Source organism: Crinia signifera, chromosome 7 (genome assembly GCF_055691185.1).
Source record: "Crinia signifera chromosome 7, ASM5569118v1, whole genome shotgun sequence".
In the NCBI taxonomy this organism is placed as follows: Eukaryota; Metazoa; Chordata; class Amphibia; order Anura; family Myobatrachidae; genus Crinia; species Crinia signifera.
In genome coordinates this window covers 162,070,206-162,142,294 of record NC_139223.1, presented here as the reverse complement: position 1 = coordinate 162,142,294, position 72,089 = coordinate 162,070,206, and the positions used below count along the sequence as shown (strand labels likewise).

General features: G+C 50.6%; 1 protein-coding gene and 1 pseudogene across 1 annotated transcript; one reads left to right on the top strand and one right to left on the bottom strand.

The window, feature by feature from the left end:
• Positions 1 to 2,037, top strand: part of LOC146021253 (28S rRNA (uridine-N(3))-methyltransferase pseudogene) — a 9,124-nt pseudogene extending 7,087 nt beyond the window's left edge.
• Positions 2,038 to 30,842: 28,805 nt separating this feature from the next.
• Positions 30,843 to 58,225, bottom strand: CYP20A1 (cytochrome P450 family 20 subfamily A member 1). The gene is made up of 13 exons (XM_083154175.1): positions 57,914 to 58,225; positions 56,193 to 56,242; positions 55,402 to 55,568; positions 53,651 to 53,796; positions 44,784 to 44,951; positions 43,225 to 43,303; positions 41,298 to 41,413; positions 41,158 to 41,212; positions 37,462 to 37,582; positions 37,181 to 37,292; positions 34,848 to 34,912; positions 34,355 to 34,444; positions 30,843 to 32,745 (listed from the first exon to the last, which is right to left on the bottom strand). Exons 1-13 carry the CDS (start codon positions 57,983 to 57,985, stop codon positions 32,595 to 32,597), a joined length of 1,392 nt encoding a protein of 463 aa, XP_083010301.1. The 5' UTR covers positions 57,986 to 58,225; the 3' UTR covers positions 30,843 to 32,594.
• Between the last annotated feature and the right edge of the window lie 13,864 nt (positions 58,226 to 72,089).

Sequence of the window (72,089 nt, the reverse complement as noted above, 5' to 3'; positions counted from 1 at the left end):
CGGATGTGGTACAAACATATCCTATGCGCACACTGGAGGTTCCCTACGGTAAGGCAGACAGAGAGGGTGTGATACCTACCAGAAAGATGACCATGCTAAACCCATGGACACGGTTAGAGCTGCGGTCCATCATTTCAGATTTCCCTGATCCTAGGAAAGATCTGACATTATGTCAGAAATTTGTAAGGGATCTGGGAAACTCTGATGAGCCCACCAACAAGGATTGGAGAATCATGTTGAGGGCCTGTCTCCCCACTCACATCGATATCCCGAAATTCATTCAGGATAGTGGATTGAAGGTGGACAAGGAGATAAATGATGAGATCAACCAGGAAAATATACGCCTAATCAACTTGCAGTTGGGAGTGTATTTTCCTGCAGCAGTGGAATATAGCAAGATATTCACTATCAAACAAAAAGATAGTGAATCAGCTAGCGAATATTTCAACCGGGGTTTGATGACGGTATCAAAACACACTGGTGTCGCCGATCTTAAGGATAACCCACACCTGAGGGAGATGGTTGTCTCTGTGTTAGTGGAGGGGCTGAGAGAGAAATTGAAGAACAGGGTCCAAACATCGTTCCCAAATTGGCGAGGAATGACAGTAGATGCCCTACGGGAATCTGCCGTAGCCCATGACAAAAACATATCAAAGCACAGGGAACTGCAAACTGACAAACTGATGATGGTTAGCATCCAAGCCCTTACTAATGCCCCAAACAAAGCTGCATACCAACGAAACACCAGGGACACAGGTAGAAAGCCAATTATCTGTTACAACTGCAATAGGGAAGGTCACTACGCAGCTCATTGTAGGTCAGGAGTTATCAGACACATAAGCGAGGCTGCAGCAGGTGGAAGGACGTCCACAGACAGCGGCTGGGGAACCGGATCGGAAAATAGACTGGAGAAAGCAAAAGGAACAGCGAAAAGAGCAGCGTAAGAAATGGAGAGAGGAGAAATTGGTCAGAAAGCTGGAGAAGGCTCAGCAACAGCAGCAAGAGACAGAACCACTGCAACAGGACATGAAACAAACAGGGAATGGGCGGCTGTACACGCTTAGTGTGGCATTGCCTGGTTCCATAATGGATAACGCTCAGTCACCAGAGCGTACATACCTGGCTGGACAAATCGCCCGAGCTTGCGCCATTTTCTGTGTGGATGAGATTGTGATCTTTGATGAGGCGGGAGAAGGATCTCAGAGTGTGTCTGGGACTTTTGAGGGTGTTGGAAAGAAAGGACAGGCCTCTGTGCAGCTGGCCCGAATACTGCAGTACCTGGAGTGTCCTCAGCTCTCCATATATTGCTTCAGCAATTATATATGCACAATACTTGGTCGGGGATGTCCCAAAATAACAGTGGGCAACATCTTTAATAGTACCATGTATTTAAGAAAATCGTTTTTCCCAAAACATCCTGATTTGCAGTATGCAGGACTTCTGAATCCCCTGGATAGTCCTCACCATGTGAGAATAGACGAGGAGTCTGAGTACCGAGAGGGCGTTATGTTAGATAGACCAACTAAACAAGGCAAAGGCTCATTTGTCAACTGTGGCATGCGGAAGGAGGTGCAAATAGACAAGCAGCTGCAAGCAGGCGTCAGAGTCACTGTTCGATTACATGAAGAGAAACCAGATCAGAAAGTGCGAAAAGGAATTGCGGTTTCCCCACAGCATCCACGGACAGAGGGGGGAATATATTGGGGGTACCGTGTAAGGCTGGCGTCCTGCCTTAGTGCTGTTTTCACAGAGTGTCCTTTTAAGGATGGATATGACCTCTCTATTGGAACATCAGAACGGGGACGTGACGTGGAGGCTGTGACTCTCCCAGAATTCAGTCATGCCCTGGTTATATTTGGTGGTCTAAAAGGATTGGAAGCCAGTGTGGACAGCGACCAGAACCTGGACATTCAAGAGCCCAGTATCCTGTTTAACCATTATCTGAACACCTGCCCCGGACAAGGCAGTCGCACCATTAGAACAAAGGAAGACCAGGGTTTGGTATATGACCCTAGAATCGAAACCACCTCCCTTTAAAGAAACCATATTTGTGAACGTGTATATGTTGTAACCACCCTTGTTTTTATTTTTATCCCAAAATTGTACATTATCCTTCGTGACCCTGAGTAGATTGTTCGATAAATGCGGCCCATCGTTTATCCGTGATCCTGGATCGGCCAAGAGCAGATGGTTTACTCCCCTTATATGTTTATTTCATGGATCCCAATTTCTTTGTAAGGATTATGAATTTCTGTATTGTCGTGTAAAATGTTTTTTTAATGTAACAGTTTTATATTTACTGTTAAAGGGTGGACTATGGAAGTCGAGTTACACACACGCCATTTTAGGATAGTATGGCCGCCATTTTGGTTCGCAGAGTTGCGCAAATAAAGTTTCCATACCCGAGTATGTGTGACAAAGTGGACCAGAAGAGTAGCCATACTATCACACATAAATTCATAATAACACACTTACACTAAATGAAATATAGTTAAAGGTTTAGAACGCCACACATAGCTTAGTTAGCCCTGCACACATCTGTCTGTATCATGTTTAGTATCGTTCCGTTCCGTTCATTGTGCGAAGTATTCCGGTCATTGCGAATATTTCGCAATATACACGGCTCGATAGTTATGGACATAATCCATATTCCAGGGACAGTTTCTGTTGAAAGTATGTAACAAAGGAATCTAGATGAAACCAGTTCTTATCACTGCTGACGCCGAAACCATCAAACAAAGGACTCTTAAAGTTCACTCCCCTGGACCTAGCCAAACCAGGAGTATCATCTTACCCCCCAATCACAGCTGACCTGACATATGACCTCTGACCAATGAGAACGGCCTTTGACCTCCCCTTTCTGACCCTATAAGATAGGCGACCCAGAGCAGCAAAAGCTCTCTTCGGCACATTTACCTTTCCCTGACTTTCTACCGGGCTATAGTTCATTCCTGAACGATAGCGAGCTCTGACCGGACTGCGCTTCGCATATTTGATGAGACGGTAAACGGTTGCATTAACGGTATTTATTCTTATTGTATTGATTGGCTGATTGTGTCTTGTATCTGTTTTTCTTCCCTTAGCAGAGCCTGTATAGTATATACTTTGTTAGACTATTGTATAACTTGTTATACCTGTATTTTCTATTTCTGTAACCCCCTTTTGTCCATTAGGGACTTAAATACATCTTTTTATGGAGTTCCTATCTCCTTACTTCTATACCGTGGTTGTGTCTGTTATTCGCATTTAGCGATAAAGGTTTATTACGGACTCTGTCCTTAAAAGGTATATTCGCAGATCAGAGTCAAAGTACTGCGAAAGGATCTCTTATTAAGGTATTGGTTCTTTGGTGTATAATACACGATAAAGGTACGCTACGCTGCGCTACGTTTTGTTCGCACGTAGCTAGGCATAAAGGGTATGCTGGTTACGGACTTAATACGTAACTCGCGCTTTTCACTTATTGTTTCTTTGGTCATATTAAATCGCCATTAACAGTAATAACGGGTCACGCTGTGATAACGTGCATGTTAGGGAGGAAGCAAGACGGCCAAAAGGATCGGCAGCTTTTATTATGTGCAGGAAGCACGGTGAACGCGCAGTTGTTTACCAAAATAAATGGATAAAAATGACACAAGGCAGCAAGTTAGAATTTCCCAGTGTTGGTAGCTTCGATCCAGAAATCTTATCGGCAGTAAAAGATGAAATATGCCTACTCTCTAGTCGTAAGGAGAGAGTGAAGCATATAGATATTCTTAGATTGTGGCAGAAGGAAGGACAGGAACAATGGGGAATCAGAGGTCTGGCAATACCAGATGCAATCAGCCACAATATAAATGCAACCGCTGCCACAATAGAATCAGCTCCCCCACCCCCATATGTGCCGAAGGGGTTAATGACTCATAAGAAAGACATAAGTAATAATGTATCCGTTGCTAACTTGTACCCTGTCTTATCCCCTTATAAGGAAACCCGAGAGGAAAACGAGCAGCTGTTGGCACTGGCCGTCTCCCATGCAATTAACATGATTGAGGGAAAAGCTCAACCCGCTGTTGAGGCCCCAGCACAGGAGGAGGAGACGGCTGATGCCAACAGCGTAGTATTGGACTCAGGTAAGGATGCACTACACAGCACAGACACAGACGATTCCCAAGCAGGTCCCAGTAATGCGGATGTGGTACAAACATATCCTATGCGCACACTGGAGGTTCCCTATGGTAAGGCAGACAGAGAGGGTGTGATACCTACCAGGAAGATGACCATGCTAAACCCATGGACACGGTTAGAGCTGCGGTCCATCATTACAGATTTCCCTGATCCTAGGAAAGATCTGGCATTGTGCCGGAAATTTGTAAGGGATCTGGGAAACTCTGATGAGCCCACCAACAAGGATTGGAGAATCATGTTGAGGGCCTGTCTCCCCACTCACATAGACATCCCGAAATTCATTCAGGATTGTGGACTGAAAGTGGACAAGGAGATAAATGATGAGATCAACCAGGAAAATATACGCCTGATTAACTTACAATTGGGAGTATATTTTCCTGCGACAGTGGAATATAGAAGGATGTTTACCATCAAACAAAAGGATGGCGAATCTGCTGCTGATTATTTCACTAAGGCCTTACTGGAGGTATCAAAGTACACTGGTGTCTCCGAGCCTAAGGACGACCCCCACCTGAGGGAGATGATTGTCTCTGTGCTGGTGGAAGGGCTTAGGGAAAACCTGAGAGCCAGAGTCCAAACGTCTTTCCCAAATTGGCGTGGAATGACAGTGGATGCCCTACGGGAATCTGCTGTGGACCACGACCGCAACATTAAGAAACACAGGGAACTGCAAACTGACAAACTAATGATGGTTAGCATCCAAGCCCTTACTAATGCCCCAAACAAAGCTGCATACCAACGAAACACCAGGGACACAGGTAGAAAGCCAATTATTTGTTACAACTGCAATAGGGAAGGTCACTACTCAGCTCATTGTAGGTCAGGAAACCCCAGGAGTTATCAGACACATAAGCGAGAATGGGAATCTCACAAAGGTGAGACACGAAGATACCCAGCCCCTAGACAATGGGAGGAGACAGACAGGTCACGCAACATGCCTCCTCCCCATCTGATGGCTGACACTGTGCTAAGGGCAACCCAGGTCAGGCAATAGGAAACAGGTCATACCTGTATCCTACAGCCAGTTAGATTAACTCAACACCTTAGAGAGGAACCTCAGGTGAAGGTTGATATAGCTGGAGTAAGGCAAACCTTTTTGGTTGATACAGGGGCGGCCAGATCTGTTCTCAACACTCCTCTTCACTTGGGTTTCACTAACAAATCAGTAGCAGCAATTGGGGTAACAGGAAAAATACAACATTACCCACTGACGAAACCAGCGGAGGTTACAATCGGGCCTCTGCATACCAAACACTCTTTCCTGTTGGCTGCAGCGGCCCTGACTAACCTCCTGGGTAGAGATTTACTATGTAAAATGGGATGTGTCATCTATTGCACTCCTGATGGGGTATTCCTAGACACTCCTAAAAATCTTACACAAGAAGTGCAAGATATGCTGGACAGTCCTCAGAGGCTAATGTTGTATTCCACTGTTGTAGAATCAAATCCATCTAGGGTAGCTGAAATTACAGCACAAATACCGGGTTCCCTTTGGACTAAAGATGGACAGGATGCTGGGCTGATGGCAAATGTAGCTCCAGTAGAGATCCGCTTAAAAGAAGGCAGGATAGCCCCAAAAATACCGCAATACCCTTTAAAACCTGAAGTTGAGCTAGGAATATTCCCAGTGATCCAACGATTGCTCCAACAGGAAATCCTAGTTAGAACTTCCAGCACGGCCAATAGTCCCATCTTTCCTGTGAAAAAGAGCGGGGGGAGGGGCTACAGACTAGTGCAGGATTTAAGAGGGGTAAACAAAGTAGTTGAGAGCCAATTCCCCGTAGTGCCAAACCCAGCTGTCATCCTAATGCAAATCCCACCTCACTGTACTCATTTCACAGTCATTGATTTGTGTTCAGCGTTCTTCTCCGTCCCTTTGCACCCTGACAGCCAGTATCTGTTCGCCTTTACTTACAGAGGAGTACAGTATACCTGGACAGGACTCCCCCAGGGATTCATAGACAGCCCCAGCATCTTCTCCCAGGCCTTGCATGATTGTTTACAATCCTTTCAACCCATGAGTGGTTCGATACTGATACAATATGTCGATGACTTATTGTTGTGTTCTGAGTCACTGGAGTCATCAGTGGATGACACTAGACAACTACTGATGCATCTCTCAGAGACAGGACATAAAGTATCAAAGGATAAGCTGCAATTATGCCAGACCAGGGTTAAGTATCTGGGCCACTGCCTTACCCAAGGGCTGAGACACCTCACCGACGACAGAATCCAAGCGATTCAGAACATGGTACTGCCACAGACCCAGCATCAGATCCGTACGTTCCTAGGCATGTGTGGATACTGTCGCAATTGGATCCCAGGATTCTCTATTCTGGCATTACCACTACAAGAGATGGTTTCCTCAACTAAGCCAGATCGGGTCTCTCATACTGAGGAATCTGAGCTGGCTTTTGAGGAACTAAAGGTGAGCCTAACAAAGGCCCCAGCACTGGGAATGCCAGATTATGGGAAACCCTTTGAACTGTACGGAACTGAATCAGGTGGGTGTGCGGCAGGAGTACTTGTACAAAAACATGGTGATGCCAACCGACCAATAGCGTACTACAGTGGCCAGCTGGACACAGTAGCACGCTCACTCCCAACTTGCTTACGAAGTGTGGCTGCAATAGCACAACTAGTAAGTAAGAGTGAGGACGTAGTGTTGGGACACGATTTAACTGTTCATGCTCCCCATGCTGTCTCTGCCCTCCTAAATTCTGCCCAAACACGTCATGTGTCCTCAGCACGGTTCACTAAGTGGGAACTGGCGCTGATGGCCCCAGTAAATATTACCATCAAAAGATGCAACACTCTAAACCCAGCCACATTCCTTCCTCATGTGCCCTCCAAGGCACAAAGGGTGGAGGGTGATGGGAATGTTGCTGAAAATGGTAAAGCAGAGTTTAGTGAGGGTGAGGACAAACATGATTGCATGACCTACCTGAATCAGACCTTCACAGCACGTCCTGACATAAGCGACAGCCCATTAAGTGAGGTAGACATAACCTTATTCACAGATGGTAGCTGTCATAGACAGACGGACACGGGAGAGCTGTGCACAGGCTACGCAGTAGTAGATGGAGAAGGTGTTGTGGAAGCTGAACCCTTGGGACCACCTCACTCAGCACAAGTAGCGGAACTGGTGGCATTAACCAGAGCATGTGAACTGGCCCAAGGAAAATCAGTTAACATATATACCGACTCCAGATATGCTTTCGGAGTAGTGCATGATTTTGGAGCCCTATGGCGCCTCCGAAATTTCATGACGGCGGCTGGCACACCAGTGGCGCATGCGACATATATTAGGAGACTTCTGGGAGCTATTCAGCTTCCAGACAGAGTGGCTGTTATCAAGTGCAAAGCTCACACATCAGAGAAGGACCCGGTGTCACTTGGTAACAGCCGCGCTGATGAGGCAGCGAAAAGGGCCGCATGCCCTGTAAATATTTTCACCCATCCTACCAACCTTTGTACACTGAACATGGTATCCACATCCAAACTGATAGACATGCAGAATTTGTGTTCCCCACAGAAAAGAGCAGTATGGAAGTCGAAGGGATGTGGCCAAGAGTCCACCGGACTTTGGAGAGATGGACACGGGAAACCAGTGGCCCCCAAGGCATACCTTCCTAGTCTAGCCGAGGCAGCCCATGGGCTGACACATCTTGGGAAGGAAGGTATGTGCAAGCTGGTAAAGGCCTACTGGTGTGCACCAGGGTTCGCTTCTCAAGCAGGTAGAGTGGCAATGTCATGCCTCACCTGTTTGAGGAAGAACGTTGGAAAAGCCATCCCAACAGAGCCATCCCACATCCCTCCTACAGAAGGCCCTTTCCAGGTAATACAAATCGACTTCATACAGTTACCACCCTGTAGAAATTTGAAATATGTATTGGTTTGTGTTGACATGTTTTCCAGCTGGGTGGAGGCTTTCCCCGCTGCCTCCAACACTGCTACCTTTACAGCAAAGAAAATATGTCAGGAGTTTGTCTGTAGATATGGTATCCCAAAGGTCATTGAGAGTGATAGAGGCACTCATTTCACAGGAGAGGTCTTCCAAATCATGTGTAAACTCCTGGGGATTAATAGTAAACTTCATACTCCATATCGTCCCCAGGCGAGCGCCAAAGTTGAGAGAATGAATGGTACTATTAAGAACAAATTGGGTAAAGTTATGGCTGAAACAGGGTTGTTATGGCCAGAGGCACTGCCTATTGTGTTGTATAGCATTAGGACCACTCCCAGGACTCCGCTCAACTTGTCCCCCTTCGAAATATTGTTTGGTCGGCAGCCACACATCATGATAGACCCACAGGATGATCTCAAATGTAACAATGAGCTAACTGTACAGTATATCCTAAAGCTAAACAAACAGCTAAGGGAGCAACAAAAGCAGCTGAATTTACTGAACCCTGATATGCCTACCGAGAATTGTCATAATCTTAAACCAGGAGACTTTGTTATGATCCGAAATTTTTTACGCTCAGGTTGTTTGATAGACCGTTGGGAAGGACCGTACCAAGTTTTGTTGACCAGCACTACATCGATTAAAGTCGCAGAGAGAGAGACTTGGATACATTCGTCCCACTGCAAGAAAGCCAGTAACCCAGAGTCCCAGTGTGCAGAGAGCGAAAGAGAAGAAGTGTCGCTAGAAGCATTGTTTCGGGAACACTGAGAAGCAGCCAAGGTCGAGCAACCTGAGCGAACAAAGGTCTAAGAGCAGAGCAAAATAAAAGTCCCCTGGTAGAGATGATGGAAGGACTCCAAGCAACAGGTTCACAGTTATGCATATATGTCTTTGTTTTCTTTCTGTGTTCTTTTCTTCATCCAAAGATACTCGGTGGCTGCCACATTCTAGAGCGATCGGAGCGGAGTTCTGACAGTGCAATAATGGACCCAGATATGGGTGAGGTAGAATCCCTAAACCAGCTTGACACTTTGCCCATGACAGGAGAAGGTAAAAGGTATGAGGAAAACGTAGTTCAAGGGCTATGTGATGAGTTATTGTCTGGTGAGTACTGTGTCTGTAGATATTGTCAACCTAAAATGGAAGAAGAATGCATCCAGCGATGTCAGTCGACAAGTAAGGCAACTACAGGCCGACATCCTTTGAGTGATTACCACTCACTAGTGGGTAAGGTCTTAAACCAAACAGAATGCTGGGTGTGTTCACAAGTGCTACATAAAAGAAGTAGTGTAGGCCTAGTCCCATACCCGCTTTATATCTCTGAGATAAGCGTATTAAATAAGGGGAGGCCATTGGATAAGAGATACCTGTATACCAGGTCCCCTAGTCTTAGATTACACCCGTACCAAGTCGATAAATCCCTGGTATGTATGAACTTCTCGAGTTCCAGAGCGATTGGTACTTGGGAAGTGACATGGCATAACCAGACAATAACTTACTCCCAGCGTCCAGATGGAGAGCCTATTGATAAAGAATTGTTGTTAAAGATCCGAACCAGTGGGAGACATTATAAATATGTTTACACGGTGAAGAAAAGTAAAATGATGGCCGGCAGAGTATCAGCCGGCTACTGTAATATGACCCTACAGCCAGAAACATGTGAGGAACGAGTCAGGGAACAGGGGACGGGGATGTTCTTATGGATAATGTGTGACAAGATCATGAAATACTCTGTCCCCTATTTTCTCCCTGACGATGTTTATTATATTTGTGGTAGGAGGGCGTACAAATGGCTCTCCATGAACTACGTTGGTATTTGTTATCTAGGCAGAGTGTTACCTGAAGTGATGACCCTCACCCATGATGAGATGGTGAGCATACACAGAGGCATACCTCCTCCTTACACTCATACCCATTATGACCAAATCCATAAAAGGGATTTAACAATCAAGAAAGAACCCCTAGCTTCTGAAATGATACACGAGTCGTTCGGTATCCAACTCCTCATTGCTTTAGATATCACCCATACCGCCAGAGGAGTCATAAATTTTAAATATATACAAGCATTAGCCAGCTTGGTAGATAACATCACTGAGATTTATGATGACACCTTTAGATACACTGGGAAGGAGTTGCAAGCATATAAAAGAGAGCTAGTCCAACATCGGATGGTGCTGAACTATCTGACAGCTAATACAGGAGGATATTGTGTCACCCTCTCTACACAGTTTGGGGTGAAATGTTGTACATATATCACCAACAATACTGAAGACCCAGAAGAAATCATCGATCATCGGATGGATGAGATTCTTCAGCTTAAATGGGAATTTAGAAGGGAACATAATATCAGCCTGGCAGAAATAGGTAACAAAGTTAGTGAATGGACCTCCTGGTTGAATCCAATGCACTGGTTCTCTGGTTTAGGAGAATGGGCGCAAGGGATTATAGCTAGCATAGGAAAACTCCTTCTCTGTATCGGTGGTGCCATCCTAGTCTTTGTGTTATTGTTCAAATGTTTAAAGGTGGTGACCCGGGGAAAGGCAAAACGTACCGAAATCATGAGTGTAAGAACGAGAGATACAGAGGAAGACCAGGGTTTGGTATATGACCCTAGAATCGAAACCACCTCCCTTTAAAGAAACCATATTTGTGAACGTGTATATGTTGTAACCACCCCGGTTTTTATTTTTATCCCAAAATTGTACATTATCCTTTGTGACCCTGAGTAGATTGTTCGATAAATGCGGCCCATCGTTTATCCGTGATCCTGGATCGGCCAAGAGCAGATGGTTTACTCCCCTTATATGTTTAGTTCATGGATCCCAATTTCTTTGTTAGGATTATGAATTTCTGTATTGTCGTGTAAAATGTTTTGTATTGTAACAGTTTTATATTTACTGTTAAAGGGTGGACTGTGGAAGTCGAGTTACACACACGCCATTTTAGGATAGTATGGCCGCCATTTTGGTTCGCAGAGTTGCGCAAATAAAGTTTCCATACCCGAGTATGTGTGACAAAGTGGACCAGAAGAGTAGCCATACTATCACCCATAAATTCATAATAACACACTCACACTAAATGAAATATAGTTAAAGGTTTAGAACGCCACACATAGCTTAGTTAGCCCTACACACATCTGTCTGTATCATGTTTAGTATCGTTCCGTTCCATTCATTGTGCGAAGTATTCCGGTCATTGCGAATATTTCGCAATATACACGGCTCGATAGTTATGGACATAATCCATATTCCAGAGACAGTTTCTGTTGAAAGTATGTAACAAAGGAATCTGGATGAAACTGGTTCTTATCACTGCTGACGCCGAAACCATCAAACAAAGGACTCTTAAAGTTCACTCCCCTGCACCTAGTCAAACCAGTTGTATCATCTCACCCCCCAATCACAGCTGACCTGACATACGACCCCTGACCAATGAGAACGGCCTTTGACCTCCCCTTTCTGACCCTATAAGATAGGCGACCCAGAGCAGCCAAAGTCTCTTCGGCACATCTACCTTTCCCTGACTTTCTACCGGGCTATAGTTCATTCCTGAACGATAGCGAGCTCTGACCGGACTGCGCTTCGCATATTTGATGAGACGGTAAACGGTTGCATTCACGGTATTTATTCTTATTATATTGTTGGCTGATTGTGTCTTGTATCTGTAATCTTTCCCCCTAGCAGAGCCTGTTTAGCTTTCATTGTTAGTATATTGTATCACTTGTTATACCTGTTTATTCTTATTTCTGTAACCCCCTTTTGTCCATTAGGGACTTAAATACAACCTTTTTACGGAGTTCTTATCTCCTTATTTCTATACAGTGGTCGTGTCTGTTTATTCGCATAATAGCGATAAGGTATATTACGGACACTGTCCTTTAAGGTATATTCGCAGATTAGAGACAAAGTACTGCGAAGGAATCTCTGATTAAGGTATTGGTTCTTGGTGTACATAATACAATAAAAGGTACGCTACGCTGCGCTACGCTTTGTTCGCACGTAGTTAGGTATAAAGGGTACGTTGGTTGCGGACTTATTACGTAACCTGCGCTTTTCACTTATTGTCTCTCTGGTCATATTATATCGCCATTAACAACGTCTAGTCACTATTATATACATATTGCTGTGTCCGGGTCGCTGTGCTGTGTCCTTACCAGGGCTGTGGCTATTGGCCGGTATCACCGCAGTAATGATGTATACGTCTAGTGACTATTATATACATATTGCTGTGTCTGGGTAGCTGTGCTGTGTTACCAGGGCTGGCTGTGGCTATCAGCCGGTATCACCGCAGTAATGGTATATACGTCTAGTGACTATTATATACATATTGCTGTGTCCGGGTCGCTGTGCTGTGTCATTACCAGGGCTGGCTGTGGCTATCAGTCGGTATCACCGCAGTAATGGTAACTACGTCTAGTGACTATTATATACATATTGCTGTGTCTGGGTCGCTGTGCTGTGTTGTTACCAGCGCTTGCTGTGGCTATCGGCCGGTATAACCGCAGTAATGGTATATACGTCTAGTGACTATTATATACATATTGTTGTGTCCACGTCGCTGTGCTGTGTCCTTACCAGGGCTGGCTGTGGCTATCGGCCGGTATCACCACGGTAATGGTAACTACGTCTAGTGACTATTATATACATATTTCTGTGTCCAGGTCGCTGTGCTGTGTTGTTACCAGGGCTGGCTGTGGCTATCAGCTGGTATCGCCGCAGTAATGGTATATACGTCTAGTGACTATTATATACATATTGCTGTGTCCGGGTCGCTGTGTTGTGTCGTTACCAGGGCTGGCTGTGGCTATCAGCCGGTATCACCGCAGTAATGGTATATACGTCTAGTGACTATTATATACATATTGCTGTGTCCGGGTCGCTGTGCTGTCATTACCAGGGCTGGCTGTGACTATTGGCCAGTATCACCGCAGTAATGGTATATACGTCTAGTGACTATTATATACATATTGCTGTGTCCGGTCGCTGTGCTGTGTCATTACCAGGGCTGGCTGTGGCTATCAGCCGGTATCACCACAGTAATGGTATATACGTCTAGTGACTATTATATACATATTGCTGTGTCCGGGTCGCTGTGCTGTGTCATTACCAGGGCTGGCTGTGGCTATCAGCCGGTATCACCACAGTAATGGTATATACGTCTAGTGACTATTATATACATATTGCTGTGTCCGGGTCGCTGTGCTGTGTCATTACCAGGGCTGGCTGTGACTATTAGCCGGTATCACCGCAGTAATGGTATATACGTCTAGTGACTATTTTATACATATTGCTGTGTCCAGGTCGCTGTGCTGTGTCGTTACCAGGGCTGGCTGTGGCTATCGGCCGTTATCACCGCAGTAATTGTATATACGTCTAGTGACTATTATAGGATCTAATTATACTTACTATAATTCCGTTTCTTCCGATCCACTCCACGGCAGCCATTACTCTGGGGTTATTTCCTCTTGCTCCTATGTTTAGACAGTTAGATTTGACTCCTCCCACCTTGGGTATATATCCTCCCCTTCCTCCACACCCTGCAGTCTTTTGAGTGTCTCCTATATAAAGGATAATTACAGGGAGGGAAATCTAGGCTGCCATGGAGTGGATCGGAAGAAACTGAATTATCGTAAGTATAATTAGATCCTTTCTCCCTCACCCTCCATGGCAGCCATTACTCTGGGATGTACCAAAGCAAAACTATAATAAGGGAGGGACAGTGGCGTAACTATAGAGGGTGCAGGGGGTGCACTTGCTATGGGGCCCGGCCGTCCTGCAATTTGGGGGGGGGGGCCCGCGGGCATAGCAAGGAACCCCCTTCACCCTTTCCACCACCGCTGCATCTGGGAAGGTGCGTGCGCCGGGCCTTAGCCGCTAGGAGGATAGGAAGTTGGCACTGCCCTGTCTCCTGCTGTTCAGGACCCCTCAGCCGCCGCCAGTGGGGATTGCAGCGGCTGCAGGATATATACACAGCCTCTCTGTGAAACCGCTCCTCCCACAGGCAGAGACAGGAGGGCACGGCGCTTAGCAAAACAGCGCTGCGCTGAGCGGCACCACAGATTCATAGATCCCCGGTAACTAACTACAGAGGAGAGCACCCCCCCAGCTACATGGCCCCGCCATCAGCAGCTCCAAGGACCCGACATCAGCAGCGGTATAGTAAGTGCGCTGGGAGGTGCTTGCGGGGGTGGGGTTTGTGTTGGGGATTGGGGCTACTTTCTGCCATAAAACCTATTTGGCATGGGGTGGGGGGTGGTGTTGTACTGCTTGCCATGGAAATCTGTGTGACATGTGTGGCATGTCATGTCACGTTATTTTGGTCCTGTCAATGCATATGTATTGTATATGTATGTATGTAATGTGAGACCCCATGTATGTCTCCATATGATGCTCTGTTGAACCATCTATGCCTGCCCACTGTCTGACTCTCTCTTTCTTCATGACTCTCTGTCTCTCCTACTCTCCCTCCCCAACACTGTCTCCATTCCCAACACTATCTCTCCCTCCTCAACACTGTCTCTCTCTGACTTTGTATCTCACTGTCTCTGTCCCTCACTCTCTCATTCTTCTGCTCTCTTTTTCTCGGCCTTATTCTCTTGGGCCCCTCTCTTTCTCTCTCTGGGGCAGATGTATCATAGCAGCGCTTATCGCGCCGCTATGATACTTCCTGCTTCGCCTCAATAGCGAGGCGAAGCAGGAAGGGACATCGACAAGATGTATTAACATCTTGTCTGCCGAAGCGGGGGAGCGTTAACTCCCCCCTTCGGCGATGTCCCTTTCAGTTAATACTGATGCGCTATCTCCTGTCCCCCGGCCGGCCGCACTGGGCATGCGCGGGATCTCGCTGTTCACGCGAGATCCCCAGCGCAGCCCAGACCTAACAGCAGGGACAGCGCTGTCTCTGCTGTTTAGATAGGGCTTCGCCAGCCTGATGCTGGCGAAGCCAAAGCAGGCTTTGTGCGGAACGGTCAGCGATGCTGACCGTTCATACATTCGGCCTGCTATCATTTTGATAGCAGCGCCGATATGGACAGGGGAGCATAGCGCCCCTGTCCATTACCGCACGCTAGCTCCATCATACATGGGGGAGAAGCGGTATCAGTGCACATAACGTGCGCTGATACCCTTCTCCCCCATAACGACGGATAATACATCTGCCCCTCTATCCCTTATGCACTTGCTCCCTCTCACTTCCATCCCTCTCTCCATTGCTCCTCCCCCCACTCTCTTTGACACCCTCTCTGTTTCCTTGATGTCCTCTCTCTCTCTCCTCTATAGCTCTCTCTTTATTCTCCTGCCCTGTTTAGTGGCATTGTAATGGGGGGGCCCCTTTAAAAATTTTGCTATGGGGCCCTGATTGTTCTAGTTACGCCCCTGGGGAGGGATAATGAAAAACCACACAACTAGATGATGCTCAACAAGGATATATTAAACATAATCACAGTACAGCTTGTTGGAGCACCACCTTCCCGAAGTGGGCGGGAGATACATCCAAATTATAATAATTGGAAAAAGTATGAATGGAAGACCATGTAGCTGTGGCACATATTTCTTTTGCTGAGAGCAGCGCTCTGGTGGCCCACGACGTCGAGACTGCCCTAGTGGAGTGTGCCTTTAGCTTCTCTGGAGCTTCCATGTTGTTTTCTCTATAGGCAAACAAGATAGCTTCCTTGATCCATCGGGCTATCGTTCCTTTAGAGGCTGCTTCTCCTTTTCTCGGTCCCGAGTGGAGAATAAAGAGCTGTTTCACCTTCCGAAACTCACTCACTCTCAGAAGATAGACTGAAATTGCTCTGTGAACGTCTAATTTATGCAATCTTTCCTCTTCAGCATCCTTTGGATTTGGAAAGAAAGTTGGCAAGATCACTTCCTGATTCAAATGAAACCCTGAGACTACCTTTGGTAAGAAACCAGGATTTGTTCTTAACACTATCTTATCAGGAAAGATATTTAGGTACGGCTGTTCTGACCACAGTGCCTGAAGTTCGCTCACTCTCCTGGCAGAGGTGATAGCTGTTAAGAAGATGACCTTCCAGGTCACGTACTTCAAAGATACCTGGTCCAATGGTTCAAAGGGAATAGACATAAGGACGTTCAGAACCAGATTTAAGTCCCATGGAGCCAATGGTTCCTTAAGTCTTGGAGGTTCTCTCTTTAATGCCTGTATGAATTGTTTGATGAGAGGATCATCTGACAGTTTCCTATCCAGGAGGACAGATAGAGCAGAAATCTGAACTCTTAAGGTAGAGGCTGCCAGTCCTAGCACAAAGCCATCATAGAGAAATTGTAGGACACAAGGTGTTCCTAACCTAATGTTTTCAGGATACGTCTGAGCCCAGGACAGAAATTTCTTCCAGACCTTGTGGTATATTTTTGAAGAAAATGCCTTCCTTGCTTTCAACAGAAAGCCTGCCACCTGCTCTGACACCCCTTTCTCTGTCAGAATCGCCCGCTCAACATCCAGGCAGTCAATTTCAATGTTTTGATATCTGGATGGAGTAGTGGACCCTGATGCAATAGATCGGGGATCATTGGCAGAGTCCAAGGCCCCTGCACCACCATCCTGAGGACAGTTGGGAACCAGCTCCGCCTGGGCCAGTAAGGGAGAATGATCACTACTGTGGCTTGTTCCTGTCGTATTTTCTTCAGGATGCGAGAAATCATCGGGAATGGGGGAAACACATATGCGAGTTTGAACTCCCACTTTAGGGAGAACACATAGACTCCTTCTGACCCTGGAAGATGGTACCTTGAGAAGAAGCGTCGGACTTTCTTGTTTATGTGTGTCGCCATGAGGTCTATTTGAGGGACCCCGAACCTTTGTGTTATTTCCCTGAACACCTGCTGATTTAACTCCCATTCCCCTGGCCATACTTGTTCCCTGCTGAGGAAGTCTGCCAGAGTATTGTTTTCTCCAGGGACATGCAGAGCCGACAGTGACAGCAGATTTGATTCTGCCCACAGCAATATTTTTGCGACTTCTTCTAACAGGGCTTGACTTTTGGTGCCGCCCTGTTTGTTGACATATGCCACTACGGAGGTGTTGTCCGACAATATTCTTAGATGTTTGTGCTTTACTTGATCCTGAAAGTGACGCACTGCATTTACTACTGCTCGCATTTCCCTTTGGTTGGAAGACATTGCGCGTTCTGCTTTGGATCATAGGCCTTGACAGCTTGCTTCCTGCATATGTGCCCCCCAACCAGAGGAACTTGTGTCTGTGGTCAATGTCACGTAGTGAGGCTGAGATAGCGGAGTGTTTCTGTGTTTCAGGAATGGACTTTGCCACCATACCAGAGAATTTCTTGCACCTTGACTTAAATCTACATTGGTATTTAGGTCTAAATGCACTCTCCTGAGAGCCAGAGCTTCTGCTTGCAGAATCCTCATCCGCCACCTTGCCCACGGGATTATGTCTATGGTGGATGACATCATCCCTAGAAGACGAAGAACTAGACGCAGAGATGACTTCGTCTGACTCTGAACTAAGGCAGCTAACTCTTGGATCTTGACGCACCTCTCTTGGGACAGAGAAATCGTGTACTGGGTAGTATCTATCATCACACCCAAGAACTGCAGGTTCTGACATGGTTTGAGGTGGCTTTTGTCTCGATTGACCAACCAGCCATGTGTCTGTAGAATTTTTATTGCACTTTGGACTGCTAGTTCTACTTCCAGCTCTGATCTTCCGCAGATTAGGAGATCGTCCAGATAGGACCACATGGCTATCCCTTGTAACCTTATGTAGGCTACGAGACTCACTATGACCTTTGTGAAGATCCTTGGAGAAGATGATAGGCCAAAGGGGAGACATGTGAACTGCAGATTTTGATTTAACACATGAAGCCTGAGAAACTTTCTGTGCTTTGTGTGAATGGGTACATGAAAGTAAGCATCTTTCAGATCCATGAAATCTGTCTGCCTTATGCCTTGTACTATGGATTTCAGAGTTTCCATCTGAAACTTTTTGTCCACAATGTATTTGTTTAAGTCTCTGAGGTCTAATATTGTCCGAAATGCCCCTGATGGCTTCCGAACCAAAAACATTTTTGAGTAAAAGCCGGCCCCTTTCTCTCCGGAAGGAACTGGTTCTACCGCTCTGGATTTTAATAGATCCTTGATTATTTGTCTCAAGGCCTGTATCTCTTCTGAATCTGAAGGGTCTCTTGACTTCAGAAACCTTTTGCTTATTGGAACCTGCTTGAACTCCAGCCTGTATCCATATTTTAGCACTGAAAGGACCCATTTGTCCTGTACTGACTTTTCCCACTGGTGGACAAACTTCAATAGTCTTCCTCCCACTGGGATGGACTCTCCTGTGTATCCGCTGTCAGAACTTCTTGAACCCCCTTCTGGAGGCCTGACGAAAGGACTGTCTTGTAGACCCAGAGAATCTACCATACTGTCTACCAGGCCTATAGGCCCTGGCTTCCTTGAATTGGTCTCTAGATGACTGACCATGATACCTCTGCTTCTTATCTTGCGGCAATCTAGCCGACTTACCGCAGGACATTCGTTGAATAATTGACTCCAACTTATTTCTGAATAATAATGACCCTTCATAGGGAAGTGAGGCTAGTCTGTTCTTTGAACTTGCATCTGCTGACCAGCTGCGCAGCCATACTGCTTGCCTTGCTGCCACACCTGCCGCCATGGACTTAGCAGCGTACTCTACTACATCCAAAGATGCCTCACACAAAAAGTCAATGGCTTTCATCATGACACCCAGGCTTTTCTGCAAATATTGTCTTGACACATTTTCCTCAATATCAGTGGCCAAGGATGACCCCCATGCTCTTAAGGCCCTGGAGGTTGACGCCATAGCAACCCCAGCTTTTAAGGATACTGCTGAGGCACCATGCACTTTCTTCAGTGCACCCTCTGCTTTCTTGTCCATACTGTCCTTAAAACTAGCACCATCCTCAAGAAGGATTGTAGTTTTTGACACAACTTCGGCCACCACCGCATCAACCTTAGGGACAGTACAGTATTTCTCAAATGCTTATCCTTGATTGGGAACATCCGTTCCAGTCTTTTAAAGATACTAGAAAATGTTATTCGCTAGGAATAGTCAGGCGCCTTGCAATGAGCTGGTTCTCTAATTAGAGCAGCTGCTTAGTTATGGGGGTAGTCACTCCCCACTAGAGAATTCAAAAAACACACAAAAAGACTCGCACTAGGTGAGTCAAGCAGCGCTCAAATCAATGAAATAATCACAACTGTGACACCTTGACAAATTTGGACATCACTTTTATTTGCTCACTTCAATTGGAACTTTCACTTGGCGGACACCGTGCATGTTATACCCCTGGTTAACAACATCTACACCAGCGTGGACAGCTATCAGGCACGGAAGCCACTACCCCATCCTATTAATTGGTAACACAATCTGGGTGGAATCGCTCCAGACAACCTTGGTGATAGAGACAATCACATCAGTCTCTCACCACAATAAAGAAAGATCTGGTTTACATCAAGCGGTAACCTCCAGCGGCATCTAATATCTCCGCAAACATCGAGAGGACCCCCAGCATTATCCTCATTCAAGGGATCCACTATTCATTGTTGGTAATGTGCACTTACCTGTTATTTCTCCAAAAAGTGTCGACACAGTAGATTCTTTTGTGTCCATTGAGGCGGGACTTTTTTTCTTTCTAATTTACTTGCAATTTTTACATTCATTCCAATTTACTTTTATCTTCCCCCCCCCTACCCATTATGTCATTATAAATTGATTTTATTTATCTGTGTATTGTAATAACATGTGTTTTTAAAGAAACAGTAAAAATTGTTATACCTTTTCAAAATTTTGGTATTATTTCATTGATTTGAGCGCTGCTTGACTCACCTAGTGCGAGTCTTTTTGTGTGTTTTAAAGATACTAGACTTCCTGTCCACTTTCTGAAATTGACCAACCATTAGGTCCATAAGTACTTTATGCACCGGGAAGTTTCTAGTTTTCACAACCCTGTCTTCAAACAGGACATCACGGACCTCCTCCTCATCTTTAATGTCCATAACCTTGTAAATATACTTCAGGAGATTATCAACCAAATCTGGATTGTATGACCTCTCCTTCTCAGTAATCTCCCCAGATTCATCACCAGTATCATCATCTGTATCTTGAACCAGTAACAAAGAACCTGTGTCATCATCATCACAGTCTAAACTGACTTGGGACCTAGTTCTCTTAGTCCCCTGCATATCCTTTAACTCATCCTTAGTAACGAAGGATTTCTTCATCCAGTCCATTAATTGGAGCATGGTCATAGACTGTGCCTCTGCCGGCTGCCTGCAGCCCTTGCATATATGGACATCCCTTCCAGGAGGGAAATCCTTGTCACATAGCATACAAGTACTGGACACATTCTTGGACTTAGACTTCTTTTTTCCAGAAGCTTTAGACACACTAGACTCAGATAGATAAAACATACCTCCCAACTTCTGTCCGTATGAAATAGGGACACTCGCGCGGCGGAGCCGCGCGAGCGTCCGAAAAGGGGGCGGGGTGTATGCAAATGAGGGCGCGGCTTATGCTAATTAGCCGCGACCTCATTTTCATACGAGAATAGACGCTGTGCGCATGCGCACAGCGTCTATTCTACTAGATTGGGGGTCTCCCAACTGTCACCCCCCGCAGCGGGACAATGCCTGCCGCGGGTGGGACAGCGGGACAGGACCCGAAAATCGGGACTGTCCCTCTAAAATCGTGACAGTTTGGAGGTATGGATAAAAGCCTGTCACTTAACTGCCCTAAACTTTGTATAGCATGTAGCAATAAAAGTGCCTCACTGAGGGCTTACCTCTCCATGGCAGTTTCAGCTTCAGGGGGGGTAGAAATGCTTACAGGATCCATCTGCAGACTTCACACTCAGATCAGCATGCAAGCTGTGAAAGTGTGTAAGATCCAGTGTTTTTAAATCCGGCACCAGGCATCTGCACATGCGCAGAAGCGTCTTCCGGACGCCGCCCGAGCGTCACATCCGCCTTGCGTTCCAGCCGCCTGAGCGTCACATCCGTCTTGCGTTCCAGCCACCCGAGGCATGGGCGTCCTAGTTCACTGCTTCCACCCACCTCCAGCCTGTAAACGCTGAGCCACCTGTTCCCAGCGCCGCACCGCTGCCAGCCGGGCTCAGTATGGAGGGGCAACAGAGTGGATGCCACAGGACACGGCCTGATATCTGGCAGCAGTTCCAGGCACACAGCGCAGGACGCAGCCTGATGAGTGCCTCTTCCCCCGGGGAGCCACCCCGCAGCCTGGCCACGCAGGGACAATAGCTGCAACAAATGAGGTAACCCAGGCACAAAACAAAAAACCTATCTACCTATCCTAAAACTTTGAGACAGGAAAAAGACTGCAGGGTGTGGAGGAAGGGGAGGATATATACCCTACGTCTAGTGACTATTATATACATATTGCTGTGTCCGGGTCGCTGTGCTGTGTTGTTACCAGGGCTGGCTGTGGCTATCCGCCGGTATCACCGCAGTAATGGTATATACGTCTAGTGACTATTATATACACATTGCTGTGTCCGGGTCGCTGTGCTGTGTCGTTACCAGGGCTGGCTGTGGCTATCGGCCGGTATCACCGCAGTAATGGTATATACGTCTAGTGACTATTATATACATATTGCTGTGTCCGGGTCGCTGTGCTGTGTCCTTACCAGGGCTGGCTGTGGCTATCCGCCGGTATCACCGCAGTAATGGTATATACGTCTAGTGACTATTATATACACATTGCTGTGTCCGGGTCGCTGTGCTGTGTCGTTACCAGGGCTGGCTGTGGCTATCAGCCGGTATCACCGCAGTACTGGTATATACGTCTAGTGACTATTATATACATATTGCTGTGTCCGGGTCGCTGTGCTGTGTCCTTACCAGGGCTGGCTGTGGCTATCGGCCGGTATCACCGCAGTAATGGTATATATGTCTAGTGGCTATTATATACATATTGCTGTGTCTGGGTCGCTGTGCTGTGTCATTACCAGGGCTGGCTGTGGCTATCAGCCGGTATCACCGCAGTAATGGTATATACGTCTTGTGACTATTATATACATATTGCTGTGTCCAGGTCACTGTGCTGTGTTGTTACCAGGGCTGGCTGTGGCTATCAGCTGGTATCACCGCAGTAATGGTATATACGTCTAGTGACTATTATATACATATTGCTGTGTCTGGGTCACTGTGCTGTGTCATTACCAGGGCTGGCTGTGGCTATCAGCCGGTATCACCGCAGTAATGGTATATACGTCTAGTGACTATTATATACATATTGCTGTGTCCGGGTCGCTGTGCTGTGTTGTTACCAGGGCTGGCTGTGGCTATCAGCCGGTATCACCGCAGTAATGGTATACGTCTAGTAACTATTATATACATATTGCTGTGTCCGGGTAGCTGTGCTGTGTTGTTCCCAGGGCTGGTTGTGGCTATCAGCCGGTATCACCGCAGTTATGGTATATACGTCTAGTGACTATTATATACATATTGCTGTGTCCAGGTCACTGTGCTGTGTTGTTACCAGGGCTGGCTGTGGCTATCAGCCGGTATCACCGCGGTAATGGTATATACGTCTAGTGACTATTATATACATATTGCTGTGTCCGGGTCGCTTTGCTGTGTTGTTACCAGGGCTGGCTGTGGCTCCTCCCTGTAATATCACCTGGTGGTAGTTATCCCCCCCACACCTCCACTAATCCCCTCCATCACTGTCTGGGCCTCTGAATGATAACATTTCCTGACTTTCCATCTTCTGCTATAGGAATATACAGACGTCAGTGTACGGCGATGGGGTTCTGTAACACCCCCACATTACAGGGTGAGCATGTTCTCTGGCAGATTCTGATGTACACAGCCCAGCTGTCAGTCTCATGCACAGTGATTCATCATCCTCCCTCCCTCCCGGGCTATGGGGGAGGCATCACACACACAGAATGCAGTGATTACATGGACTGTATGTACCAAGCAATGGTGGCAGTGGTGGTACTATGCCCGTTGACTCTGTGAGACCCCTCTGACACTGCACAATGCCAGTATTCCTATACAGATTGGCACCTGTAGAAATCAGGATTATCATTTTATTATGACAAACACAAATAATAAATGCACATGTATATACTGGGCAGGTAGTAGTAAACCAGTCATTATCATTACATACAGAAATTAAAGGTTAATATTTTTTTATTGGTCCCGAATATTAATGATGAAATGTATCGGAAACTCCCCAACTATATAAGGCCAAAGTGCAAATCAAATTATCTGCGGGTGCTGATCCGGGTGAGATGGTACAGGAGCTGTCTCTCTGCGAGTGCTGAGCTGTCTCCTATCTATGGTACAGGAGCTGTCTCTCTGCGAGTGCTGAGCTGTCTCCTGTCTATGGTACAGGAGCTGTCTCTCTGCGAGTGCTGATCGAGGTGAGATGGTACAGGAGCGGTCTCTCTGCGAGTGCTGATCCGGGAGAGATGGTACAGGAGCTGTCTCTCTGAAAGGTAAGGAACCGGGGTGAGCTGGTACAGGAGCTGTCTCTCTGCGGGTGCTGATCCGAGAGAGATGGTACAGGAGCTGTCTCTCTGCGAGTGCTGATCCGAGAGAGATGGTACAGGAGCTGTCTCTCTGCAGGTAAGGAACCGGGTGAGATAGTACAGGAGCTGTCTCTCTGCAGGTAAGGAACCGGGTGAGCTGGTACAGGAGCTGTCTCTCTGCGAGTGCTGATCGAGGTGAGATGGTACAGGAGCTGTCTCTCTGCAGGTAAGGAACCGGGTGAGCTGGTACAGGAGCTGTGTCTCTGCGAGTGCTGATCCGGGAGAGATGGTACAGGAGCTGTCTCTCTGCGAGTGCTGATCCGAGAGAGATGGTACAGGAGCTGTCTCTCTGCGAGTGCTGATCCGAGAGAGATGGTACAGGAGCTGTCTCTCTGCAGGTAAGGAACCGTGTGAGATGGTACAGGAGCTGTCTCTCTGCGAGTGCTGATCGAGGTGAGATGGTACAGGAGCTGTCTCTCTGCGAGTGCTGATCTGGGAGAGATGGTACAGGAGCTGTCTCTCTGCAGGTAAGGAACTGGGTGAGATGGTACAGGAGCTGTCTCTCTGCAGGTGCTGATCGAGGTGAGATGGTACAGGAGCTGTCTCTCTGAGAGTGCTGATCCGGGTGAGATGTTACAGGAACTGTCTCTCTGCGAGTGCTGATCCGGGTGAGATTTTACAGGAGCTGCCTCTCTGCAGGTGCTGATCGAGGTGAGATGGTACAGGAGCTGTCTCTCTGCAGGTGCTGATTCGGGTGAGATGGTACAGAAGCTGTCTCTCTGCGAGTGCTGATCCGGGGCGAGATGGTACAGGAGCTGTCTCTCTGCGAGTGCTGATCCAGTTGAGATGGTACAGGAGCTGTCTCTCTGCGAGTGCTGATCCGGGGTGAGATGGTACATTAGCTGTCTCTCTGCGAGTGCTGATCCGGGTGAGATAGCACAGGAGCTGTCTCTCTGCAGGTGCTGATCGAGGTGAGATGGTACAGGAGCTGTCTCTCTGCAGGTGCTGATCCGGGGTGAGATGGTACAAAAGCTGTCTCTCTGCGAGTGCTGATCCGGGTGAGATGGTACAGCTCTCTGCGAGTGCTGATCCGGGGGTGAGATGGTACAGGAGCTGTCTCTCTGCGAGTGCTGATCCGGGTGAGATGGTACAGGAGCTGTCTCTCTGCGAGTGCTGATCCGGGTGAGATGGTACAGGAGCTGTCTCTCTGCAGGTGCTGATCGAGGTGAGATGGTACAGGAGTTGTCTCTCTGCAGGTGATGATCCGGGTGAGATGGTACAGAAGCTGTCTCTCTGCGAGTGCTGATCCGGGCGAGATGGTACAGGAGCTGTCTCTCTGCGAGTGCTGATCCGGGTGAGATGGTACAGGAGCTGTCTCTCTGCGAGTGCTGATCTGGGTGAGATAGTACAGGAGCTGTCTCTCTGCAGGTGCTGATTGAGGTGAGATGGTACAGGAGCTGTCTCTCTGCAGGTGCTGATCTGCGTGAGATGGTACAGGAGCTGTCTCTCTGCGAGTGCTGATCGAGGTGAGATGGTACAGGAGCTGTCTCTCTGCGAGTGCTGATCCGGGAGAGATGGTACAGGAGCTGTCTCTCTGCAGGTAAGGAACTGGGTGAGATGGCACAGAAGCTGTCTCTCTGCAGGTGCTGATCGAGGCGAGATGGTACAGGAGCTGTCTCTCTGAGAGTGCTGATCCGGGTGAGATGTTACAGGAACTGTCTCTCTGAGTGCTGATCCCGGTGTGATGGTACAGGAGCTGCCTCTCTGCAGGTGCTGATTCGGGTGAGATGGTACAGAAGCTGTCTCTCTGCAGGTGCTGATTCGGGTGAGATGGTACAGAAGCTGTCTCTCTGCGAGTGCTGATCCGGGGCGAGATGGTACAGGAGCTGTCTCTCTGCGAGTGCTGATCCGGGTGAGATGGTACAGGAGCTGTCTCTCTGAGAGTGCTGATCCGGGTGAGATGTTGCAGGAACTGTCTCTCTGTGAGTGCTGATCCGGGTGAGATGGTACAGGAGCTGCCTCTCTGCAGGTGCTGATCGAGGTGAGATGGTACAGGAGCTGTCTCTCTGCAGGTGCTGATTCGGGTGAGATGGTACAGAAGCTGTCTCTCTGCGAGTGCTGATCCGGGGCGAGATGGTACAGGAGCTGTCTCTCTGCGAGTGCTGATCCGGGTGAGATGTTACAGGAGCTGTGTCTCAGCGAGTGCTGATCCGGGTGAGATAGCACAGGAGCTGTCTCTCTGCAGGTGCTGATCGAGGTGAGATGGTACAGGAGCTGTCTCTCTGCAGGTGCTGATCCGGGGGTGAGATGGTACAAAAGCTGTCTCTCTGCGAGTGCTGATCCGGGTGAGATGGTACAGCTCTCTGCGAGTGCTGATCCGGGGGTGAGATGGTACAGGAGCTGTCTCTCTGCGAGTGCTGATCCGGGTGAGATGGTACAGGAGCTGTCTCTCTGCAGGTGCTGATCGAGGTGAGATGGTACAGGAGTTGTCTCTCTGCAGGTGATGATCCAGGTGAGATGGTACAGAAGCTGTCTCTCTGCGAGTGATGATCCGGGTGAGATGGTACAGAAGCTGTGTCTCTACGAGTGCTGATCCGGGTGAGATGGTACAGGAGCTGTCTCTCTACGAGTGCTGATCGGGGTGAGATGGTACAGAAGCTGTCTCTCTGCGAGTGCTGATCCGGGCAAGATGGTACAGGAGCTGTCTCTCTGCGAGTGCTGATCCGGGTGAGATGGTACAGGAGCTGTCTCTCTGCGAGTGCTGATCCGGGTGAGATAGTACAGGAGCTGTCTCTCTGCAGGTGCTGATTGAGGTGAGATGGTACAGGAGCTGTCTCTCTGCAGGTGCTGATCTGCGTGAGATGGTACAGGAGCTGTCTCTCTGCGGGTGCTGATCTGCGTGAGATGGTACAGGAGCTGCCTCTCTGCGAGTGTTGATCCGAGAGAGATCATACAGGAGCTGTCTCTCTGCAGGTGCTGATCTGCGTGAGAGGGTACAGGAGCTGTCTCTCTGCAGGTGCTGATCCGGGGTGAGATGGTACAGGAGCTGTCTCTCTGCAGGTGCTGATCCGGGGTGAGATGGTACAGGAGCTGTCTCGCTGCAGGTGCTGATCCGGGTGAGGTGGTACAGGAGCTGTCTCTCTGCAGGTGCTGATCCGGGTGAGATGGTACAGGAGCTGTCTCTCTGCAATTGCCTTTTAAGTGTTATATATCATCTATGTGTTAGAATAAATATTTTTTTTTTATGTACTACCCAATTGGTCAAACCCATATTTTTATGTAGTGCTCCACCACACCTTGTTTTCTCTCATTGTTTAATATCTTTGGGGTCTTACCACCCCTGGGTGTGAGCAGCTAGCTCAACAAATCATCTACAAGCGCCTGTATTTCTCCACCTAGGTGGCTAAATATATTTTACTATTCCAAATATATAAGGCCAAAGAGCAAATCAAATTATCTGCGGGTGCTGATCGAGGTGAGATGGTACAGGAGCTGTCTCTCTGCAGGTGATGATCCGGGGTGAGATGGTACAGGAGCTGTCTCTCTGCGGGGCTGGTCCGGGTGCGATGGTACAGGAGCTGTCTCTCTGCAGGTGCTGATCCGGGTGCGATGGTACAGGAACTGTTTCTCTGCAGGTGCTGACCTGGGTGAGATGGTACAGGAATGGTCTCTCTGTGGGTATTGATCCGGGTGTGATGGTACAGGAGCTGTCTCTCTGCAGGTACTGATCGGCCTGCGATTGTACAGGAGCTATCTCTCTGCAGGGTCTGATCCTGGTGAGATGGTACAGGAGCTGTCTCTCTGCAGGTGCTGATTCGGGTGAGATGGTACAGGAACTGTTTCTCTGCAGGTGCTGATCCGGGTGCGATTGTACAGGAGCTGTCTCTCTGCAGGTGCTGATCTGGGTGAGATGGTATAGGAGCTGTCTCTCTGCGGGTGCTGATCCAGATGAAAAAGATTTAAAAAAAGATAAACATGAGGGTGATAAAGACTGGTAAAGCAGCTCCTAACTGCCTATAACATGACAGTTAGGATCTGATTGGCTGGACTTTAATCACCTTCATATTTATATCTTGTTAAGGAGTCACACATCTGCCCCCTTGTGGCTTCTTCAGGGTGCAGCTGGGGGAAACTTGGGGAGTTGCAGCTGCCAGTCTTCACCAAAATGGCAGAGCCCATAAGAGAAAACCAAAGCTCGATCTGCAGACACTAGGAATCGGCACAAATGGGTGGTGGCACCTAATGGATGGACAGGTGAAAGCGGAGATTGACTGACAGTGGCTTATTTTTGGAAGTCCGACCTGCAAACCACCCAAGGCAGTCCCATTGGGAGGCGTTCCCTCCGTCTGGGATGCATCTACGGTGTGTTGCGGTGGCAGCCCATAAAAACGGGTTCTGCACATTCGCAGTACAGAGGACGATACTGTGCATGCTTCGGGACCATGAATATGCTTCTATGGACTGCAGGCACCGGTGGTGGGGGGTCCAGCAGCGGAGGGGTGGTGGTGGTGGTGGGGGGGGGGAGTGGCATTGCAGCAGCCCCCCTTCTTCACAGAGGTAAGAGCCACCACTGGTTAAGAAACATCCATCCCTAATCTCTCCTGCTGCTTGACAGCGCGGTTTCACGAGGGCACCATTGTGCAGTATGAATGGTTTATGAAAAAGGCTGAAATTCCCATCTGGCCGGTACAGAGTGCAAATACTAAGATCTATGTAATGGGCAATGCGCAGCGTGGCACAGGGGCTTCCGCTCCATATCTCTGCCAGCTGTCCACATGCCACCCTGGCCTGCATTGGTTTATTACAGGAACGTAGATATAACTGTAATGAATATCTCCAGAGAACACGGAGATGCAGAAAGCACGAAGTGGAAAATCCCCTCGTTCTCTCATTCACAGGAAAATCCTCCAAAAAGAAAAAAACTGTTGTCATAGCAACCTGCATGGAATCTAGAAATCTCAGCAACTTTTAGCATTCGGAGCACATATTTGCATTTCCCTTGCAGTCGTCAGAAACGTAGCGATTAATGCCCACCCTGGTGTAGTGAGGGAGTGCCTATCTGGTGCCCAGGCAGGTGTGGTAGGGAAGGGGGTGCCTCTCTGGTGCCCAGGCAGGTGTGGTAGGGAAGGGGGTGGATATCTGGTGCCCAGGCAGGTGTGGTAGGGAAGGGGGTGGGTATCTGGTGCCCAGGCAGGTGTGGTAGGGAAGGGGGTGCCTAACTGGTGCCCAGGCTGGTGTAATGGGGAAGAGGATGCCTATCTGGTGCCCAGGCTGGTGCAGTGGGGAAAGGAGTGCCTATCTGGTGCCCGGGCTAGTGTGGTGAGGAAGGGGGTGCCTATCTGGTGCTCCGGCTAGTGTCGTGTGGAAGGGGGTGCCTATCTGGTGCCCAGGCAGGTGTGGTAGGGAAGGGGTTGCCTATCTGGTGCCCAGGCAGATGTGGTAGGGAAGAGGTTGCCTATCTGGTGCCCAGGCAGGTGTGGTAGGGAAGGGGTTGCCTCTCTGGTGCCCAGGCAGGTGTGGTAGGGAAGGGGGTGGATATCTGGTGCCCAGGCAGGTGTGGTAGGGAAGGGGGTGGGTATCTGGTGCCCAGGCAGGTGTGGTAGGGAAGGGGGTGCCTACCTGGTGCCCAGGCTGGTGTAATGGGGAAGAGGATGCCTATCTGGTGCCCAGGCTGGTGCAGTGGGGAAGGGAGTGCCTATCTGGTGCCCGGGCTAGTGTGGTGAGGAAGGGGGTGCCTATCTGGTGCTCCGGCTAGTGTCGTGTGGAAGGGGGTGCCTATCTGGTGCCCAGGCAGGTGTGGTAGGGAAGGGGTTGCCTATCTGGTGCCCAGGCAGATGTGGTAGGGAAGGGGTTGCCTATCTGGTGCCCAGGCAGGTGTGGTAGGGAAGGGGTTGCCTATCTGGTGCCCAGGCAGGTGTGGTAGGGAAGGGGGTACCTATCTGGTGCCCAGGCTGTTGCAGTGGGGAAGCAGGTGCCCAGGCTGGTGCGGTGGGGAAGGAGGTGCCTATCTGGTGCCCAGGCTGGTGCGGTGGGGAAGGAGGTGCCTATCTGGTGCCCAGGCTGGTGCGGTGGGGAAGGAGGTGCCTATCTGGTGCAGTGGGTAAGGGAGTGCCGATCTGGTGCTCCGGCTAGTGTTGTGGGGAAGGGGTTGCCTATCTGGTGCCCAGGCAGGTGTGGTAGGGAAGGGGGTGCCTATCTGGTGCCCAGGCAGGTGTGGTGGGGAAGGGGGTGCCTATCTGGTGCCCAGGCAGGTGTGGTGAGGAAGAGGATGGCTATCTGGTGCCCAGGCTTGTGCGGTGGGGAAGGAGGTGCCTAGGCTTGTGCGGTGGGGAAGGAGGTGTCTATCTGGTGGCCAGGCTGGTGTGGTGGGGAAGGGGATGGCTATCTGGTGCCCAGACTGGTGTGGTGGGGAAGGGGATGCCTATCTGGTGGCCAGGCTGGTGCAGTGGGGAAGGAGGTGCCCAGGCTGGTGTGGTGGGGAAGGGGGTGCCCAGGCTGGTGTGGTGGGGAAGGGGATGGCTATCTGGTGCCCAGACTGGTGTGGTGGGGAAGGGGATGGCTATCTGGTGCCCAGACTGGTGTGGTGGGGAAGGCTATCTGGTGGCCAGGCTGGTGCAGTGGGGAAGGAGGTGCCCAGGCTGGTGGAGAAGGAAGTGCCTATCTGGTGCCCAGGCTGGTGTGGTGGGGAAGGGGGTGCCTATCTGGTGCCCAGGCTGGTGTGGTGGGGAAGGGGATGGCTATCTGGTGCCCAGACTGGTGTGGTGGGGAAGGGGATGGCTATCTGGTGCCCAGGCTGGTGTGGTGGGGAAGGGGATGGCTATCTGGTGTCCAGGCTGGTGTGGTGGGGAAGGAGGTGCCTATCTGGTGTCCAGGCTGGTGTGGTGGAGAAGGAGGTGCCTATCTGGTGCCCAGACTGGTGTGGTGGGGAAGGAGGTGCCTATCTGGTGTCCAGGCTGGTGTGGTGGGGAAGGAGGTGCCTATCTGGTGCCCAGACTGGTGTGGTGGGGAAGGCTATCTGGTGCCCAGGCTGGTGTGGTGGGGGAAGGGGATGGCTATGCACACAGGACCACATCGCATCTCCTGTCAATCACATGCAATGTGGGCACTTTTTATAGGAAGAGGGCCCATGCTGTATGTAAGTCACCCTGGTGTACGGGATACTTATGGGAATATAGGTTTCTTCACTTTATTGTATTTCCTTTTACTAAATATTACTTATTAAAAAAAAAGGCATTGTTCGTGCACACAATAAAATGTACAAAACCAGTTTATTTTGTGTTTCTTGCTTTCAGAATGAGAATTGTAACCAACATAGTTGTGGTGTCGCTGCTGCTTACACAGAGAGAAGGCACAGGAGGTCCAGTCCTAGTTATCATTGCTACATTATCCGGGTGATGTACGTACGTGTAATTATAGCACAATGCAGCTGCCTCCACGTGTTAGGACCAGGCTACGTGGATACCAGTGGTGCTAGAACGCTCGGCGCGGCGCTCTGGTATGAAATCGCTCCAGAGGTGCTCCGAGTATTTATCACTTACTACAGTTACACTACTGATACGACATATTACAGAGCGCTCCTCTGGGCACACTCTGTTCTACTTCTTCATAGCATCACAGAAACCATTAATTATGCATTGGTATCTGAGGGCATATTAAAATAATAATAAAAAAACTTGGGAGCAATTTTTTTTTTAAACCTACTTGACAAAGGGCCTGATTCAGTAACATCTGCAGGTGATGAGTACCACAGTTTAACGATTATTGGGACACTGCGCATGTGCAGACAGATCCTACGCTCGCATCTCAGAAATACAAACACCTCTGACTGATTGACAGGCTGGGTAATGTCAGACTCACTGATAAACATCGCAACATATCGCTGCAATCGTCATCCATCACATCACAGTTTTAGCCATCGCAAATGCAGGCAGGGGGTGGCAAGCAGCGGTATGCAGGCAGGGGGTGGTACGCAGGCAGGGGGTGGTACGCAGGCTGGCAGCGGTATGCAGGCAGGGGGTGGCACGCAGGCTGGCAGCGGTATGCAGGCAGGGGGTGGTACGCAGGCAGGGGGTGGTACGCAGGCAGGGGGTGGCACGCAGGCTGGCAGCGGTATGCAGGCAGGGGGTGGCACGCAGGCTGGCAGCGGTATGCAGGCAGGAGGTGGCATCCAGGCTGGCAGCGGTATGCAGGCAGGAGGTGGCATCCAGGCTGGCAGCGGTATGCAGGCAGGAGGTGGCATCCAGGCTGGCAGCGGTATGCAGGCAGGAGGTGGCATCCAGGCTGGCAGCTATATACAGGGCCGTAGTATTGAAGCAGTCATTAATCGCATGTGAGGTGATCAGCAGATCCCAGCTGGTTGGTGATTCCGCTAAAACATCTTCAATAACAGAATTAAACACTTCCTTGACGTCAGAAGATCTCCTTACAATATAAGTGATAAGAAGCTCAGCGGAAAGCGTCCTTTTATACAGGGTAACTGGTAAATGATGCGGAGAACTATACATTAGCGTATTATTGTGTTCTGCAAATGCTGACAATGGAAAAAAATCTGAATATTGATGAATATATTTAATGCTGACACGGTAACGGCAATATGGCGGTGATAACAGCGCAGGAATCCGCTACCACGTGGTCTGAAATAGAGATCATTTCCTATACACCTACACATTGTATCTGGAAAATCCATTGTGGGACGAGAGACGATTACATGTAACACTGCGTGGGTGGAAGAGGTCCTGTGGTCATAAAGCAGCTCTCAGCACAAACCAGAGAACAATGGTGGGGATCCGTTTCTGGGGGACTGAGGGGGACTAGACAGGCAGTTTCTGTTCCTCAGATCACACAAGTTGGTGAGCTGTGCATTACTGACGGGCAGGGATGTACGACCTTTACACAGGCTGAAAGGTTTGCCACAGGAGAAGATGCCAAATGCCTGTATTCTGATAGGAGAGATTCTCCGCATCTCCAGCTGACGGGGATCCGGGGCAGTGACCAGCGGGGGCTCTAGCTCCTCTTAGACACCGTGATCCAGGCCTCTTCTTTTGGAGAAGTTACTAGCTCATATTTGCTCTCCATAACCTGACCTTTAACAGGCAGTAGCTGTAGCTTCTTCACAAGGACACAGAGAAGGACCATGGCCACCATGTAGGCAAACCTAGGGACAGAAGCATAAAGAAACATTGGATTTACCACAAGGAAAAACAACCATCACCTTTCATACAGTAGGGAAGAAAAAAAAAAAAACACAAATGCAATATACAGCAGCACTGCGGAGAACCAAGTCACTGCAGAGCATTGCCACAGGCCGCTAATTGTTTCCTCCTATTAGTTATACCAGACGGAGAGTACACAGCGTTCATGTTACAGCAATAACTGGGCAGCGCAGTTCCTTAGCTGAACGGGTGACAATAGGTTTGGTCTCTTGATGTCAGTAAAGTTTAGAAAGGAGGGTGGCACCTGACTGGAAGCAGCCACAAAATCAGGAGGTACAGTCCCGAAGGTGGCCAGGTGTATAAGGGCAAGTCATGTGACGTCAGCTCCGCCCCCGATCAGCCTGATCATTACATGGGGAGCGGCTGTTATCTGGGAGTGTCAGGGATAATGCAGGTGTGGCCAGGTGTATGAGGGGAAGTCATGTGATGTCAGCTCCGCCCCCGATCAGCCTGATTCTATCACAGCCGCTGAGTAAGTCCTGGGATACGCACAGACTGGGGAATCATTACATGGTGAGCGGCTGTTATCTGGGAGTGTCAGGTAATACGCAGGCGTGACCAGGTGTGTGAGGGGAAGTCATGTGACATCAGCTCCGCCCCCGATCAGCCTGATTCTATAACAGCCGCTGAGTAAGTCCTGGGCTACGCACAGACTGCACACACTGGTAGTGTTCCCTCTATGCTGTTTTAGCGGGGCGCTGCGCCCTGCCCGATTTTTACAGGGCAAAATGCGTCCTGCCCTGCTAGCAGCACCCCGCTTAAACAGCGTGGTGCCTGCCCTGGCTGTGTGCACGGGGAAGCGCAACGTCGCCTTAGACGGCGATTCCCAGCGCTTCCCCGGCAGCACGGTAACTTCGGCGAGGCCGGGCATGCCCCCTTTAGTGACGGTGGCGACGGGCCCGCCCCTTTTCATGACGTTGCGGCCCGGGCACGCCCCTTTTGTGACGTCGGCTGCCCGGGTCCTCCCACAACTGTGACGTTGGCGGGCCCGGTCCACCCCCCTTGAGCTGCCCCCGTGCGGCGGCGCCCTGCCCGCCCTCATTTCTAGAGGGAACACTACACTGGGGAATCATTTCTTGGTGAGCAAGTTACGAATGGATTTGCAGGGAACTGCCGATCCAGCTACTTTTCGCAGACAGGGCAGGATTTCACTCTGGCACTTAGCAGAGCAGCGATCAGATCTGAATCAGGCCCATTCAAAAACAGCATTTTGCTGATTAAAACTCAATGGCTAGCATTGTAGCCTCACATCACTAAGATTGTGGGTTCAGTTCCCACTAAGCCCTGTCTGTATGTAGTATATGCGCTATCTGTGTTTACATGTGTTTCCCCTGAGTACATCATTACCATCATGAGACGCTTGTAACAAGCACATGATGAGATTGCAGCAGGACCAGTGGGACAATCAGCCTCACCAGGGAAGGACAGTTGTACACACCACTACGGTATGGCCACACAAAGCCGCTGTCATACAGCTGGAAGCAGAGCTCGCACCAAACGCAACATTTCTGCAACGTCAAATAAAACGCAGAGCGGAGTTATCAGCCGTACCTGAGCTCGGGACACTCCTGGCTGCCCGAGAAACCCAACAGCGTCAGGTTCTGTTTGGCCGAATCCTCCTCAAATCTGTCCGGACTGAATCTGAATGAGGACATAAAACATTTCTTCATTTCAGTGGTTTAAAGCTTCTGGACCGAGCGTGTGTGCAAATATGCGGACAGTGGGCAAACACACATAGTAACAGGCAGCTGGAGCGCACCCGCGCAGGGCAGCTGGAGGGCGAAGGGATTGCACCCGCGCAGGCAGAGCAAGAGAAGCAAAAAGAAAGTTGTTAGATTGTTAAACGCTGCACAGGTAAAGATAAGAGAAAGCAATACAGTATAATGTGATCAGCACAGATGCATAAACAGGCACGATGACCACTAAATACACCAATTCAATGTTCATACTGGTTATATAGACAGTAATGGGTTAAAACAAAAACAATCTGAAATAGAGAACCCAAGACCTGCATTATGCTAAGCAGTGGTAGCGGGAGACGTACCTGTAGGCTGACGGCCAGGCCGCGCTATCCTGGAGAACTACACCAAGGGCGTACAGCACCAGCGTCTGCAATCGGGACACATTACATTATCCATTCGCACTCATTAGACCTTTGTAATATGCAGATTAAGCCTAATTTGTATTAGTGATGTAACTGGACACACTATGCAAATATCACTGTACAGATAATAATCCCAGCATACAGTAGTAAATATTACATGGAACACAACGCTCTCACCATCATATAACCACTAAGCTGACATCCCCGGGACAGGTCACTATTACAGGGTACACGGAACACAACGCTCTCACCATCACATAACCACTAAGCTGACATCCCCGGGACAGGTCACTATTACAGGGTACACAGAACACAACGCTCTCACCATCACATAACCACTAAGCTGACATCCCCGGGACAGGTCACTATTACAGGGTACACAGAACACAACGCTCTCACCATCATAGAACCACTAAGCAGTCATCCCCGGGACAGGTCACTATTACAGGGTACACAGAACACAACGCTCTCACCATCATATAACCACTAAGCTGACATCCCCGGGGCAGGTCACTATTACAGGGTACACAGAACACAACGCTCTCACCATCATAGAACCACTAAGCTGTCATCCCTGGGACAGGTCACTATTACAGGGTACACAGAACACAACGCTCTCACCATCATATAACCACTAAACTGACATCCCAGGGACAGGTCACTATTACAGGGTACACGGAACACAACCCTCTCAGCATCATATAACCACTAAGCGGACATACCCGGGACAGGTCACTATTACAGGGTACACAGAACACAACGCTCTCACCATCATATAACCACTAAACTGACATCCCCGGGGCAGGTCACTATTACAGGGTACACAGAACACAACCCTCTCACCATCATATAACCACTAAGCGGACATACCCGGGACAGGTCACTATTACAGGGTACACAGAACACAACCCTCTCACCATCATATAACCACTAAGCCAACATCCCCGGGACAGGTCACTATTACAGGGTACACAGAACACAACGCTCTCACCATCATATAACCACTAAGCGGACATACCCGGGACAGGTCACTATTACAGGGTACACAGAACACAACGCTCTCACCATCATATAACCACTAAACTGACATCCCAGGGACAGGTCACTATTACAGGGTACACAGAACACAACCCTCTCACCATCATATAACCACTAAGCGGACATACCCGGGACAGGTCACTATTACAGGGTACACAGAACACAACGCTCTCACCATCATATAACCACTAAACTGACATCCCAGGGACAGGTCACTATTACAGGGTACACAGAACACAACCCTCTCACCATCATATAACCACTAAGCGGACATACCCGGGACAGGTCACTATTACAGGGTACACAGAACACAACCCTCTCACCATCATATAACCACTAAGCGGACATACCCGGGACAGGTCACTATTACAGGGTACACGGAACACAACGCTCTCACCATCACATAACCACTAAGCCAACATCCCCGGGACAGGTCACTATTACAGGGTACACAGAACACAACGCTCTCACCATCATATAACCACTAAGCTGACATCCCCGGGACAGGTCACTATTACAGGGTACACGGAACACAACGCTCGCACCATCATATAACCACTAAGCTGACATCCCCGGGACAGGTCACTATTACAGGGTACACAGAACACAACGCTCTCACCATCATAGAACCACTAAGCAGTCATCCCCGGGACAGGTCACTATTACAGGGTACACAGAACACAACGCTCTCACCATCATATAACCACTAAGCTGTCATCCCCGGGGCAGGTCACTATTACAGGGTACACAGAACACAACCCTCTCAGCATCATATAACCACTAAGCTGTCATCCCCGGGACAGGTCACTATTACAGGGTACACGGAACACAACGCTCTCACCATCATATAACCACTAAGCTGACATCCCCGGGACAGGTCACTATTACAGGGTACACAGAACACAACGCTCTCACCATCATATAACCACTAAGCTGACATCCCCGGGACAGGTCACTATTACAGGGTACACGGAACACAACGCTCTCACCATCATATAACCACTAAGCTGTCATCCCCGGGACAGGTCACTATTACAGGGTACACGGAACACAACGCTCGCACCATCATATAACCACTAAGCTGACATCCCCGGGACAGGTCACTATTACAGGGTACACAGAACACAACGCTCTCACCATCATATAACCACTAAGCGGACATACCCGGGGCAGGTCACTATTACAGGGTACACGGAACACAATGCTCTCTTACCGTCATATAACGGCTACTGTACCTCTTTAGGGATGACGTGTTGGTCTATCCTCCCTTCCAGCTCCTGCAGGCGGGCAGCAATGGGGGTGAGGCTAGCCGTCCTGACTGTCTCGCACAGTATCTGTCGGCCATAGCTGTTGTAGAAGAGGACATGGGATAAGACATCCTAAAAAGCTGCCGCAATGGGGGCGGACAATAGGGATCTACCACCAACTAGAATCCATTGATCTAATATACTAATATAATAAACGTATCTGAGTGTAACAGAATGAATATTAGTAATTCATCACCGCAGGGACCCACCTGAGCTGCTCCAACTTCTCCATTGTGATCGGTCCTTTACCCAGGACTGTGGTCACCTCCTTGTGGAACTTCTCCTGGACACCTTCAGCCGTGGTTAGGAAGTAGATGGCCCAAGTGCACACTGGAAGAGAGGGAACGTTAGGAACCCTGGGGTCATTATGCCAGGTCTACCACCTCTGAGACTCATCAGGCTGCGGGCAGGTTATATCGAGGGGATCCGGTTAGGCTGCGCGGGAGGAGGGGATAGGCACTAAAGGGAAGGTTAGTGTCAGGCTGCGACAATGCACCAGTGCAGTCCAATGAGCATGACCCATGCAGTGTAACATAAAGCATAAATATGTAAGTAGCGATTAATTAAAAAGCAGGAAACGACTTCAGTAAAAATGTACATATAATTTTGCATTATAATAATATTCCTCTGATGGAATCATAGACCTAGATGACAAGCGCCCCCCTCACATAAACGGCGACCCCGACTCTCCACTACATCCACTATGGTATAACGGGCTACAACGCAATAACCTGGGCAGATGGCAGGCTGGGCATGCACTCAGACGGGACTCTGGGAGCTGGGTACATTCTGTGGCAGAGACTGGACAGAGGACACAGTGACGGAGAACCCCCCCACAGTACAGTATGTGCGGCCCTCACATCATACATCAGCTTTATCTGCCATTTACATAGATCAGGTCACAATCAGAAGCAGCTGTGCATTATCAGCACATACATTGCAGCAGGGAGTGATCGGCATCCTGACCGCCACATGCACAGGTGCTGCCTCCCTGTACTCGCGCTGTGCATGCGTGCCCCCTCCCGCCACTCTAGTAATAAGGAGCCATTAATGCACAATGAGTAGGAATCTGCACATGTATGGAAGCGTAAGTATGTGTGCATGCAGGCGCAGTACAGAAATGGCTGTTATAATGTGTAAGACCGTACCAGCTGCTCAGCGTTATAGCACCTTCTGGAGTAGCCATGTTTATGGGCGGGGCTAATCTGCTGCTCAACTAGGCCCAAATATGACTGCAGTGACTACATGTCTGTGCACAGTGTCCTACTGAAGAGAACCCACCAGCAACAATGTATCTCTGACCCAGGAGTGAGTCTCAGGTGTGGCGAGACGACGCTCCCACCACGAAACCTCACCGCGAGGCGACGCTCCCACCACGAAACCTCAAGGCGAGGCGGCGCTCCCACCACGAAACCTCACCGCGAGGCGGCGCTCCCACCACGAAACCTCACCGCGAGGCGACGCTCCCACCACGAAACCTCACCGCGAGGCGACGCTCCCACCACGAAACCTCAAGGCGAGGCGGCGCTCCCACCACGAAACCTCACGGCGAGGCGGCGCTCCCACCACGAAACCTCACCGCGAGGCGGCGCTCCCACCACGAAACCTCACGGCGAGGCGGCGCTCCCACCACGAAACCTCACGGCGAGGCGACGCTCCCACCACGAAACCTCACCGCGAGATGACGCTCCCACCACGAATCCTCAGGTACAACCATTGCTAGACCCTCTGCACCAGGAACATTCCTTACACCAGTGGTCAGGGAACTCGGTCCTCATTACCCCACAGTGCATGTTTTGCTGGTAACTTAGCAGGTGCACAGGTGTACTAATTACTCACAGACATATTTTATAAGGTCCGCAGGTGGAGTTAATCATTTCACTTGTGATTCTGTCAGGAGACCTGCAAAACATGCACTGCGTGGGGTAATGAGGACCGAGTTCCCTGACCACTGCCTTACACCAACTGTGGTTCCACACCATTGTCCTACAGCCCTATTAGCTCAGAGTAAGGCACCAAAAACCGTTCAATTCTAGGGCGAGAAGGAAACGTTACTGTGAAACGCCTGTCGGTTCTAAACCCATCCAGGATATAATAAGCAAATAAATAATATTTCCCTTGATCGTGTGTCTGTGAGCAATCCAGCCATATGGACGAAGCATTCGGGTGCCTAGATGAGATATAATGCGGTACTGATGCTGGACTCTCAGGCAGACAGACCATGCTTCATATGCAGAGTTAGTGGAGGGACGAACAGAAACCATTACCTGTGATCACCAGGTACACAGCATCCCAGACGCACAGTGACACACTACGGGAGAACAGAACAGAGGAAGCAGACAGCGATGACACTGCACAGGAGCAGAGAGACCAGGCGCTGACAGATGTGTAGCATAGGCGCCGTACAGAAATGGTCACGTGAGCAGCTGCATTACCATCAGCCATGTGTGCGGACGGCGCCCGCCTAATGTGAGCATCCTATGGTATGTAGAAAAGCATAGATAAACCAAACTTACATCATCCAACTGACCGTGTCACGGAGTAACAATCTATATCCTTCTACAACAAGCGAGAACCTAGAACGTTCATTTACATGCAATTCCTCCTTACTAATGAGGGGTGAGGACTTGGTGTCTAGGGATTCGGCATCTGGATGAACCCAAGGCTGAGCATACCCTCCCCCATATGCACATCCCCATGAGGCAGACTGTCCCCCCGAATGGATAAAGTAACTGTCAGAGCCGTAATCTAGTCTGTAACCGTACCCGCAAACCTCATTCGGTCTTTAGTATTGTATCCTCAGGTCCATCCCAAGTGTGTAGAAAAAGCTCTACCACCTCTGATGGGAGGCTATTCCACTTATCCACTACCCTTTCTGTGATGTCATTTATCCTCAAGTTACCCCCGAAACTCCCACCCCAGGGTCAGTGCATGTCCTTCGTGTTCTAATGTGGGGGACACTATGCCCCCTCCCTAATTAGGTTGGGCATATGCAAAGGGTGTGGTCACCTTAGTTCCTCCTTTTTTAAATTTAAACTGGAGGCTAAGGGAAGAAGCGTATTGTTGGAGGACGTTTCTTACACACACATCGTACATAGTACAATACACTTTACAACTATTTCAAATCAGCCGATTTATCAGACTTTATCATCAATACATTCAGGGGTTAAAGTGAGGGGGAACAGGGTGGAACTGAGTTCCACCACCTCTAATGGTGAGGTGGAACATTTTAACCTTCACTTTCACCCAGCACAGTAATTCTCACAGAAAATCATTCTAGAAACCCTACCAATGGCCCTGTCTCTGCTTAATGGGGGGAAGAGAGGGGGGGGGGGGGGTAATTAGGTGGCATAGAGAAATAAGTTCCCCCACTTCTGCATGACCACTTTATGCCCTGAATACATTAAACACAAACCTGGACCTGCAGTATTAAGGGTGGCTCCTTAACTTTCCCTACGCCCCCCAGATGGCCTCAGAGACAGATTTAATGGCAAGTGCCAGAAATATAAATAGGCCCAGATAGATGTGACGTCAGACAGTACAGATCTGATGAGAGATAGATCTACAGATCAACTCAGCTGAAGATAGATCTAATAGTGTGTATCCAGCTTAGAAGCTTAATTCAAAGTTACAAGCAAAGCAAAAAGTACACAAATAAACAAAACCATGCTACACTGCAGATGGGGCAGATGTAACATGTGCAGAGAGTGAGAATTGGGGGGTATTCAAAATGAATAAATGCTGTCCAACGTGTGAGTTACCTGAAAAATCAGCAAGTATCCAAATGTAATTCTCTGCACCTGTTACTTCTGCCCCACATGCAGCGCAGCATAGTTTTGCCCAGTTAAGTGCTTTTTATGCTTTGCTAATAGAAGTCAGTGTCGCAGTAACAGAAGGAAACTCACGGTTAGCCGTGATCACGCAGCCCGCCAAGGAGAAGATCATACTGTCTTCCAGGACCTGCGGAGAACACAGCGCCCGGGTTACATCAGTGCCAGCTGGCGTAATATAGTCTGTGAGCACCCCATGCTGGTCCCCAACTCACCTGCTTCTCACTCAGGTTCCCTTGCAGCAAGGAGTCCATGAACACGTGGCGGCCTGGATTCTTCCCCCTGCGCTCCTTGATGGCTTTCTTCAGCACGGTCTCCATCTCCATCAGAGCTTAAACCACAAAAGGGAAACTTCTGTCACTCCGACAAATGAACATGATTGCCGCGGACATAACGCAGTGCCGGTGTGTTATACTGACGCACATGCGATTGGGGAGGTCAGGAGGATCTTACATTAGCTACTAACAATATACTAACTGTATTTACGTTCTGTCCAGCAACAGGTGTATGATACGCGGGGGTGCACAGTTACTAGCGACGTTGTCAGCCTTGATATACGGATGCAGAATCTCCCATACAATTATATATGGAGGCTGAGGTACCTCTAACAGAACAAATATCCTATTGAATGTTTAATTTAGTCTTCACACAACAAAAGAATCACCCAGAGATCTACACCTCAAATTGTATTACACTAGGACTGGTAGTCATACACCCAGCCTCAGTACACCATGCAGCGCCTCATACATCCAGCCTCAGTACACCGTGATATACCTCATATATCCAGCCTCTATACACCATGCAGCGTGATATACCTCATACATCCAGCCTCAGTACACCATGCAGCGTGATATACCTCATACATCCAGCCTCAGTACACCGTGATATACCTCATACATCCAGCCTCAGTACACCGTGCAGCATGCGATACCTCATACATCCAGCCTCAGTACACCGTGCAGCATGATATACCTCATACATCCAGCCTCAGTACACCGTGCAGCGTGATATACCTCATACATCCAGCCTCAGTACACCGTGCAGCGTCTCATACATCCAGCCTCAGTACACCATGCAGTGAGATATACCTCATACATCCAGCCTCAGTACACCGTGCAGCGTAATATACCTCATACATCCAGCCTCAGTACACCATGCAGCGTAATATACCTCATACATCCAGCCTTAGTACACCGTGCAGCGTCTCATACATCCAGCCTCAGTACACCATGCAGCGTGATATACCTCATACATCCAGCCTCAGTACACCGTGCAGCGTAATATACCTCATACATCCAGCCTCAGTACACCATGCAGCGTAATATACCTCATACATCCAGCCTCAGTACACCGTGCAGCGTCTCATACATCCAGCCTCAGTACACCGTGCAGCGTGATATACCTCATACATCCAGCCTCAGTACACCATGCAGTGTGATATACCTCATACATCCAGCCTCAGTACACCATGCAGCGTGAGATAACTCATACATCCAGCCTCAGTACACCATGCAGCGTGATATACCTCATACATCCAGCCTCAGTACACCGTGCAGCGTAATATACCTCATACATCCAGCCTCAGTACACCGTGCAGCGTGATATACCTCATACATCCAGCCTCAGTACACCGTGCAGCGTGATATACCTCATACATCCAGCCTCAGTACACCATGCAGCGTTATATACCTCATACATCCAGCCTCAGTACACCATGCAGCGTGATATACCTCATACATCCAGCCTCAGTACACCATGCAGCGTGATATACCTCATACATCCAGCCTCAGTACACCGTGCAGTGTGATATACCTCATACATCCAGCCTCAGTACACCGTGCAGCGTAATATACTCATACACCCAGCCTCAGTACACCATGCAGCGTGATATACCTCATACACCCAGCCTCAGTACACCGTGCAGCATGATATACCTCATACATCCAGCCTCAGTACACCATGCAGTGTGAGACACCTCATACATCCAGCCTCACCCCACCTTGTACCCCCGCACCTGCTCAGCTATCTCATAACATACTCAGAACACTGACTCCGCCCCTAGCGTCGAAGACATGCTAGGTTATTACAAGAACATGCTGCCAACTTTTTATGGATTGATTTTAATAAAAAAAAAACACTCACCATTTTCATAGTGTTTTTTGCGGCTGGGGCTCCTCTCTATTGAGCCATCAAGGAAACCCTTCCCAATCTCAGACCAGATCTGAAACGACAAATCACCCCACCAGTAACATGTGCTGTGCTCCTCTGGTTACCACCACCATGTTCTCCCTACAGACAGACAATGCTGCCACCAACAGGCTGCACATGGTAATGCAAGGGAAAGGGAACGCTGGACCACAAGGGATTAAACGCTAACATTTGTATGGACTTATGAAGCCTCACACCTGCGAGTGCTTTCTAGCCAGAGAAACAGCACACCAGAACTAAGCATCCAGATGCCACTTCCACGTTATACACACACCACATCTGCATGAGCCACGCAACCCCCCACGTCCTAGCCGCATACCACGTTCCACATCTGCACAAGCCATGAAGGAAAAATATTCATACATGGTGACTGGTACACCTGCATGCTACAGTAGTCACTCTATTCACTAGAACAGGAGAGACTGAAGGACTAAAAACACAGGACTTCACTAGCCCATTCCTCCTGCTCAGTGGTCACAGCTGGGGAGTGACCAGGTGCGGCCTGCGCTAGATCACTAGCCCATTCTTTCTGCTCAGTGGTCACGGCTGGTGAGTGCGTATACAGTACACCCCTAGCCCATTCCTCCAGCTCAGTAGTCACGGGTGGCGAGTAGGTATGCTGCATATATCACTAGCCCATTCCTCCAGCTCAGTAGTCACGGGTGGCGAGTAGGTATGCTGCATACCACTAGCCCATTCTTCCAGCTCAGTAGTCATGGCTGGCGAGTGACCAGGTGCGGCCTGCGGTAAATCACTAGCCCATTGCTCCAGCTCAGTGGTCATGGCTGGCGAGTGCGTATGTAGTGCATCACTAACCCGTTCCTACCGCTCAGTAATCACTGCTGTCGAGTGACCAGGTGCTGCCTGCAGTACATCACTAGCCCATTGCTTCAGCTCAGTGGTCATGGCGTATGCTGTTTATCACTAGCCCGTTCCTCCCGCTCAGTGGTTATGGCTGACGAGTGACCAGATGAGGCCTGCGGTACATCACTAGCCCGTTCGTCCAGCTCAGTGGTCACAGCTGGGGAGTGACCAGGTGCAGCCTGCGGTACATCACTAGCCCATTTCTCAAACTCAGTGGTCATGGCTGGCGAGTGCGTATGTAGTGCATCACTAGCCCGTTCCTCCCGCTCAGTGGTCATAGCTAGTGAGTGCGTATGAAGTACATCACTAGCCCGTTCCTCCCGCTCAGTGGTCATGGCTGGTGAGTGCGGCCTGCAGTACATTACTAGCCCATTCCTCCCGCTCAGTGGTCATGGCTGGTGAGTGCGGCCTGCACTAGATCACTAGCCCATTGCTTCAGCTCAGTGGTCACAGCTGGGGAGTGACCAGGTGCGGCCTGCGGTACATCACTAGCCCATTCCTCCAGCTCAGTGGTCATGGTGTATGCAGTGCATAACTAGCCTGCTCCTCCCGCTCAGTGGTCATGGCGACGAGTGACCAGGTGCGGCCTGCGGGACATTACTAGCCCATTCCTCCCACTCAGTACTTACGGCTTCATGGTTCTTGCGGAATCGGACAACCTCCTGATCATCTTCGAAGCTGCTGCCCATTGCTGCTTGAGTGACAGACTTCATGGCAAAGCCAAGCATGTGCTGGCACAGGGGCACATGCTGAGACTGAGGGTACGAGCTCCACTTCGCCAGCAACTCCTCAGAAAGCTGCGGAAGACAATATGATCATCAGACTCATGGAGAGAACATTCCTGAAGCCTCTCACTACCCAGGTGGCTTAGTAAGATCTTCCCCATTATAGGTGGGGCAGATGTAACATGTGCAGAGAGTTAGATTTGGAAAGACTGCACACGTGTATCGCGTGTGATCCAGTCGGGGTATCTTATGTTGTTCATAAGCAAGGCACAGGACAGAACTCACCCGGCAGAGCATGGCGCGCTGCTAGAACAGCCTAGCGTGAAGACATAAGAACCGAACCCCCGCAGAGATGTAACCGCCATGATTAAACACTGCATACCTGTCTCTACACAATACTGGTGGGACACCAATCTTACAGTAACTTGCACCTTGGGTGTCTCTGAAGAAACGTCCCGTCTCGTGTCTGTCTAACCCAGGCATGTCCAAGCTATGGCCCTCCAGCTGTCGTGAAACTACAAGTCCCATCATGCCTTGCCACCGTTTAGCGATTAAGGAATGCTAAAACTATGGCAAGGCATGCTGGGATGTGTAGTTTTACAACCGCTGGGGGACACAGTTTAGACATGCCTGGTAGAATCCATTTACGGTGATAAGGAATAGTACTGATAACTCTTCGAACAGGTCATTGTTATAGAAAGAAATCTAAAGATTCACTCGAAATCCAGCAAACCTACAGACAAGTATGGTCGGAGAACCACGGGGAGTAACAACGGAACCTGGACCTAACAAAGGGGACAGGAGACCAATATGTACAGGGAGTAGGGGGAAGAAGCAGTCACCTCCTGCCCGATACAAGCTGCAGCTCTCAGCGCACGCACACGCCAGCCGTACCGCCCAGCAATCTCTGGCTGACCAATCTGTACAGGGAGTAGGGGGAAGAAGCAGTCACCTCCTGGCCGATACAAGCTGCAGCTCTCAGCGCACGCACACGCCAGCCGTACCGCCCAGCAATCTCTGGCTGACCAATCTGTAAAGGAAGTAGGGGGAAGAAGCAGTCACCTCCTGGCCGATACAAGCTGCAGCTCTCAGCGCACGCACACGCCAGCCGTACCGCCCAGCAATCTCTGGCTGACCAATCTGTACAGGGAGTAGGGGGAAGAAGCAGTCGCCTCCAGGCCGATACAAGCTGCAGCTCTCAGTGCACACCAGCCGTACCGCCCAGCAATCTCTGGCTGACCAATCTGTACAGGGAGTAGGGGGAAGAAGCAGTCACCTCCTGGCCGATACAAGCTGCAGCTCTCAGCGCACGCACACGCCAGCCGTACCGCACAGCAATCTCTGGCAGACCAATCTGTACAGGGAGCAGGGGGAAGAAGCAGTCACCTCCTGGCCGATACAAGCTGCAGCTCTCAGCGCACGCACACGCCAGCCATACCGCCCAGCAATCTCTGGCTGACCAATCTTTACAGGGAGTAGGGGGAAGAAGCAGTCCCCTCCTGGCCGATACAAGCTGCAGCTCTCAGTGCACGCACCAGCCGTACCGCCCAGCAATCTCTGGCTGACCAATCTGTACAGGAAGTAGGGGGAAGAAGCAGTCACCTCCTGGCCGATACAAGCTGCAGCTCTCAGCGCACGCACACGCCAGCCGTACCGCCCAGCAATCTCTGGCTGACCAATCTGTACAGGAAGTAGGGGGAAGCAGCAGTCACCTCCTGGCCGATACAAGCTGCAGCTCTCAGCGCACGCACACGCCAGCCGTACCGCCCAGCAATCTCTGGCTGATCAATCTGTACAGGGAGCAGGGGGAAGAAGCAGTCACCTCCTGGCCGATACAAGCTGCAGCTCTCAGCGCACGCACACGCCAGCCGTACCGCCCAGCAATCTCTGGCTGACCAATCTGTACAGGAAGTAGGGGAAAGAAGCAGTCACCTCCTGGCCAATACAAGCTGCAGCTCTCAGCGCACGCACATGCCAGCCGTACCGCCCAGCAATCTCTGGCTGACCAATCTGTACAGGGAGCAGGGGGAAGAAGCAGTCACCTCCTGGCCGATACAAGCTGCAGCTCTCAGCGCACGCACACGCCAGCCGTACCGCCCAGCAATCTCTGGCTGACCAATCTGTACAGGGAGCAGGGGGAAGAAGCAGTCACCTCCTGCCCGATACAAGCTGCAGCTCTCAGCGCACGCACACGCCAGCCGTACCGCCCAGCAATCTCTGGCTGACCAATCTGTACAGGGAGTAGGGGGAAGAAGCAGTCGCCTCCAGGCCGATACAAGCTGCAGCTCTCAGTGCACGCCAGCAGTACCGCCCAGCAATCTCTGGCTGACCAATCTGTACAGGGAGTAGGGGGAAGAAGCATTAACCTCCTGGCCGATACAAGCTGCAGCTCTCAGCACACGCACACGCCAGCCGTACCGCCCAGCAATCTCTGGCTGACCAATCTGTACAGGGAGCAGGGGGAAGAAGCAGTCACCTCCTGGCCGATACAAGCTGCAGCTCTCAGCGCACGCACACGCCAGCCGTACTGCCCAGCAATCTCTGGCTGACCAATCTGTACAGGGAGTAGGGGGAAGAAGCATTAACCTCCTGGCCGATACAAGCTGCAGCTCTCAGCACACGCACACGCCAGCCGTACCGCCCAGCAATCTCTGGCTGACCAATCTGTACAGGGAGCAGGGGGAAGAAGCAGTCACCTCCTGGCCGATACAAGCTGCAGCGCTCAGCGCACGCACACGCCAGCCGTACCGCCCAGCAATCTCTGGCTGACCAATCTGTACAGGAAGTAGGGGGAAGCAGCAGTCACCTCCTGGCCGATACAAGCTGCAGCTCTCAGCGCACGCACACGCCAGCCGTACCGCCCAGCAATCTCTGGCTGACCAATCTGTACAGGGAGCAGGGGGAAGAAGCAGTCACCTCCTGGCCGATACAAGCTGCAGCTCTCAGCGCACGCACACGCCAGCCGTACCGCCCAGCAATCTCTGGCTGACCAATCTGTACAGGAAGTAGGGGAAAGAAGCAGTCACCTCCTGGCCAATACAAGCTGCAGCTCTCAGCGCACGCACATGCCAGCCGTACCGCCCAGCAATCTCTGGCTGACCAATCTGTACAGGGAGTAGGGGGAAGAAGCAGTCGCCTCCAGGCCGATACAAGCTGCAGCTCTCAGTGCACACACACGCCAGCAGTACCGCCCAGCAATCTCTGGCTGACCAATCTGTACAGGGAGTAGGGGCAAGAAGCAGTCACCTCCTGGCCGATACAAGCTGCAGCTCTCAGCGCACGCACATGCCAGCAGTACCGCCCAGCAATCTCTGGCTGACCAATCTGTACAGGGAGTAGGGGGAAGAAGCATTAACCTCCTGGCCGATACAAGCTGCAGCTCTCAGCACACGCACACGCCAGCCGTACCGCCCAGCAATCTCTGGCTGACCAATCTGTACAGGGAGCAGGGGGAAGAAGCAGTCACCTCCTGGCCGATACAAGCTGCAGCTCTCAGCGCACGCACACGCCAGCCGTACCGCCCAGCAATCTCTGGCTTTTCAATCTGTACAGGGAGTAGGGGGAAGAAGCAGTAACCTCCTGGCCGATACAAGCTGCAGCACTCAGCGCACGCACACGCCAGCCGTACCGCCCAGCAATCTCTGGCTGACCAATCTGTACAGGGAGTAGGGGGAAGAAGCATTAACCTCCTGGCCGATACAAGCTGCAGCTCTCAGCGCACGCACATGCCAGCAGTACCGCCCAGCAATCTCTGGCTGACCAATCTGTACAGGAAGTAGGGGGAAGAAGCAGTCACCTCCTGGCCGATACAAGCTGCAGCTCTCAGCGCACGCACATGCCAGCAGTACCGCCCAGCAATCTCTGGCTGACCAATCTGTACAGGGAGTAGGGGGAAGAAGCATTAACCTCCTGGCCGATACAAGCTGCAGCTCTCAGCACACGCACACGCCAGCCGTACCGCCCAGCAATCTCTGGCTGACCAATCTGTGCAGGGAGCAGGGGGAAGAAGCAGTCACCTCCTGGCCGATACAAGCTGCAGCGCTCAGCGCACGCACACGCCAGCCGTACCGCCCAGCAATCTCTGGCTGACCAATCTGTACAGGAAGTAGGGGGAAGCAGCAGTCACCTCCTGGCCGATACAAGCTGCAGCTCTCAGCGCACGCACACGCCAGCCGTACCGCCCAGCAATCTCTGGCTGACCAATCTGTACAGGGAGCAGGGGGAAGAAGCAGTCACCTCCTGGCCGATACAAGCTGCAGCTCTCAGTGCACGCCAGCCGTACCGCCCAGCAATCTCTGGCTGACCAATCTGTACAGGGAGTAGGGGGAAGAAGCAGTCACCTCCTGGCCGATACAAGCTGCAGCTCTCAGCGCACGCACACGCCAGCCGTACCGCCCAGCAATCTCTGGCTGACCAATCTGTACAGGAAGTAGGGGAAAGAAGCAGTCACCTCCTGGCCAATACAAGCTGCAGCTCTCAGCGCACGCACATGCCAGCCGTACCGCCCAGCAATCTCTGGCTGACCAATCTGTACAGGGAGTAGGGGCAAGAAGCAGTCACCTCCTGCCCGATACAAGCTGCAGCTCTCAGTGCACGCCAGCCGTACCGCCCAGCAATCTCTGGCTGACCAATCTGTACAGGGAGTAGGGGGAAGAAGCAGTCGCCTCCAGGCCGATACAAGCTGCAGCTCTCAGTGCACGCCAGCAGTACCGCCCAGCAATCTCTGGCTGACCAATCTGTACAGGGAGTAGGGGGAAGAAGCATTAACCTCCTGGCCGATACAAGCTGCAGCTCTCAGCACACGCACACGCCAGCCGTACCGCCCAGCAATCTCTGGCTGACCAATCTGTACAGGGAGCAGGGGGAAGAAGCAGTCACCTCCTGGCCGATACAAGCTGCAGCTCTCAGCGCACGCACATGCCAGCAGTACCGCCCAGCAATCTCTGGCTGACCAATCTGTACAGGGAGTAGGGGGAAGAAGCATTAACCTCCTGGCCGATACAAGCTGCAGCTCTCAGCACACGCACACGCCAGCCGTACCGCCCAGCAATCTCTGGCTGACCAATCTGTACAGGGAGCAGGGGGAAGAAGCAGTCACCTCCTGGCCGATACAAGCTGCAGCTCTCAGCGCACGCACACGCCAGCCGTACCGCCCAGCAATCTCTGGCTTTTCAATCTGTACAGGGAGTAGGGGGAAGAAGCAGTAACCTCCTGGCCGATACAAGCTGCAGCACTCAGCGCACGCACACGCCAGCCGTACCGCCCAGCAATCTCTGGCTGACCAATCTGTACAGGGAGTAGGGGGAAGAAGCATTAACCTCCTGGCCGATACAAGCTGCAGCTCTCAGCGCACGCACATGCCAGCAGTACCGCCCAGCAATCTCTGGCTGACCAATCTGTACAGGAAGTAGGGGGAAGAAGCAGTCACCTCCTGGCCGATACAAGCTGCAGCTCTCAGCGCACGCACATGCCAGCAGTACCGCCCAGCAATCTCTGGCTGACCAATCTGTACAGGGAGTAGGGGGAAGAAGCAGTAACCTCCTGGCCGATACAAGCTGCAGCTCTCAGCGCACGCACATGCCAGCAGTACCGCCCAGCAATCTCTGGCTGACCAATCTGTACAGGGAGTAGGGGGAAGAAGCATTAACCTCCTGGCCGATACAAGCTGCAGCTCTCAGCGCACGCACACGCCAGCCGTACCGCCCAGCAATCTCTGGCTTTTCAATCTGTACAGGGAGTAGGGAGAAGAAGCAGTCACCTCCTGGCCGATACAAGCTGCAGCTCTCAGCGCACGCACACGCCAGCCGTACCGCCCAGCAATCTCTGGCATTTCAATCTGTACAGGGAGTAGGGGGAAGAAGCAGTAACCTCCTGGCCGATACAAGCTGCAGCACTCAGCGCACGCACACGCCAGCCGTACCGCCCAGCAATCTCTGGCTGACCAATCTGTACAGGAAGTAGGGGGAAGAAGCAGTCACCTCCTGGCCGATACAAGCTGCAGCTCTCAGCGCACGCACATGCCAGCAGTACCGCCCAGCAATCTCTGGCTGACCAATCTTTACAGGGAGTAGGGGGAAGAAGCAGTCACCTCCTGCCCGATACAAGCTGCAGCTCTCAGTGCACGCCAGCCGTACCGCCCAGCAATCTCTGGCTGACCAATCTGTACAGGGAGTAGGGGAAAGAAGCAGTCACCTCCTGGCCAATACAAGCTGCAGCTCTCAGCGCACGCACATGCCAGCCGTACCGCCCAGCAATCTCTGGCTGACCAATCTGTACAGGGAGTAGGGGGAAGAAGCAGTCACCTCCTGGCCGATACAAGCTGCAGCTCAGGCAACGCACACGCCAGCCGTACCGCCCAGCAATCTCTGGCTGACCAATCTGTACAGGGAGTAGGGGGAAGAAGCATTAACCTCCTGGCCGATACAAGCTGCAGCTCTCAGCGCACGCCAGCCGTACCGCCCAGCAATCTCTGGCTGACCAATCTGTACAGGGAGTAGGGGGAAGAAGCAGTAACCTCCTGGCCGATACAAGCTGCAGCTCTCAGCGCACGCACACGCCAGCCGTACCGCCCAGCAATCTCTGGCAGACCAATCTGTACAGGGAGTAGGGGGAAGAAGCAGTCACCTCCTGCCCGACACAAGCTGCAGCTCTCAGCGGACACCAGCCGTACCGCCCAGCAATCTCTGGCTGACCAATCTGTACAGGGAGTAGGGGGAAGAAGCATTAACCTCCTGGCCGATACAAGCTGCAGCTCTCAGCGCACGCACACGCCAGCCGTACCGCCCAGCAATCTCTGGCTTTTCAATCTGTACAGGGAGTAGGGAGAAGAAGCAGTCACCTCCTGGCCGATACAAGCTGCAGCTCTCAGCGCACGCACACGCCAGCCGTACCGCCCAGCAATCTCTGGCATTTCAATCTGTACAGGGAGTAGGGGGAAGAAGCAGTAACCTCCTGGCCGATACAAGCTGCAGCACTCAGCGCACGCACACGCCAGCCGTACCGCCCAGCAATCTCTGGCTGACCAATCTGTACAGGAAGTAGGGGGAAGAAGCAGTCACCTCCTGGCCGATACAAGCTGCAGCTCTCAGCGCACGCACATGCCAGCAGTACCGCCCAGCAATCTCTGGCTGACCAATCTTTACAGGGAGTAGGGGGAAGAAGCAGTCACCTCCTGCCCGATACAAGCTGCAGCTCTCAGTGCACGCCAGCCGTACCGCCCAGCAATCTCTGGCTGACCAATCTGTACAGGGAGTAGGGGAAAGAAGCAGTCACCTCCTGGCCAATACAAGCTGCAGCTCTCAGCGCACGCACATGCCAGCCGTACCGCCCAGCAATCTCTGGCTGACCAATCTGTACAGGGAGTAGGGGGAAGAAGCAGTCACCTCCTGGCCGATACAAGCTGCAGCTCAGGCAACGCACACGCCAGCCGTACCGCCCAGCAATCTCTGGCTGACCAATCTGTACAGGGAGTAGGGGGAAGAAGCATTAACCTCCTGGCCGATACAAGCTGCAGCTCTCAGCGCACGCCAGCCGTACCGCCCAGCAATCTCTGGCTGACCAATCTGTACAGGGAGTAGGGGGAAGAAGCAGTAACCTCCTGGCCGATACAAGCTGCAGCTCTCAGCGCACGCACACGCCAGCCGTACCGCCCAGCAATCTCTGGCAGACCAATCTGTACAGGGAGTAGGGGGAAGAAGCAGTCACCTCCTGCCCGACACAAGCTGCAGCTCTCAGCGGACACCAGCCGTACCGCCCAGCAATCTCTGGCTGACCAATCTGTACAGGGAGTAGGGGGAAGAAGCAGTCACCTCCTGGCCGATACAAGCTGCAGCTCTCAGCGCACGCACACGCCAGCAGTACCGCCCAGCAATCTCTGGCTGACCAATCTTTACAGGGAGTAGGGGGAAGAAGCAGTCACCTCCTGCCCGATACAAGCTGCAGCTCTCAGTGCACGCCAGCCGTACCGCCCAGCAATCTCTGGCTGACCAATCTGTACAGGGAGTAGGGGAAAGAAGCAGTCACCTCCTGGCCAATACAAGCTGCAGCTCTCAGCGCACGCACATGCCAGCCGTACCGCCCAGCAATCTCTGGCTGACCAATCTGTACAGGGAGTAGGGGGAAGAAGCAGTCACCTCCTGGCCGATACAAGCTGCAGCTCAGGCAACGCACACGCCAGCCGTACCGCCCAGCAATCTCTGGCTGACCAATCTGTACAGGGAGTAGGGGGAAGAAGCATTAACCTCCTGGCCGATACAAGCTGCAGCTCTCAGCGCACGCCAGCCGTACCGCCCAGCAATCTCTGGCTGACCAATCTGTACAGGGAGTAGGGGGAAGAAGCAGTAACCTCCTGGCCGATACAAGCTGCAGCTCTCAGCGCACGCACACGCCAGCCGTACCGCCCAGCAATCTCTGGCTGACCAATCTGTACAGGGAGTAGGGGGAAGAAGCAGTCACCTCCTGCCTGATACCAGCTGCAGCTCTCAGCGCACACACATGCCAGCAGTACCGCCCAGCAATCTCTGGCTGACCAATCTGTACAGGGAGTAGGGGGAAGAAGCAGTCACCTCCTGCCCGATACAAGCTGCAGCTCTCAGGCAACGCACACGCCAGCCGTACCGCCCAGCAATCTCTGGCTGACCAATCTGTACAGGGAGTAGGGGGAAGAAGCAGTCACCTCCTGCCCGACACAAGCTGCAGCTCTCAGCGCACGCACACGCCAGCCGTACCGCCCAGCAATCTCTGGCTGACAAATAGGACTTTAAGCTGAGTACCTTTACTATGATGCTGAAGTTGCTTTGCAGAGACTTATTGATGGCGTGTTCATACAGCTTCTTCTGAGCATGACTCTCTGACACTTCGCCAATAACTCCCGACTGGTATCCCAAGAGAGATTTCAGCATCATCTGAAAGGGGTCCGCTATGGGAGGAGAGGAAGGACACAACAACTGAATATTGCATGTGCTGAAGCTTCAAATCTAACAGCTGTTCCATGGGTTCCCCACTCATCTTCATAACTAGTAATCCACACAATGGGGGTTATTCTAGTTCACTCGCAAAGGCACAATCACTCTCTAATGGACAAAACCATGTGCACTGCAGGTGGGGCAGATGTAACAGTGCAGAAAGGTAGATTTGGGTGGGGTTTGTACTTCAAACTGATATCTGTATTGCAGTGTAAAAATAAAGCGGACAGTATTTACACTGCACAGAAACAGTAAAACACCCAAATATAACTCTCTCTGCACATGTTACATCTGCCCCACCTGCAGTGCACATGGTTTTGTACATAAGAAAGTGATTGTGCCTGAACTAGAATAACCCCCAATGCGTGTAAGTCAGGCGTATGAGAAATAGGAGCATACTTCCACAACGCAGACCTGCATTGTTTGTGACTATACCAGAGCATAAGAGAAGGTGGATTCCCACTTGTCTATATAACACGCCTCACTGATAATTACCTACACGACAACGGCCAATCACTCCACAGCTGCGCCTCTGGGGTGGTAACTGTAGGCTCTGTATTACCCGCATTTGCACGCGCCAATTTTCTATGTATGTGCTGTGTGAAGTCGGCAATACGTTCGGCTTAGCATCCACCACATTATGACTTGGGTGACCAGGATGATGACCCAATGGCTGGATCAGTGAGTAAGATATCAATGATTGGCTAGTCTAATTACATGTCCGGTCAGGAAGATAGGACCTCACACATCACTTAGTATGTGACATGCAGGAATATCACCATGGCGACAGTGCGTGTTATACTGGCTATGGTAGCTATAGTTCTATCACATAGGCAGTGACAGATCCCAGTCCTTGCTTGTAACCAGGTGTTCTTAAAAATGATGGAATATAATATAATATAGTATAATAATGTCCAAAAAGTCACTGGGCTAAAGGTCTGTGGCTGGGAGCAATAGCTGTGGGCTGGGTGTTGGGGATGATGTTCAGCGTAAATGGCTGCAGCTAATTTAGGGATGACAGTGTCCCACGGAGAAGGGTGCTCACTGCAGGTAGACTTAGAGCCATAATCCCTTGGGTCTGGGTTAGATGTGGTATCTGCACCTCAGATATAAGGACATGAGTCCAGTGATAAGGGGGTACATACTGGTAGTAGCTTACAGTGTGGTGCCGATGATTCAGCATGTACTCCTTGCTGGAAATGGTCCGTGCAATGAGGGTGAGGGGGCAGGAGGGAAAGGGTAAATGAAGATGGCCGGAGACTAGTGCTTAAGTAAAAGCACAGTTCTATTAGCACTGGTTCAAATGACAGAATAGCAGGATTCACTGGCTAGAATACAGCTAGCAATGTGTGGGGAGGGTGGTAGTCCCAAACGCGTTTCCCCCTCCTTCTCATGTTATATACCTAGCAGTTATCAAAGCTGCATGACCACCCATAGCTAAGGGCTTCTACGCCCTCCATAGGCTGCAGGGGGCCCAGGGCCCATGTGTCTCAGAGCTCTGGACAGAACCCGTATAGCTGGTAATGCTAGAACCCTCACATACTCCGGAATATACTCACATGTTCTGTTGGGGTTGATGTGCTGCCGTAACAGATCCAAAGACCCCAGGCTGACGACAAGTCGCCGACCAAACCAGAAGGAAGCAACAGGCCCAAACTTCTCATGTAAGTTCACCAGGAACTCGTGCAGACTCCCACTGTTCACAATGTCCTGGAGGTTGCCATCCCTGGGAGGAAGAGGCAAGAAGGGAGCGGTGGTAAAACACAATGTGTCCCCAGGAAAGGTCAGACATGAGATATATTGGAAGCTGTACCAGTTTCCCTAAATAAATCACCTTCCCACATAATACAGGATAATGAGAAGTGAGGGGAGGAATCCTACCCAGGTCCTGATCAGGGTGGAACCCAGGGAGGAGCCAGGAGGTGGGGCAGTGTAAACAGCTCATTTACACCAATAGGGGAACCCAAGTATGGAGGTTGGGCGGGTATGGCGGGGTGCGCAGGCAGCAGAGAAGCTGGGGAGGAGGTGAATGGGTGCATGTACAGTATGTGGCATCCATTCACCTCACAGACGGGGCCTAGGGGGTGCACGGAGGCGGGGGCAGCCCAGTAGTTTACCTTGGTGCTGGGCTTGCCCTCTGCATGGCAACTGGCAGTCCCAGTGCTTGGAGATGGGTCGGCACTGCAGTGTAAACTGTACAAATCCTGAATCCGACCCGGATTGGAACAGTGTTCCAGATACCGAGTCGGATCCGAGATTTTGGTGTAAAAGGTGTATTATAGTTTGTGCGAAAACCCACTCTGCCTCCCAAATCTCTGATCATAATCATCATTAACATCAGATAACTCACTTCTCCTCCGTAGGGGCAAGCCCGGGAATCCCACACGCCTGCCTGGAAGACTAAAAGGGTATGAAAAAAATACAAATAAAAAATGGTAGGTGTTAGAATGCATGCAAAATACAATGACATTTACTGAAACAGAAAACCACATCGCCGTTAAGGAAACTGCGGTAATATGGAAGGGAGGAACTTTGGCAGCAAAGATTTAATTAAATCAGTGCAAACATGAGCAAATAAACGTCAGCATTTACCCTGCACGGACACGGTAATGAGCGGAGGCAACGCACTCAGCTCTGGAAATGCTGTTTCCGACATCAGACTTATTCACAATAGTCAGACTTTCTTATGTATCTTCCCAGCCCAATAGAGAACGTATGGTATTATTTCTGCAACTCCAGCCAAATGTGGATGCGAGTACTGAACTCTGAGTCATAGTAACTTAATGCCATAATTAGCGGGAGCCTTTTAGTTCACGGAATGCTCCTTATCTGAATAATTACAGCTAAATTAATCATTAATACAAATTAAAAGAGTGCAAATAATACATAATAGGCTGAAATATCTGCCCAAACTTAAATAAAATAAAGGCAGTATCTACTGTACACCAAGTAATAGGAATATTCCTTTAGCATGATGCTTAGAATGGGAAGTGTCAGGGCAGGCAGCGCAGACACCGCGCCACCAGCCGGCAGGGGCGCCGCACCACCAGCCGGCACGCGTCACGGACGCCGCGCCACCAGCCGGCACGGACGCCGCGCCACCAGCCGGCACGGACGCCGCGCCACCAGCCGGCACGGACGCCGCGCCACCAGCCGGCACGGACGCCGCGCCACCAGCCGACACGGACGCCGCGCCACCAGCCGGCACGGACGCCGCGCCACCAGCCGGCACGGACGCCCCGTCACCAGCCGGCACGGACGCCCCGTCACCAGCCGGCACGGACGCCCCGTCACCAGCCGGCACGGACGCCCCGTCACCAGCCGGCACGCGGCACGGACGCCGCGTCACCAGCCGGCAGGCGGCAGGGACGCCGCGCCACCAGCCGGCAGGGACGCCGCGCCACCAGCCGGCAGGCGGCACGGACGCTGCGTCACCAGCCGGCAGGAGGCACGGACGCCGCGTCACCAGCCGGCAGGAGGCACGGACGCCGCGTCACCAGCCGGCAGGAGGCACGGACGCCGCGTCACCAGCCGGCAGGCGGCAGGGACGCCGCGCCACCAGCCGGCAGGGACGCCGCGCCACCAGCCGGCAGGCGGCACGGACGCCGCGTCACCAGCCGGCAGGAGGCACGGACGCCGCGTCACCAGCCGGCAGGAGGCACGGACGCCGCGTCACCAGCCGGCAGGAGGCACGGACGCCGCGTCACCAGCCGGCAGGAGGCACGGACGCCGCGTCACCAGCCGGCAGGAGGCACGGACGCCGCGTCACCAGCCGGCAGGAGGCACGGACGCCGCGTCACCAGCCGGCAGGGACGCCGCGTCAACAGCCGGCAGGGACGCCGCGTCAACAGCCGGCAGGTGGCACGGACGCCGCGTCACCAGCCGGCACGGACGCCGCGTCACCAGCCGTCACGGACGCTGCGTCACCAGCCGGCAGGCGGCACGGACGCCGCGTCGTCCACCATAGGTGAAACAGCATACAATACACAGCACTACCTACATACAATATAATGACTGGTATTACAGCTCCTTCTGCAGGAACAGACCCCTGAGTGACCCCAGCCCCATTACCGGGTACAGGTACAGCACCGCTCCCACCAGCAGCAGCAGGAAGGTGATGGCGAATATAGCGAAGTCCAGCATCCCGGCGACTGCAGGGGAGGACCGGTACAGTGGTACACCTGGTGTGGGGGACAGCAGGACAGGGAATAGCCGGCGCACAGACCCTATGGGAACCAGCCCCGTCTCAGCTCTCTCAGGCAGCCCGCAGCTCGGTCATCGGTACCGCCCCCTGCCACAGACGCGGCAAGTCAATCTGTCTGACAACCCGGAAGTGGCTGCGTGCTGGTACACACTGCACAGCTGTGAGGCGGAATGGGCGGGATGACAAGCATGACGTCCCCAGACCTCTGCCCCGTGGCGAATTCGGGGGGAGGGGACAAGTCGCTTGCCCCGCCTCCATCACTTTAGTTTTTATTAGAAAGCAGCGAAACGAGAGACACGCACATAAGGGATGGCCATCGCTGCCTTTTGCCATCGATGGTTGCCATCGATGGCAAACGTGCAACAGGCCATCGATAGTGTAAAACTATGCAATGGGTGACTATCGATATGTAAACCTATCGATGGTCACCCATTGCATAGTTTTACACTATCCAGGAGGAGCTTAAACATAACATAAGACACACACACCAACATAGAATAAAACATAGTTGGAAAACAGCATTCATAACAGAATGAACACAGCAAACAATCAGCTGATTGATGTGGAACGCCGACCCAACCTTCGGGAGAAAAGCACCAGAAGTGCGTAGTTCCGCTCTATCTTCATGAAACCTTAAGAAGGGGCGGCCGAAACGAAAGAGCGCTCAGCTCAGAGACCCTTCTATCTCAGCGACAACACCAGAAGAAGAACTGTCTTTCAAATTACAGATTTTAACTCCACCTCCTCCATTGGTTCAAACAATGAGGACTGGAGAAAAGTTCAAACCGACTCCAAGTCCCATGGAGCCGTGGGAGGTCTGCAGGGAGGCTGAATCCATAGCACTCCCTGGTAAAAGGTCTGAACTTGAGGAAGAAGAGCCAGTTTCCTTTGAAAAAAGATTGAAAGAGCGGAAACCTGGACCTTCAGGGACCCCAGCCGGAGCCCTGACGAAATACCTTTTTGAAGAAAGAGAAGACGGGCTAATTTGAACCGTACCGGAGAAACCTTCCTAGTCTCGCTCCAGGCCACATAGGCTCTCCATATGCGGTAGTAGTGCACAGAAGTTACTTGCTTTCTAGCTCTCATCATGGTAGTAATCACAGCCGGTGGAATACCGGCTTTCCTTAGAATGGACCTCTCAACAGCCAAGCCATCAAATGAAGATGTTGTAAGTTCGGACAAACGAACAGACCCTGGGTCAAGAGGTCTTCTATGAGTAGGAGAGGCCATGGCTCATCGACTAAATAGGTCCGTGAGGACCGTGTACCAAGACCGGCGAGGCCAGTGTGGTGCTATGAAGAGAACTGGGACCCGCTCCCTGCGGATTCTCTGTAGGACACGAGGTATGAGAGGTAATGGAGGGAAGAGGTAAATGAACTGGTAGTTCCAAGGTGCAGTGAGAGCATCCACTGCCACTGCCTGAGGGTCCCTTGTCTGTGCGCGATACAGAGGCAGCTGATGGTTGTGACGAGAGGCCATCATATCGACCTGCGGGCAACCCCACCGTCAAATCAGTGTCTGGAATACCTGTGGATGCAGGCACCACTCTCCGTGATGGACGTCCCGCCGACTGAGGTAGTCGGCCTCCCAATTTTCCACGCCTGGTATGAAAATGGTGGACACGGCCCCGGCGTGTACCTGCGCCTAAAGCAGAATCCATCTTACCTCTCTCATGGCCGCGCGACTGTGAGTCCCTCCGTGCTTCTTGATGTATGCCACTGCCAGGGCATTGTCAGACTGAACTCTGACGTCCTTGTTCCTGAGGACCACTTCCCCTTGAAGGAGAGCATAATAGTCCGCTCGAAGTTCCAGCACATTGATCGAGAGCCATGACTCTTCCAACGTCCAAAGGCCCTGAAAATGGAGGCTCAGAGTGACCACTCCTCAACCTCTGAGGCTGGCATCCAGTTGTGAATGTCAAATCTCCTGCCCTCCTGAAGGTTCGTGGAGTCGAGCCGCCATGCCAGAGATGCTCGAGCCTGTGGAGAAAGAGATACCCGCTGATGTAGAAAAGATGCAAACCTGACCACTGTCAAAGTAGACACAGATGACAAGGCTGAGATCGGAAACAACTGTACTGTACCGCTTGAATGTGGACACCATCTTTCCTAACAGGCGTGTGCAAAGCAGGACCGATACCCTTTTGTACCAGATTAACCGACTCCTGTAGGGATAGTATTTTGTCCAACGGAAGGAAAACCCGCCTCCGGACTGTGTCCAGGATCATCCCTAGGAACAGCCATCTCTGTGAGGGACAAAGCTGTGACTTTTGGAGATTGAGCATCCACCCTTGAGATTCCAAAGTCTTCTGAGTCAGTTGGACGTTCTGCAACAGGATCTCCTTGGACGATGCCTTTAACAAGATATCGTCCAAGTAAAAGTATGATGGTTACCACCTGTGCCCTCAGTATTTCCATCATGGCTGCCATGACCTTGGTAAATACCCCTGGCACTGATGAAAGACCAAAGGGGAGGGCCCGAAATTGGAGATGGCAGTTCTGAACTGTAAACCTGAGATAAGTCTGATGGGGAGGCCAGATGGGGATGTGCAGGTATGCATCCTTTATATTAATGGATGCCAAAAACTCCCTGGGCTCTAGACCTGTGATCACTGACTGCAGCGATTCCATTTTGAATCGAGTGAACCTCAGGGGATGCAGTGTAAATCCTAGCGGTCGGGATCCCGGCGTTCAGAATCCCGACGCTGGAATCCCAACCGCTGAAATCCCGACACCCCCGGAGGGAGAATAAATTAGTGTGCCGAGCGTAGCGAGGCACCGGGCCCGCTGCGTGACTGAGCGCAGCGAGCCCGCAAGGGGGGGGCGATCCACGTCCCCCCCCTTGTCGGGATTTCAGCGGTTGGGATTCCAGCGTCGGGATTTAATACTGAATCCAACCTCAGGTATGGATTGAGGTGCTTTCGATTTGAAATAGGCCTTACTGAGCCATCTGGCTTGGGGACAAGGAAGAGACTGGAGTAGAATCCTTTTGTTCTCTCTTCCACTGGGACTGGTATGACTACCCCCATGTCCCTGAGTTTTTTGATAACCATCTCTAATGCCCTACCATCTCTTGAGAAGCTGGTAAACCTGTGGGGAAAAAACGAGGTGGGGGTAACAAGAAATCTATCTTGCACCCGACAGCAATTAGGAGTCCTGACAGGAAATGGACCAAACCTGTTGTTAACACAAAAGTCGGCCTCCCACCCTGTGGTCACCTGAGACAGGGCTGGGAGAGTCACGCAGAGGGCTTAGAGGAAGCCTTTGCATCAAGGATGGGTGTGGCGGAGGCAACTCTGCCCCTTCCTCGGAATCCCTGAGAGCTGACTGAGCCTCCTCATGATCTAACTCTAAACTTGGGTGTAGGTCGAAAGGAACGAAAGGACTGGCTTCCAGATGTGTTAGGAAAAGTCCTGCGAGGAGGAGGAGCTGTGGGGAGAAATTGGGACTTACCACCAGTAGCTTGTGAAATCATCTTGTCCAGTTCCGGACCAAAGAGGGCGTCTCCCGAGAAGGGTAACGCCTCCACTGCCCTTTTGGAATCAGCATCTGCGTGCCACTATCGTAACCAGGGTACGGCGAGCTGAAACTGAAAGAGCAGAAATACGAGCTGCCAGCAAACAGACGTCTGATGAAGCCTCAACTAGGTAGCCTGCTGCCTCGCATATGTGTTCCACTAAAAGAAGCAGTTCACCTGAAGCAGGGTCGTTTCCTAAAGTAGAGGACACTTGCACCACCCCGGCCTCCACGGCCCTATTGACCCAACACCCTACTTGCGCAGGGCGCTATAGAAGGCCCGCAAAGGTAGAGATGTTTTTGAGAGTTCTCTCCAAGCACCTGTCAGAGACATCCTTGAGAGCAGAAGCTCCCGGTATGGGAAGAACTGTTCTTTTAGACAGTCGAGATACTGATGGATCAGCAGGGGGCGTTTCACATGATTTTCTGCTATCCGCAGGAAAGGGGTAAGAGGTAAAAAACCTTTGAGAGACCTGAAACGTCTTATCAGGGTGTAACCACGCCTTCTTTAAATGGTCGTCCAATTCCTCAGAATTTTGAAAAACAGCCATTTAGTTTCTGCTTCTTAGCAAAAACAGAGGGGTGTGCAGATGGCCTCTCCTCCTCTGTAATATTAAATGTTAAACGGACTGCTAGGATTAAATCTTCCAGACCCTGAGAAGTAACCTCTGGGTCTGGTAGTAGCTAGCCTCTGGCAGGCAGGTAGGGACAGGGACTACCTGCCTGTCCTCTCTGCTGATTGCAGATCTCAAAAAAAATATTTAAAGTAAAAAAGCCCTCCGGGCACATGCCTAGTAGGGATGGTTAATCATATGATGTTTCATCGGTAACATCGGATTTATGGTTCCAATGTTTAACCCTGCAATGTTGAGGATCCAATGTTCCATCACCATCGCTAGATTTCTCCGCCGATGTTTTTCTCAATCTTCCAATGTGTCAATGTGTGCTGCTTTCAATGCTTTGCAGCCAGCTCACTCTCTCCTTGATTTATATTCATTAAAAACTTAAGAGACTGATAAAAAAAAACATTAACAAACATGACAGTATCACTGCTGGCTGGGCTTTCATATGTGTGTGTGGCTGTGTGCTGCTGCTGTGGGTGGTAGCTGACAGTGAAAGACAGTCTGGCCAGCCATTCAGCAGCAGCACACAGGACAGCCCCATTCCTGCCTCACTGCAACTGGTGCTGTTAGTGAGTCACTGTCGCACAGGTCTGGTTTGCATATCAGTGCTGAAATACAGACCACACTGTGCTAGAAGCACTACAGCAGACAGCGAAACTCCAGGCAGGGAAGAGGAACTGCATGGGTTTTCAAAGATAGTGGGTGATAGAATGAACAGTATAATTACGATAGTCACTAGTAGTGACATAGTGGTGAACTCCCTTCATATTTATTTTATTTATTAATAGTTTCTTATATAGTGCAGCATATTCACTTGCGCTTTACAATAGGAGACAGTGATACAACAAACTGGGTATTTACAGTCAGTCAAAGGTTTGAGGGTCCTGCTCGCAAGCTTACAATCTATCAATTGATTTATTATTATGCAGCAAACATATCACAGCACCTTACAAAGGGCCTGATTCAGTTGTGGATGCAGACATTTGCACAGTTTATTTCTGTGCAGTGATTTATTAGTAACAGCAGCTGCAGATACTGAGTGACAGGTACAGTAGTTTCAATTTGAGGGAGGGGATGGGGGCTGGTTTGTCAAATGCAGACGTGTTTCAAACATTAATTTGCAGTTGCACTGGCTCCAACGTCTTTGTTCTGATGGTTATTCTAAGCAACAATAGGGTTGCTCAGATGTTTGATGTTGGCAATGTTGCATCTTTTATACTTAAGTGGTGGATTTGAGAGTGCAACTGCATCCACCTCTGAATTAGGCCCAAAGTTTTTCCATATTAAAACAATCGTGATAAATGTATTTAAATTAAAGTATTTTTTTTATGAATTAGCAATAGCTTGCTATTACAAATGCCAGCATAGTCATGTTTTTTTTTATAACTTGTTACGGAGAGTATCATAGAGAACCCACTAAGATTCTGGAAACTGATGGAACCAACATACTGTACCCAAATCTTGCCAAAATAGCTAGACGATATTCAACAACTGTGGCCACTTCAGTACCTTCAGAACGCCTGTTCTCTAAAGCTGGTGAAATTAAAGGTAAAACCAGGAATAGGCTAGATGGGAAACTACTGTCAAAATTACTATTTCTGCACAATGTGGATAAGAAAATTTGGGGGCCCGTTTGAAAGTATGCTGGACTGGAGTCTCCCCTTCCCCAATTTCTGTTATTCTCCTTCCAGTTTTTATTTTGTTTTATCCACCTGTATTGTGAGGCCCATAATTAATGTACCTCAATAGTAAATTCCTATTTTGCTACAAAGAGTTTTTTTCAATGTACTATGTGATTGTTCTATCTAGTATGTTCTATGTTGCACTGTGTGTACAGTTTTTTTGTTATTTTCTATTTAATAGAGGGATTATTTATCATTTTAGAAGCTTATTAGTGTATTATATGCTTTGGTAACCAGTTTATTTTAAAAAATATCGAAACATCGGTTAACATCGGGTTCACAGTACCAATGTTTAGGTCTAAATGATGTTTTGCAACCAATGTTGAAAAAAATAATTTGACCGATGTTTTCTTCCGATGTCCCATCCCTACTGCCTAGGAGAGGAAGTAGAAGGGGAGGAGTTAGTCACTGTTAATTATTGTAAAGTGCCCAAGCTCCCTGTGGTCGCCCTTCTATTCCCCACTGTAACTCTCCAGTGTCACCTAGTGGAGGAAAGAGAAATAAATCGGGATTTTCTTTGTGTAGTTTTGAAACTTATCTACAGTACATGAATGATGCTGTTAGAACACATGTTCCCAGTAGATGGCGCCATTCAATCACATTAAATCACTGAACACAATGGCACAGCGTTATGTTCCTGAAAAGGTCTCTTATTCAATGCTGACCAAGGTAGCGATTCTGGCCAACTAACACTGCCTGCGTGAATAACCATCCCCCGCCGCGACCCACACATCCCCACCACTTTACGAATGGATGTTTTTCATAAACCTACAGGGCCGAAATCATTCGAAGGTCACTGACCATCGAATGATTTTTACACTCAGTCTGGGTTGCGGTGTCTGGGCTGAGAACGGGGCAGGCGGCTGGCATCCTGTGAGGTCAGCCACCCGCCCCTGGCAGGCAGCTGCACGTCTGCATTTGTGGTCGAACTGGAAACCTTAAAGTGGGGGTATGGAAAAGCGAAGGTCTGTGCTATGTGCGCGGTGAAGGCGCCCACGCTCCAGAAAAGCGGGTGTGTTCATTTTCAAATGGGTGTGGCTGCCTAAAAGGGGGCGTGTCCTTGAGTGGAGTGTGCCACGACATATACTTCTTCTATACATTATTCAACACAATAGTAGACCCCCCCCCCTTATACTTGTCCTTTAAACTTTATGCCACACAGAATGAGCCATTATTACCTTATGTGACACACAATGAGCCAATATTCACCTTATGTAACACACAAGCCAAAATTAAAATGAAATGAGCCAAAAATCACATTATACCACCCGGATGGAGAAAAACTTCACATTATGGTGCCCATACACGGAGCCATATGCTCTGTGCGTTTTGAACTAGATCACATTCATCTAGTTAAAAACGTATGCGATGCGCTAAAGCAGTGTGCGGTGTGAAATAGAGGCAATGCGATCTAGTTCAAAAAGTATGTGCAGCACATACGTATTGGGGGGACCACCCATCGCCTCACAAAACAGGCACACATGGGCAGGAACAGTGGCACATATGGGCAGGGGCACACACGGGCAGGGACAGAGGAACACATGGGCAGGGGCACAAATGGCAGGGACAGAGGCACACATGGGTATGGGTATGGGATCAGATGGTCAGGGACAGAGGAACCTACGGGCAGGGGCAGAGGCACACATGGGTAGGGGCACACATGGCAGGGACAGAGGCACACATGGGTAGGGGCACACATTGGCAGGTACACACATGGCAGGGACAGAGGTACACATGGGTAGGGGCGCACATGGCAGGGACAGAGGTACACATGGGTAGGGAATACATGGGTAGGGGCGCACATGGCAGGGACAGAGGAACACATGGGCAGGGGCACACATGGCAGGGACAGAGGAACACATGGGTAGGGGCACACATGGCAGGGACAGAGGTACACATGGGTAGGGAATACATGGGTAGGGGCGCACATGGCAGGGACAGAGGAACACATGGGTAGGGGCACACATGGCAGGGACAGAGGCACACATGGGTAGGGGCACACATGGCAGGGACAGAGGAACACATGGGTAGGGAATACATGGGTAGGGGCGCACATGGCAGGGACAGAGGAACACATGGGCAGGGGCACACATGGCAGGGACAGAGGCACACATGGGTAGGGGCACACATGGCAGGGACAGAGGCACACATGGGTATGGGATCAGATGGTCAGGGACAGAGGAACCTACGGGCAGGGACAGAGGCACACATGGGTAGGGGCACACATGGCAGGGACAGAGGCACACATGGGTAGGGGCACACATGGCAGGGACAGAGGCACACATGGGTAGGGGCACACATGGCAGGGACAGAGGAACACATGGGTAGGGGCACACATGGCTGGGACACTGGCACACTGGGGCAGGGTCACACTTGGCTGGGACACTGGCACACCGGAGCAGGGGCACACATGGCTGGGACACTGGCACACCTGGGCAGGGGCACACATGGTAGCGCAGAGGTACTCACAGGCAGGCTTAATTTGCTGTAGGACTGCCTAGTGCATCTCTGATGACGCTGCAGGCAGCACTTTCTGCCCTGCTGTCTGTCCTCCGTGCCCCGCTGTCTGTCCTCTGTGCCCCGCTGTCTGTCTTCTGTGCCCCGCTGTCTGTCCTCCGTGCCCCGCTTTCTGTCCTCCGTGCCCCGCTGTCTGTCCTCCGTGCCCCGCTGTCTGTCCTCCGTGCCCCGCTGTCTGTCCTCCATGCCCAGCGTTTAGACGGTCAGTTGTTGTGAGGAGCCTCATTGGCATATATTCAATGCCGTGGGCGAGCGGTGACTGCGAGCAGGACTTTTTGCTCGCAGTCACCGCTCACCCTGTCAGTATTCAACTGACCCCCCTCATACGCAAATTCCCCCTCGCTCCGTTTTTTGAGCCAGGGAGAATTGGCGTATGTGCCTCCAAAAGCTGCGAGAATCGAGGCTAATTACAGCTCTCGCAGTTTAGGGGAATCCTCGCTGTTCTGTGACGGCGAGGATTCCCCCGGAACGTTGCATTGTGCGAGCGGCCGGCGCGGGGGTTAAACTGCGAGGATCACTGGTTTTCTGTGATCCTCGCAGTTTATCCCCCTCGCCGGCCGCTCGCACCGGCATTGAATACATGCCATTGAGGCGATGTGTATGCAGCCATGGCTGGATGATACTGCTGGGTTCAGTGGCAAAGCAGGATTTTCAGAAGGGGGTTTCCAGAGGGGTGGAGCAAAGCACAGAGATGGACACTTAGGTGACCCAGTATATGCCGGGTCAGTTAAAGTATTATAGATAGACCAAATGTATATAAATAATAATAATTATACAGTGGTGGCCAACCTGTGGCTCTTGAGCCTCATGCGGCTCTCCCCCTTGTAAAGTGCGGCTCCTGCTCCCACTGCTGCCCGCCGCCCACCGTCTGTCCCAGTCCCCCCTGCTGCCGGTTCCCTGAATCCCTTCTCCTTCTGAGGGGAGGAGAGCGTGCATCGCGCATCTCTCCTACCCCTTACTGTGCATCCTTGTGACTGGGCCGTCCGCCAAGCAGAGCTCGTGGGCCAGCAACCAATCAGGAGCCGGCCAGCGAGCTTTGATTGGTGGGCGGCCCAAGCACAGGGAAATGAGGGGGAAGGAGACGCGCGGTGTGCTGTGCTCTCCTCCCTTCAGTGACATGACAGGAGGACTGCAGGGGGACACCAGACTATCCTCTCCCCACCTGGCAGCAGCAGCAACAACTGTGAGTGCTGCTGCTGGGAAATTTGTACTGTGGGGGCATAGCAGTTTGTGGCACTGTGGGGGCATAGCAGTTTGTGGCACTGTGGGGGCATAGCAGTTTGTGGCACTGTGGGGGCATACCAGCTTTTTGGCACTGTGGGGGCATACCCGGCACCGTGTGGTGCATACCTGGCACCGTGGGGGGCATATGTGTATCTGGCACTATTGGGGGCATATGTATATATGGCACTGCACTATTGGAGGCATATTTGTATCACACCCACCCAAGGGGTCAAAATAGACTACGCCTCTTTTTTTTGGCGCATGCGCCTTCGGCGCGCGCATGATTCGGCTCTTTAGCTTGACTACCGATATTTTTCGGCTCTTTACCTCTGACCGGTTGGCCACCCCTGTAATTATATATATATATATATATACACATACATACATACACACACACACACATATATACATACAGGGGTGTCAACAGCAGTGTAGACCCCTGGGCATAGCAATGTCACTCGCGACAAGTCTTAACCCCTGCAGCGGACGAGCGTCTGCGGGAGGGAGCTGGCAGGGAGCCGGGGGACAGTGGCAGCCAGGGAGATTAAAGTCTCCCTGGCTGCCCCAGAACATATGTGGAGGGGAAGAGGGCTCCCCGGGACCCAGGCAGCACAAGCTGCCCCCCCCCCCCCCCCTATAGCCAGCGGGGGACCCGGTATTCACTGCACCCGAGAGCTCCGGCCCCCTGCTGGCTGCTCTGTGGAAAAAAAATAAAAATAATTTTTTTTTTTTTTTTTTATTAAATATATATTCATGTGCTATAAGCACATGAATAAAAATAACATGCCCCTTCACAGAAAAAAAATCCAGATTTTTTTACACCAAAATTAAAAAAAAAAACCTTTTAGTTTAAAAGTTCACATTCCAGTTCTCCATGAAAAGATGGAGAATTGCTACACGGAGAGACACGGCGAAAATCACTTAAAAAGACGGCGAAAATATCACATTGAATAGGGTGGTTCACTTTTGGAGAGCAAAATGCTCCTTCCAACACGAAAATAGCACAAACTCGCCATAAAACACGGCAAATTTTTCTCATTGAATACTGCCCTAAGTCAGACAGAACCTGAAATATCTGGGAAGAGCAATTAACAGGCTTGGATGGGGACCACTGCTTTGAAGTCCGATATCTCCAGTTCCCAAGGGCCGATTTTTAAAATTATTGTACCCATGGAAAGAGGGGACCCTCAGCTTTCAGCATAGTGCCCTTACACTCCTGGGGGGTTTCTGGGTACTCAGAAACCCCCCCTGCGTGCGCTACTGGGGTTGCGGCAGGCTGGCGGGGATGGGGAAACTCACAGTCCCAGCTTACAATAGTCCTCTGGAGCTGCTCACGCTGGTGCCGGCTCCCGGCGTGTGAACCTGGCCGACGCGAATTGATGTCGTTGAAATGCAGGGCAGGCGGGCTTACAGACTGGCGGGGATGTTTTCCCGTCAGAATGTCGCATGCTGGGAGGAGAGACACAGGCGCCCAGGGCTGGTGCAAGGCACCGGAGCGCCCCAGGCGAGTTGGGGTGGGGGCGTCCCGGTGCCGGGGGAGGGGGGGTACCTGTCCTGCGGCGCTGTGTATTTAAAGCTGGCGGCGGTGAGAGGGGTCCCTGCAGTCAACGAGCACTATCCGCCGGGCTATGCGGAAGAGCTTCTGTTGTGAAAACACTGGCCGCATGGCGCACGCTAATTGGCTGAATCTCAGCCAATCAGCGTGCGGACAGTGTTTTCACAACAGAAGCGCTTCCGCATAGCCCGGCGGATAGCGAACGTTATTTCTTATTGACTGCAGGGACCCCTCACTGCCTCCGCCGCCAGCTTTAAATACACAGCGCCGCAGGACAGGTACCCCCGCGGCACGGGGGGCAAAATGCCGCCCTCCAGTGGCCGGCGCCCTAGGCAAATGCCTAGATTTGCCTAGTGGTGGCGCCGGCCCTGCAGGAGCCTCTGCGCCAGAAAGGAAGGGGTTTCACGTCCTCCCGTTCACTGCTGGCCACAGAGATAGGGACTATTATAAGGGGGGGATTCAGTGGTTGAAGTGGCGGTATGCCATACCAGCGTTTACCGGCCCACTTCGAGCACTGGGTACGCCCAGGAAACACTAGGCGTCCCCATGCGAATGCCCTCGACCACCTAGATCCGCACCCCCTGAGGCTAAACATCGGTAACCGATGCGTATTCCAAGCAGATAATAATGACCCCCCCCAGGTGAGCTGCAGGTGTATGACAGATATAGCTCTTACAGTGACTGGGACCCCAGTACTGAGCTGCGCTCTCCCACTGTCCCCAGTACCCAGTTTCACTGAAAAACTGGTTTGGCCCAGGTGCAAAAATATAATTTGGGCGCCCTTCCTGCACTCCAACCCAAATTCACAATATATAACACAGCAGTGAGGGGCAACAGAGGGCCCCTTAGTCCTCAAGGGCCTGGTGAAATGCACTTGCTGCACCGATGGCAGTTCCGCCTCTGCCAGTACCATAGACATTGCCCTCACCGGCAGAGCCTGATTAACCAATAGGATGATTAGACTGCAGCCTGGGGTGCTGGGTCCTGAGGGGGTGCAGCGCCACCACAACAGATTGCGCTGGGATGGGAACACTTCACGGTGCCTCTGAAGTAAGTATTAAGTCTAATATTGCGTCCTTACGAGTGGGCTCCCTCACCAATTGCTGGAGGGATGCTCCTTGCAAGGAATTTAGCATGTCCCTACTTCTGGTGGAACTTGCAACAGGCAGCTCCCAGTTAACATCAGGTAGATTAAAGTCTCCCATGATTATCACCTCTCCTTTTAATGCCATTTTATTGATGTCCTGCAATAGGCTCTTGTCTAGTTCCTCTTCCTGACCTGGTGGTCTGTAGATCACCCCTATACGAAGAATCGCCTTCTCCCCTGTTTCTATGGTAACCCAAAGGGCCTCCGTTTTTTCTTCAATACTTTGTATTAAGGTAGTCTTTATATATTTTTTCACATCTATTGCAACCCCTCCTCCAATTTTACCCATTCTGTCCTTCCTAAATAAAGTATATCCTGGTATAGCTATGTCCCAGTCATGATTTTCATTGCACCATGTCTCTGTAATAGCCACAATTTCCAGTTCATCCCTTGTCATTATTGCAATTAGTTCTGGGATTTTATTTCCTAAGCTCCTAGCATTTGCACACATAGCTCTTAAAGTTGTGTTTGTGCTTCTCCTGCTGCTAGCTATGTTCATCTTTCTGCCTATATCTATTCGGTTTTGATCGGCATTATCTTCTGTTGCAGTGAATAGGCTTTCTGTTCCATTTGCCTGCAGAGACAATATCTCTAGGTTGGGGGAGCAGATTTCTTCATTCTTATTTGGTTCACTGCCCCCCTCTGCTAGTTTAAATAGTTGCTTATGAAGCTTCCAAACTTCTCACTTAATATTCTCGTTCCCCTTGAAGATGGGTGCAGGCCATCACTTTTATAAAAGGCTCTGTCTTGCCAGGTAGCTTGACTTTGACCTAAATATCCAAATCTCTCCTCGCTGCACCAATTCCTTAGCCAAACATTGAAGTTTCTAATTCTCAGAGTTCTATCTTCCCCTTGGTGTTGATAGAGTTTATCTTACTCAACATTATATTACTTATACCATAGCATAATTCTTGTCAGTACAGAGTATTATAAAGACCCATATGTACTAGCATTATATATAATTATCTTGTGTACAGGAAGCTGAATGGGTTAAAATATATTCCTTCTGAGTTTCAGATTCTCTAGATAACTCAAGGTTACTAATGATACCCATATGAGGAAATACACTCTTCTATGTCATCGGAGATGGCATAGTAAAGTTACGTCAAACCAGTTATAGACTTTGTAACACCACACTAGGGGAGTGTAGCATGTGAACATGTATGTATTTGGTAATATCCCCTCCCATAAGGGGGAGGAATCATTTGTGTTTCATGGTATAAGTATATGACCAACGAGCTAAGGAAGGTACGGTACAGTGAATAAACCTGTTTGAAAGAGACCGTATGCAGTCATTTCTAAGGCTCTGAGATATCTGCGTGCTCTTGAAAGGAAGGTCGCATTCCTAAAGCTTTCAGTGGTGGCTCGTCCTCGGATGACAGAAGCAAGAAGGAAGGCGTACATTTGTGTCTGCTATTTACAGAGGGATCTGAGGTGAGTGGAATCTCTTTTAAAAAAATATATATATATATAAATATATATGTATATATTTTACTCTCTCAGAATCCCTGTTTTGAAAGGCAGAGCATAAATATATACTTGCGTTTCTCTTGCAAACTTCATATAAAAAACCCATATATAGAGCATTTGGATATCGCACAGCTTTGGATATGACTGCATAAGTTGTGTTGTTTATTTATTTATTTTTATTTATTTATTATTATTTTTTATTCATTTATTTATTTTTTATTTTTTTATTTATTTATTTTTTATTTTTTTTTTGGAGTTTTTGTTTGTTTGACAGAATTTTGTATGCACATGTTTCATGTTGTATGAATTG

Coding starts and splice junctions, on each gene's coding strand:
- CYP20A1 (XM_083154175.1), bottom strand. CDS start 57,985: ATGCTGGACTTCGCTATATTCGCCATCACCTTCCTGCTGCTGCTGGTG. Junction 55,569..56,192: donor CTTGCCCCTACGGAGGAGAA/GTGAGTTATCTG, acceptor TCTTCCTCCCAG/GGATGGCAACCTCCAGGACA. Junction 41,213..41,297: donor GGAACCTGAGTGAGAAGCAG/GTGAGTTGGGGA, acceptor TGTTCTCCGCAG/GTCCTGGAAGACAGTATGAT.